Source organism: Anabrus simplex, chromosome 10, assembly GCF_040414725.1.
Source record: "Anabrus simplex isolate iqAnaSimp1 chromosome 10, ASM4041472v1, whole genome shotgun sequence".
Classification (NCBI taxonomy): domain Eukaryota; kingdom Metazoa; phylum Arthropoda; class Insecta; order Orthoptera; family Tettigoniidae; genus Anabrus; species Anabrus simplex.
The window spans coordinates 104,675,290-104,747,378 of NC_090274.1; positions in this window are offsets into that span (position 1 = coordinate 104,675,290).

Consider the following 72,089-nt stretch of genomic DNA (forward strand, 5'->3'; position numbering starts at 1 on the left):
GGCACGCCCCAGTGCGTACGGGAAAAGGCTTCAGAACTCCTAAACCGTGGATAGATGACGAAATTCTCCACTTAATGGCTAAAGGAGACGCTGCTCGTAGACGAGACAAGCATTACCCAACGGAAGTGAACCACCAGACTTATAAAACACTGCGTAATAAAACGACCTCTAAAATTCGAAGCGCTAGATTACGTTACGCCCGTAACTTGATTAGATCTGACGTACGCCCTGCGACGATGCGGAAATCTATGACGTATTTTTACATCAATTACCAGTAATCTGACGTAGAACTAAATGTTAACGTAGATGAATTATACGATCATTTCATCTCGCCAACAGGAATTAATCCGGTCGTAAAGGAGAAAACTATTAATACATATGATAATACGCCATCTCCACAAAGAGATCAATTTTACTTCAGTCACGTCACACCGCAAGAAGTGATTGACTCAATAAAACGCATCAAGACCAAGGCTAGGGGCGTATATAATATAGGTCACGAAATGCTCATGAAAATTCTCCACCACATCATTTATCCACTAGTGAATATCATTAATAATTCATTTATTCATACATATGTACATAAAATTGATATGTTTTACCTTGTTCTTAGCGGCAGACTGTAAATACAGAAGGTCTTTCCAAAATAAATGGAAATTATATATCCGGAAATATGGAAAATGGTCATAGTTCGCCCGCTTCCGAAAATACGACTGGCAAAGGACGTCAGTGACTATCGGCCGATTAGCACCTTATGCTTATTGTCAGAATCTTTAGAATTCATAGTTCACAAGCAGATTACCAACTATCTTACTCAACACAATCCTCTCGACATCAACCAGTCCGGCTCTAGACCGCGGCACAGCACTTGCAGTGCATTAACACATGTGACGGATGACATAAGGCAAACTATGGACAACAAACAACTGACAGTTCTAGCGTTATTGGTCTTTAGTAAAACTTTGGACACTGTTGACACAGACATACTTATAGCCAAATTAAATAGTTTACATTTCTCCGCAAGTGCACTCCAGTGTGTACTTAATAACAACAATGAATATTCAAATTGGCGTACGGTTGACGTAGGTATACAACAAGGATCTGTAATGGCCCCCCTATTTTGCTCTATGGCATACTTTCCGGTTTAAAACACTGTAAATGCCACTTATACGCAGATGACTTACAGATATGTTTATATACAGCAAACCCGAAAATCTACATTCAAAAACACTTCATCTGAATAAAGACTTGATGACCATAGATATATGGGTCAAAATCACGGATTAAAATTAAACCCATCAAAATCCCAGGCAATAATTATTGGTTGCCCTAAATTACTTTGCAAACTCAATCGAACACCGTTACCACAGTTGTCCATAAGTGGTACTCCCATACAGTATAGCCAAAATGTAAGAAATTTTGGTATAATATTTGACGAACATCTATCCTGGTCTGCCCAAACTATATCTGTGTGTAGAAAAATATACGGAAAGCCACACTGTCTCAGTAAATTCAAATTCACTTTCCCCTTTAAACTAAAGAAAATTCTTGTGGAATCACTCGCACTACCTCATTTTGATTATTGCGATATAGTTTACAACAACCTAGGAGTAGAATGGGGAAGGAAATTACAGTGTGCTCAGAATGCTTGTGTAAGATTTATCTGTGGACTACGTTACGCTGACCATGTCACACCGTCTTACATACGGCTCGGTTGGCTTCGTCTGCAAGAACACTTCATTCTCTTTGCTTTTTGCTTAATATCCTTAAAACTTCTCAACCAGCCTATCTCCGAGATCGCATCAAGCTCTTCTCCTCAGACCATAACAAAAATACCCGATCCTGCAGCACCATGTGTTTATCCTTCCTGTACACAGAACAGCAAACTACACGAAGTCATTCACCGTTACTGCAGCCCGACAATGGTATCTCTTACCTGTGGACGTCAGCAGCTCAGCTTTTAAACATGCCTGTGTCGAAATACTAGGTAAACATGCATGAATCATCAAATTATGACCTGCAAACACCTCCTCCTACCGCCTCTTCATTATTATTTCCCTCCTCCTTTCACAGATATTCTTCTTCTTCTCACTAATCCTTCTCGTCACCTCTCATTGAAGGCGATATTTCGGTGTACTGTAGGAATGTATACATTTTCGAATCTTCCTTTTAAGTAGTAGTTATACTATTCATTATCCATATATTTTAATGTACTGTACGTACGATGTGTATTATATTTATGATATGAATTTTCTTTTTTTATTAAGCGCGGTTTTATTAATGTTCTATTGTTAACATTATCATATTATTATCATCAGTAGTTATTATTAAGTGTTCTAGGTTAAGACTGGTTAAGTGTAAGAAAGGGAGCACATCCCTAACTTTCCCAAAATAAATAAAATATTATTATTATTATTATTATTATTATTATTATTATTATTATTATTATTATTATTATTATTATCGTCATAAGACCTGTCCGTTTCGGTGCGACGTAAAAATGGAAAAATATACATACATTGGCCCACGTGCAAATACGTCCCTGGTTCTGAGTGCACGTAGAACTGAAGGTTCCATGGTCATGTCAAGATATTAATATTCAGACGGCATTTCGAAAGTCTTCAAGTGACACGTCGACATGTAAAGGGACTCATCAATGGAAAAGAAGTCAGCAAGTTATGATTTCATCCGCGCTTTCACTGAAACTACGGTATCGTAAGGATTAACACTATTATCTGCCGTCCTCGAGAACCCAGGTGGGTATCCCGGTACTGCCAAAAATTTAAGAGCTGGTATGTGGATAAAATGGAGTTGTGCTTGAATAAAGCTGCTGCAGGGTGAAGCAACTGAAGCCATACATGCCGAATATTTACTGCAAAGATTATTGACGTCATTAAATATTTTTATAAATACTATATGATTAATCTCTAAATATTGTTTTCATTTGAAGGCTAACTTTATACTCTGGTATAATCACATGTCACACGTGGGGATAAGTGGGTTTCTATCTGTCTCATTCACTGGTAACACAGACTCTTTCTTCCATCTGAACTTTCACCCCGACTTGAAAATTAATTCAGATACTTGCGGAAGTATCAGTGCAGGACCTCAATAAAATAGACGAGATAAAATAGTTCTGTGTAACCTTGAGCTTCCCCCAGTTTCTGAACGAGATTCACTGTTTTCTTAAATAGAGGAATATTTCTAATATGAGTTGAAAGTGTGAATGTAGTGGTGAGGTGGCAAAACATGCAAATCACAAAAAGAAGACTGAATTTCTGAGTGCCCTCTGTGTGATGGCCAACTTAAGTACAGTATTTCAACTTTCTTTTACTGTGCCTCCTCATCAGAGTTCTAGCTACATATTTGAAGTGTGTTCAGAGGCTGTGAAGGCCTTTCCTTGGATGAATACTGGGCGACAAATAGGGTACGTATTTTACATAAATTTTATGACATCTACTTACCTGGATGATGATCTACAGTTCTGACTATCCACACTATCTTCATCTTGTAATGTCTACTTCCATTAGAGCGGCTTAAGCCACGTCACGTAGACGATACTGTGCTGTACTAAGTCACTATGGATACCAGTTACTGTACTCGACTCCTAGTGCATCAGAAATCAGCATGCGGTTCGCACTCCCCAAGAGTAAAGCAGATAGTGAGTTGGGGGCTGGCACCTGCACAAACTCACATTTAACAGTTTTATTACCTTACAGTAATTTATTTGCATAGGTACAAACATTAGCACAGACACCCACTTGCTTCCATCTGAACTTTCACCACGACTTAAAAATTAATTCAGACACTTCTGGAAGTATCAATGCAGGACCTGAATAAGATAATTCTGTGTAACCCTGAACTTGTTACGGGCGCCATTATTTAGCAGGATTCCTCATCGTTGTAGCACTGATCATAAAGAGAGAGAAAAAGGACGTACATCCCCTCCGAGGAGTAGGCGGCAACTGTACTGCAGACGGCGGGAGACACACTAGTTTACTGTTGTCGTGAGTAGCTTCGAGTGTTCCCAGTAACATACTTCTTTGTTGAGCACTGCTCTGAGAAGTGTACCACCTCGTGTTGACCACACACTTTAACAAGACGAGAGGACTGATTGTTGATTTGAATGTTGACATTGACTATAGAGTGGTCAAGTGTGGTGAGGTGCTTCACAACATGAAGGTGACCAAACTGTGCAGCCTATTGTAGTGGTGTGTAACCATCAGTATCCTTAACATTGAGACTAGTGGGTTCTAGAGCGGTGGCGTGCTTTACTACTTCAAGTTCATCCCACTGCGCACCTGGTACAAGGACCTCTTGCTCAGTAATTCCCCACTCAAACCGCCCTCCCCCACCAGGTACCTCACAAAATTGAGCTGACCCCACTGAGCAGCTGATTTAAAAGCACTGCTCAGCACCCTGATTTTTCTCCTCTTCCACCAGAGCGTTCACGACGTGCAGCAGCCCCTCTCTGCAGAATGTTTCAATGCGGTGCTCTTCGACTCCATACATGGATTTCTCGCAAGAGGGAAACTCACCACTTTGATATATCCTTTTCAACTGCCCAATTTAGAGTCTGCTCAAGGGTCACTTGACCTGGATCGTACGGGAAAAGCAGTTGCTGCCGCCATCTCTTGGGCGTCATTAGTAATATCATTAAATATAAACGAGAAATATTAAATTAAATAAATAATAAATATAATTAACTGAAATGTCCGGAATTTGGGCACCAGATTTCACCTCTATTTGCTGAGAAATGTACTCCTTCTTCTCACACGCCAGCTCTCGCAGCTCTAAACTTACATTCCGTCTCCACCTCCTCTCATTTCTGTACTTGCGAGCTTTCTCCATCTCCTTTACTTTTTTGTCCAACGCCTCCTCCCGTTGTTCAATCACCATCTCTCTCTCTTTCAGTACTTCTTCCCACATCCTCAGGTTATTCTCCCTTTCATTAAGACTTCCCCAAAATTTTCACAGCACTCTGGTGGTTTCTCTCAGCTGCAACTCCCTCATGTTCACCTGTTCCGCCAGTGACTCAAGGGATGTCCCACACTGTTCGCACCGTGTCTGCAACAAACAATAACACCACAAATTAACAAACAGCTCTCCCAATAGTCGATTTACACGGAGTGCTTTTAGAGGTACTGGCCACTTTAAGAAATACATGAAGAGAAATGGATTCAGTTAAAAGTGCGAAAGACACAGCAAAATGTTATGTAGTATTCTACCACGTCGACTCAATATTACCGGAGCGAGGTCGTGATCGAAGAAGGAAAGCATTGTACGCGAAGTTGAATTAAACATTAAAGTTATATGTATTGTAGAGGCCCGACCAGTTCCCAAGTATCATATTAAACTAGCTGCGTAACTTCATGTGGATTACTTTGATATTTTACAAACTATTTTAAGTTTTAGTCATTCTTGTGCGTTTAGTTTTAAGTTTTACTTTAGATTAGTTTTGCGTTAATTAAACTTTGTTCTTGTTGCTGCCTGGATTTTGTGAGAATCAGCTGATCTTCTGAAATTAATATAAGTGATACGTAAATTACATGCCATGGATATGTAGGCTATACAATTACTACTGTTTCTGGGACGGTCACCAATCTGCCTATATCATTATTGTCTACGAACTTGCAATTGGTTAAATCCGTTGCTCGACTTTCAACAGTTCTGCACGGGGCTCCATAGCGGCCGAAATTCAAAACCGGACTTCTGTTCCAGGTGTGATACGAAAAAAGCATTTAAATAAATAAATATATAAAATAAAAAATATTACACGTCTTTCTGCCATTCGCTATGGCAGGCAAGTATGATCTGAATCCACCGTAAGGTGATAGTGAAAGGGAGGCGTGAGCCTGTATGAATAGACTTATATATAAAATTTGTTTACTTGGTAGTGTTTTTATTTCAACTTGTGTGTGAATTTGAAATGCAACTTCCTGTGTGACTCCGAGTGTTTGAAGTTGACTATAATATTTAGTGTTGGAAATATTTTGAGCAAAATTGTACTTCGGATTTGTTCATCGCCAGCCTGGTAAGTGATTATCTGGCTTAATATTAACCCCAACGAGCATTATCTAATAAACTACGGTGCATGTTCCTGCAGTGAGTAAAACGCCCACATGTCTACCGTCATCGATGTTTTAAATTAATATTTTTTGTGACGTCTTGTGAACCACAACTTCAACTTACCCCTTACCGGAAAGCAACGTTTTTTCACAACATAATGTTCAGAAATGATTTCTGTGTAAACTTCCTTGAAAGACTTGGATCACAATTAACACTAATAAAAATCATGTTCTGTCGAAAACTCATAGAAACCCGTTGAGATTCATGTACTGGCTCCGCAAACATTCCAAAGGTTGTCTAACTTCCAAAACTTACAAGGGGTAAAATTAAAATCATACTAAATCTTGGTGATATAATAATTGCACGCGAAGCATTATAAATATGCAATTGCTTCGAGCTTGCAGCATAGGTGTAGGCCTATTAGCTGCCAAGGGCACTCTCTCACACTTATTTGTTTGGAAATGAAATTTTAGGTACATATATTATATTTTCTTCCTTCTCTGGGACACTGAAGTTGCTAATTTTCTTAATATTATTTTGCCTCGTATTTTCATATATCTGGCATCTTGGCCTTGTATGCATTGTTACTGTTACCGTGGTTTGGTGGATCAGCAGAGGTGAAAGAAGGTGCTGGGGTGAATGGGTCTAACTACAAATGCCAAGAAAAAATTAAAACTTAAACTGAAGGTTATATTTTCTTTTTCTTTTTTAATTCAACTTTAGCAAATTTTATAACAATGAAAGGTTAGGTACAATGACAAGGCTTTAACCAAAACAAGAAAATCCAAAATTTAGAGACAATCTAACAATCTGGGCCTCAAGCCCCAAATTTTACAATCCTTGAGCTCCTAGCTCGACTTTACCAAATCACAAATTTGTTCAAAGGGCAGAAAACCCCTAATCCCTGGAGCACTTGCTCCCAACTCACAAGATCAAGCCTTAAAAAGGCACTCAGTAATCTTATTTTGAAAAGAGCTAACAGGCTCTCAGTTAATCAAGCCTATTCAAGACAACATCAGATTTTACAATCATTTGCCATCAAGGCATAACTTATACAAATGAAACGGGGGTATCTCGTACCCAACCTACTGGGCCTTAGCAGAAAAAGAGCAGGTTAAGTAAATGGCCCGCAAAACCAAGTTGAATGGAGGCGTGTATTAGCACTCCTAAATACTCATTTTAAAACCACACAGGCACTAGGCCGATGAAACAGGGGCTATTCCCAAACTATGGAGGTGACCCGTATAAGATTTATTTAACACATTAATGAAGAGAATCAGTTACCAAAACGTAGTCACCTCAAACCAAAATGAAGGGGAGCTCGAGAGGGTAAAGCAATCTCTATCCCCGAATTACAGTTACAGATTTTATGAAGTTTTTACATCAAACGGCAAACAAATTACAGGTTGGAAAGATAGGTTACATTGTAAAGGATTCGGACCTTTCCCGCGGGTTAAACTGCTGAGCTAGCAAAAAATAAAGATGTTAAGCGGCCATTACCTTACTGAAGACCAGCTGCCTGATGAAAGAGGCATCTCCCGCCTCCTGCTACACGTCCATACACTGGGTTAGATGTTAATCAAGTGGCCAGGAGACGTGAAAATCAGCAGTTTTTATATTCTCGGGTAAAGTTCGAGACCTATCATGAATAATCAAGCCACACCCTCTTACGTTATTGGTCTATCTTGAAAGTGCACTCAAAGTCGAAGAAGAAATACATGATTGGTGGGAAATTAATTACAGAAATTTGGGATTGGCTAAATTCAAAACTGGCGGAAAGAAAAGGTAAATATTGCCAACCCACAAACGAAAGAACGAAATTTAGTAAACAAATGAGTACAAAATTTCTTCAAAAAAGTTCCTTCACTTCGCACCAGGGTGCATGATCATAGCTTTTAGCAGAGACATCTATGAGAGAATGTTCACAATTCTTGCTAAACGGGAAACAAAACAAGTAGAAATGTACACAGTTCAGGAAACTTCACCAGTACAAAAATTTTAGTGGCGCCAGCTTCGGAGAAAATTTACAAGTTAGTCCCGTTTTAAGTTCAGTTTTTCTCCGGTGGAGTAGTTCTTTAAGGCGGAAGATTTAAATGTGCGTCGTGGAAGTGTACCACCTGGTACAGTTACGTCAATCTTGAGACCGTTAAATTGTCTTATCTTGATCTTATCTGTGATATTTCGTCGCATCTGTCATCATTGTGTATTGTTTTGGTAGCTTCGATTCATGACCTGGGCTTGTTATTGTTATGTGTATGTGTATTTTTTTGGTAAGATGAAAGGGGTAAGGTATTGTTATTAGTCTTGTGTTAAAACATGGGTATTTCAGTGATCTTGAGGTTTTTACACTTTCTTAATATTTTGATTGAGGGTTCCCTCCATCTTTCAAGGCCTTAATTATGTTTGAAACGGTGCACCGAGTTAAACTAAAATGTTATTGTTATGAAGAAAGATAAGTATGGTAATCTGATAACTCTATTATGAAAATGGTAAAATTTAATGTATTGGTTTATTTCTGAAAGGTGTAACTCTACTAGTGTTCACGATTTCCTCCTTTTCTAGACGATTTTATTCATCTGAATTTGAGTTCACTAATTTTAATATTTTAAAATCTTCATAAATTATTTTCTCCTTTGAGTTTCCTTTCTATTCAATTTATTGGGTTGTTTAAACTATTTATGGTGTTTCGTGGTATTCCTCATTTATTGTTCTATACTTTTTCCTGGGCCCACCCTCTGTTGAGGTTTTGCGGCCTTGGTTTTGTTCAGATTCTATCTCTTCCAGTCCCGTGACTTGTGTTTTGGTCGAGGCCTACCCTAAGTAGTTGGCGTGATTTTACGCCGGGACGGCCTCTAGTCTCTCTTGTGGTAGTGCTGGCAATCGAAACTGGGTGAATGCAGTATTGTGTTTTCGTCTTCCTGGTGTTCGATTGTCGGTATATCAAACGGTACAGGTGGTGGTACCATTGGAGATCGACCAGGGTGGAGAGGATGCGGAGGATTAACGATGTCGGTTTGAGTTCCCCCTTGTATCTTCTTTGACCTCACTATATTTACTCTTTGTATGAAGTGAAGTGAATAAAGAGAAACGTGTATTTTCATCCACGACATATGTCAAAAGGATTGAGGGAAATGAGCATTTCTGTTTTCGCGTATCATCTGGAGCATAAAGTAGCGATCATTGAACTTAGCCCAGTGACGGTTTCGGTGGCATGAATATTAAGCTTTTCAGGGTTCTGCCCCCGTTTCATCCCCTGATGGATGGAATTTTTTTAAACCCTCCTTTAATGAGCACCTGAACTGTAATAGAAACTTATCCTCAAAATTTAATTCCTTTATGTGCTGTAGTTTTGCCTGAGCATCCGTTGAAAATCAGTCAGGGCGTCGACTTGTTTATAATTACACAGATCAAAAAAAAGGGTCAAGAAGTAGAAATCACTCAAGAATTATTTCCAGCCATGACTACATAAGGGGATTACGACATTTCTCCATAACAAATTACAGAAGCACTAATCAGACAGAGAATTTCAGTTGCCCCGAATATGAGTGACCAGGAGGTCACGTGTTCGAACCCTGCCAAATGTGGATAGATCGGATTTGCATCCTTACCCCAAACGGATGTTTAACGTCTTCACCATGTGATGTATATTGCTGAATGTCTTTTTGATGTGTATCAATTTGTATCTTTATTTCTATTTCTTGATTTCATGTGTTTGTTGGTGTACTGTGTTCAACGGCCTCGAATCCAGCATGTCATTAAGAGATGCTGTGTTGTTTATTGTTTCGTGTTGGTGTCTTTTGGAGGGAACTGCGTATTTGGGAAGCGTGTTCCAATTTAACCCCAGTATCGTTGGGGATATTTCAATGATGTAATATGCGAACAAAAGGATCTCATAAGTAAAGAATTGCCTTGGTGATCGTTTGAGTGGGTGCATCCTCACTTACGAGAACTCACAAATGTGAACAGTTGATTATGTTTTGACTAGGGTTTGATCCTGAGCAACTTGTATAGGTTCGCGTTTTGGTTTATGTTCCTGCCATTTTTACACATCTCAAATGAGGTGTAATAGACCCACTTTTACCAGATTCGTTGTTTAATTCTCATTCCTTGTAGTTTTAGATGTTCCCATTCCTTTACCTCCATGTTTATTTTATCAGATAACGCCCTTTTGAACATCACACACCCTGAAGGTTACCAGCGCAACCTAAGGGATAATACATCAGTAATGAAACCGTTACGGGTATGGCATTAATACTCCAAGACGTGGTTCGTAAGATGCGAAGCCGCAACAGAGAGATGCCGGTATTAGAGGAAGGTTCAGTCAGGGGCGTATTCTCCTTGAATGCAAGGCATTCATTGCATGCGTTATGATAACACAAAGAACTGTCTGATGTACGATTTTAGGTTGTTTCAAGTCGAATATTAACGACTTCATCTCTCAGAAGTTCAAAAGGTCCGCGCAACTGTACTGGTTCCGTTGCTTGACTACGTGTGGTGCTGGTGTAGTCTCGCCGTCTACACCACTCTAGGAAGAAAGAGACAGCGAATGGACGAGTTCAGGAAGAAAGGCATTCAATCTTAAAATTGCATTCGGTGGCAGACGTAGTTCTGAAACCCTCCGAACGATGTCGCTGCAATTGAAACTTGGTCAGAATTTGTCACCCTATATCCGTGCTACCCTCTGCCATCTGTTAGCAACTTGGAGAAAGTCGGCATCTTTACAGCGAACGGGACCCACAGATTACCCCCCCCCCCCCAGCGAGAACCCAACGTGACGAAACTGACCAATGCAACTGGGGTGACTTACCTCCAGTGCTTGAGTTGTGGCTAACTACTGAGTTAATTCATTGTATTTTCGGTGTTTTATTATATCTTGCGCAGATGTGGTATTAACGACGGATGGGTCTAAAACGGATATAATTGTAAATCAGTTTGAAAAGCCATTTACTGGCCGTTCGTTTGATGAAAAGATTCAAATAGTTAAAGCCGGGAGACCTCAACCTTCCCTCGTAAATTTCTTCCTCTTCTTCTTCTTAATCTGCTTACCCTCCTGGGTTGGCTTTTCCCTCGGACTCAATGAGAGATCCCTCCTCTACCTCCTCAAGGGCAGTGTACTGGAGCTTCCGACTCTGGGTCGGGGGATACAACTGGGGAGGATGACCAGTACCTCGTCTCACCTGCTATGTTGAACAGGGGCCTTGCGTGGGATGGGAAGATTGGAAGGGATAGACAAGGAAGAGGGAAGGAAGCGGCCATGGCCTGAAGTTAGGTACCATCCCGGCATTTGCCTGGAGGAGAAGTGGGAAACCACGGAAAACCACTTCGAGGATGGCTGAGTGGTCTCCGTTCCAGCCCTCGTACCACTTTTCAAATTTCGTGGCAGAGCCGGGAATCGAACCCGGCCCTCGGGGGTGGCAGCTAATTACACTAACCACTACACCACAGAGGCGGACCCTCGTAAATTTAAAAACAGAAAACAAGAATTGTGTACGCACGTTCAATCCAGAAACTTACAGTAAAACTGTTTGGCTCTAGTTCACTTACATGTAATTAGGGCGAGTAGAATAGGGAACATGCATGACCCGGGGTTTTAATTAAAAATATGCTAATCTGATTCAAAATTGCATGCAGAATTCAAAAATGTGATCAGAATGTACAAATAATAACTCCAAAAATGATAAAAATCTGCGAAAGTGTCACGTCACGCAAGTACGCGATCTCATTGGTCTGACGTCATCGTACAGGTTGACTGAATTAGCAGACGAAATAACACATAGTGTGCTGTGAGAAGCAGGATACATTTCGCGTATTTCTACTTTACGTTAGTGTCTAGTATGGTTAAATTCGAGGTCTATACATTGGATAATAATCTGAGTGGTATATTTTAGACTTAAAATGAATCCTGCGCAGACAGTAAGGCAGAAAACTTATAAATGGTGTAGAGTTCCTATGTGCAATAGCACATCGCATACTATACCAAACAAATTGTTTATAAACGTTCCAAAGACGCTAAAACTAGGTAGAACTGGATTTTGGCGAGCTGGAGAAATGCTGGTGATATATCGGAAAAGTCTACAGTTTATTTTTTTGAAGATTTTAACGTAAGATGAATTTGTTTGAATTTTCAAATCACTTTTCCATGTCAGCTGTTCTAGTGGTAAAACTTTAAATTTTAATGTATGATGCTTTATTTAAAAGCTTCAATTACATCTTGGAATATGAAAGTAATAAACAGTGCATTAAATAATGCTGATTATTAAAGTATTCTCCAAATCTAACCTATGTTTTGGGTGATCCAAGTCAAGATAATAAATCAAAGGGGTTATGAACCATTTTGACAGCTCTAATTCTACCAATATATCTTGGCATGGGACAGTTATGTATGTCTTTACTGAAGAGCTTAATTGGTAAAGAAATTTAGGCTATATCTAAATACTCTATAATGTAACAAAGAATAGGCGTGTACATCATGAAAGGAAACAACGTGAATTTAACAAATGTATAACTCTACACAAAACCAATGCTTGTCTGTTGGGGTCTTATAAGTTAACAATGCTTAATTATAATAATTATCATAATATTAATGAAATAAATAACATAATTGCACACAGGTGAAAATTGTGATGTAGGTTTTTAAAATATTATCCAACTTAGCCTAAGTTTTAGGTTATACAAGCCAAGTCAATAAACCGAAGGGTAAAAATACCGCGCGAGTTGGCCGTGCGGTTAGGAACGCGCAGCTGTGAGCTCGCATCCGGGAGATAGTGGGTTTTGAACCCCACTGCCGGCAGCCCTGAAGATGGTTTTCCGTGGTTTCCCTGCCAAGTTGGGGTCAGAAGACCAGCACCTCAACAGTCTGAACCACTCAGCCCGACTTTTGAAAACTAGATAAAGTCATATTTATCTTTATCATGTTTAACTTTTTCCCTCCACAAAGATATTTAATTCTCTTTCATGGGCCCCGGAAGTGGGTAGGCCAGTTGCCCCAACTATAATTATATATTTTTTTGGGAATGATAGATTATAGCCCTATAGTACTATGATCTTTCTTTCTTTCCTTCTTTCTTTCTTTCTTAATAAGTTTATCCTTCAGGGTTGGTTTTCTCTCGGACTCAGCGAGGGATTTCACCTCTACCACTTCAAGGGCAGTGTCCTGGAACGTGAGACTTTGAGTATGGTGATGAAACTGGTGAGGAGGACCATTACCTCGCCCAGGCGGCCTCACCTGTTATGCTCAACAGGGGCCTTGTTGGAGGATGGGAGGATCGGAAGGGATATACAAGGAAGAGGGAAGGAAACGGCCGTGGCCTTAGGTGCCTGGAGGAGAAGTAGGAAAATACGAAAAACCAGTTCAAGGATGGCTGAGGTGGGATTCGAAACCCTTCTACTCAGTTGACCTCCCGAGGCTGAGTAGACCCCGTTCCAGCCCTCGTACTATTTGTTTTCAACTTTCATGGCAGAGCCGGGAATCGAAACCGGGCCTCCGGGAGTGGCACACATTAACCACTACACCACAGAAGCGGACTAGTACTATAATGCTACCTATATGTTTATGTTAGTGCTGAAATCCGATTTCTTACTTTACTAATGCTGAAAACCCGAAAATGTAATGTTATTCTTTAATAGGGGAATCAGTCTAGAAGGAAATGTTGAAAGTGATGTGATATCTATCCAGGTTCGTTGTTATCCTAATACTATGGGTTACAGTACATTGCACGTATATAAAAGACGCCACTTACAAACTTGCTTGTTATCCGCGAATTTCTGCGGCCACAAAAGTCACTATTTTTCAAGAATGATGACATCTACACATGATAGATTGTCTGATTGTGCTGTTTTGAACCTTTCTTCTGTCATTTTGAAGTTATTCGCGATCATGAATAATAAACAATCGGCTTTTAGCAACGGCTGATGCACAACGGCTGGTAGAGCTCCATGCGGTACTGGATCGTGACGTCACAGCGCACCGCTTACGTCAGAGGCCGTTTCACTCGCCTTGCGGAAAGGCACTATTAAATATTTTTAATGGTAGAAAACAAGGCAACATACCACAATGTAATACGTTTACGTACTATTTCATTGGTGTACTTTTCAAAAAAAATATTTTTGAAAATGATGCATGTTCCCAATTGAAATTTACTTAATACGTTGTGTTAACTGCATGGTTACTAGTTGCATGCCTCAGTGGAGATTCCAGGATACGCCACTGGGTTCAGTGAAGATAAGTGAGTGACACCAGAAGGAAATTTCCCTAAAGCAGTTTGAACTAGATATTAACATCGCCAGAGCAAAGAGAGGGCTTAGAATTCTTCTCAGCCACACTTCCCAGGAAGGGCCAACTTTAGAATAATACCAGACATGAATATTATTTCGAGAATTTGACATCTAAGACAGCTGTAAATGCACGTAATGGCAACACATGAAGTCTATACGGAGGTATTAGTATTTCAGCAGCAGTGAAAGTACGCATCGTTAATTCTGCAGAACACTATTGGAAAATTTGACATGTATTTGAGATAACTAAAGTGTTATCCTCAGGTAGGCTGTTTGACAGGTCTGCAGCAACACCAGTTCCACATCCGGCCGTCCTACCTGCAATGCAATTAGGTGGGTACTGATTCCTGGAATTTCCCTTCCAGCATGGCTGTCTTTCCCTCATTTCTAAAATAATTGCCTTTTATACGTCTGGCGTGTTCGCCTTTGGTCACAGGGTCCTGATTCCCATCAGAGTCGGAATTTTTAATCATAAGTGGTTAATTCCGCTGGCACGGGAGCTGTGTTTATGTGTCTCTTCAACATCATTTTATGCTCAACATGACGCGCAGGTCGCCTAAAGGTGTCAATTTAAAAGACCTGCAGCTGGGACACTCCCGACACTAAAAGCCATACATCTTTCATGCACAATTAGTTCTTGCCAGTCTTTCGATGCTTGAGTTGGAACAGCTCCTTAATTTATAAGAACTGTAGGCGAGGTTCAAGTGTGTTGTTTTGCAAATACCGTAGCACAGTCGTAACCGCAACTAAAATGTATCAAATTCATCAACATCTTCAAATAACAAAACACAGCAAATTTAAAGCGATAAACTTGAAACAAAAACACTAGGCTCTTGGAACTACTGCTTTAGTTAAACCTTGACCAACACGAAGTGAATTGAATGAAGATCTGTGTAAAGCATTTGTCTCGGTAAACATCTCATAAGAATAAGAACTTAATTCAGATTCTGCAGGACTATACGAAACAAACAGTCCCAGATGAATCAACAATTAGCGAGAATTACGTTCCTGAGCTTTATAAAGTATTGTTAGGTAAACTAGAGGAAAATGCCGATGGAAAATATATTTGGGTGGATGAAACAACGGACGTGATCAAAGATATATACAGTAGCTATTTTCATGTTTCGAATTTAGGGAAGAAAGGAGAGAGAGAGAGAGAGAGAGAGAGAGAGAGAGAGAGAGAGAGAGAGAGAGAGAGAGAGGGAGAGAGAGAGAGAGAGAGAGAGAGAGGAAAACCATATACACTAAATATGGCTGTGTTAGTTAAGAAGAATCACTCAACTGTTGCTGCATTTTTCAATGACACACTTTCTTGTTTTGTGGCCATGATGCATTCTTTACAAAGCCTAGCCGAAAACTGCAGAGTGTAGTGCTAAAAGAATTCTGTCTTTTGAAACGTAAAAGCATGTATGGTTTCATCCAAAGCAAAGGCAAAGTTGACAGCGCATCGATATTAGAAGTCTCTGACATCGTCAAGTTGTGGCATGTGATGTGGAGAGAGTGTTTTCGGGATACAAAGTTATTTTAAGCAATAATAGGCGCAAGTTTGTGTTTCAACACGTATTTCATCATGCAGTTATTAGGTATAATAACGCGTTTGAATCTCATTGACAAACTGGGCACTGTATTTTAGTAAGGCACGTAATTATTTTCAAATTTGGCGATAGTTAAAGTGTTTAATATATACGTTTAATTCATATTAGATGGTCTATATGTCCCTTTTTAATGCATATTTTGGCATTTTAAAGTGAAAAATTATGTTAAGCCCAGTAGCGGCGATTTATGGAGAAAATATTACATTTTTATTTCATTTTGGCTCGCTGAAACTAGGAATTAAAGGAATTATTAAAAGCAGCCATTTATACAAGCCCTGTTGTCATATCAGCTAATTCTTTCCTTTACTTTCTTTAACTAGTAACACAATTATTAGCGGAAATACGCACAAAATATTGTTCGTCCCGGCTAACCGATCTGTATAGCGCCACAGCAAGTAGTGGATACTTTGCATGTGCTGTGAGGAAGGTTAGCAGGGGTATTTTTTTTTTCAAATTCATGGACACTGTGGTATAATTTACCCGCTTGCTGCGCACATTCGTCAGTCTGGCAGTCTCTTTAGTGTTTGTTAGTTTCTTTGTCTGCAATCAAATACCAAATGATTTAAATTCTATAATCACACCGTACTTTCTGCTTGTAATACGTGTGTAGTATTTTTCCTTTGATGAAAGTCGTATCGTATGGTATTGAATCAAAATCTCAAAACAAAATAAAACTGTTATTACCGCACTTACATTGGTAAAATCTCAACCTTTACCACTCGTTCAAAATTTGCTCAAAGGTCATAAAAAACTTTACCCTTTTGTAGCTTTCCTTTTTAGTTTTTATGCCCCCCCCCCTTCCTTCCGCTATATAACACAAACCCGGGTAATGTTTGTTGTCTAAATCTTTTGCCCCCGCACTTTTAATTCCCAATCGCCGCTACTGGTTAAGCTTGGCTATTACCATTGGAATGCAGCCTAGCAGGATGGATCAACGGTTGAGCCGTTATGGAGCTCTAAATCACTGCCTGGACCTCCCGAAGGCTCGAATGATGTAAAACACACCAACATGATTATTAAATAGCTAGTGAATGCGATGTTATTTTCTCTTTGAAAAAATAAATAATGTAATGTCGATTTAACGTTGGCCAGATCCAGGCTCACATAGCTTGCGTTATAGTTTAATTTAGTAGAGATAGTTTCCTTGTGAGCTTTATAATAGTGTGTTTTATTAAGCCTTAAAAAGTTCGTTTTGGGAATAAATTATGTGTTTCAAGGAGGGGATAATTTAACTAGAAAAATCCTAAAGTTTGAGAGTGCTTCAGATGGGAGGGAACGAGCCAGCCTTGTCAACATTGTCTCACTAGTGAGCTTAAAGGGTGATTTATTTAGCTATGTAATGCATGGGAATAGTGTCTTCCATAATCCACGCATTCGGATGTGTAGAACTGATGGAAAACGAGGACACTGTAGCATTCTTTAATTGGCTGTACAAGTGCTGTGTGACGTGCCATGGACTCGACCCGAGACCTCCTACTAGCTAGAATTTTGGATGAGTGGACGATATATTTTGCGACTACTGTAAATATAGTATCCTCAGTAAGAAATACAATAATAATAATAATAATAATAATAATAATAATAATAATAATAATAATAATAATAATAATAATAATAATAATAATAATAATAATGTGTTTTAAAGGTTCAAGGTAAGTTTTTCTTTGTTCCTCTGTTCGCGTTGTTTAGATATGAACCCAGGGCTCGAGACGGATAGCTTAGTGGATTAAGTGGTTATAAGAAAAAATGACTTGAGAAAGTAGAATCGTGCTATAAAGAATGTGGTCTAATGAGAGAATGTTCCGAAGTATTAATGAGAGGCTAGAATATGCCGTCTTTTTACTGATTTTGGAATAATGAGGTTACCAGAGTTCGTAAACCGCCCGTGAAAGAGGCTAGCCTGTGATGTATCTGTTGACAGACTACCGCTGGATTGAACGTGGGGGAAGTAACCCAGCCTCGCTTGAAAGTTATAGGAATGTAAAAGAGGCTAAACACTCCTCACTCACGAATCGAAAGATCTTTGAGTGAAAAATACATAAATCCTTCTTTTACTCCCAATTATTTATGCATGGATCAGTAATTGGAATTATCAAATAAATGATCTCTGGAACGATAAGAAGTCTTCCTGTAAAATAGATTAAGTAGGGATTTTCAGAGAACCGTTTATGACAAGCAGAAGGTTAATATATAAGTAATAATAATAACAACGTAAGCGTTTCCACCTTTTCAATACTAAAATATATTCACATAATTATAAATTACACGGTACTAGTTTCGACCCATCTAGGGGTCATCATCAGCCGTATTGGAGCAAAGATCACTTTTGGCGAAATCCTAAGAAAATGTTATTTTAAAGAATAACAAGTGAAATGAGATGTTATTATGGTAATAGTTAATAATACAAAGAATATACATACTAAGAGGTTTTTAACAAAGAATAAAGTATAAATGGGGTGTTGTAAAAATTATAATCATGGAAATCAGTAAGTTCTTGTATTGAAATGACATATATAAAATTATATATGGCTTAGGAAGAGGGCTTAAGGTGGGGTTGAAGGGTGCGGGAGAAAGTGTAATTGTCTTGGAAAAGTACCTTTGATTAAATTTAGGATTGAGTTTAGGTTGGCTGCATTATTGTTTCTGAGGTAAGTGATAAATAGATCGAAGAGTATGTTGGGTTTCTCTGAGATTTCATTGAGATTGTGACTGGCATTAAAGTATTGGTCTAGGTGTATGTAGTAATTTTCCATTATGTTGAGTAAAGGGCCCTTGTTTGCTAATACGAGGATGTCCATGTCTTGTTCAATATTGGTGAAATTATGGTTATAATCTTGCATGTGTTGGCCGATGGCTGAAAACCTGTTGTATTTTATTGCGTTAGTGTGCTCATGGTATCTGATAATGAAGTTTCTCCCGGTTTGCCCTTGTATTATTAACTATTACCATAATAACATCTCATTTCACTTGTTATTCTTTAAAATAACATTTTCTTAGATGGGTCGAAACTAGTACCGTGTAATTTATAATTTTGTGAATATATTGTAGTATTGAAAAGGTGGAAACGTTTACGTTGTTATTATTATTACTTATATATTGTTCTCAGTTCAATACGGACCAAAAACATGAAATTCATAACCATTAATAAGCAGAAGGTTGTCAGTTCGAGACCAAGGCAATCCACGACATCACCACACACCGATTTTCCTGCGAACGAGGCATGTTTTTTCCTTAAGTTAAGGATTTGTTTATTTGTTTATGATGTGTTTGTTTGTTCATTTCGTCATTGTTGAATGTGAATACCGTCCTGCATATTCCTTTGTTTTCTTATTCAAATTGGGTTCAAATCCCAAACCAATCTGATGTCTTGTTTGATCGATGTGTGTTTACCTTTATTCGTATTTACTGTGCTAAAATGTAGGTAACCACGCAACGTTGGCTTCACTGTTTTTTCTTGTAGTTCTCCGAGTGTCGGAGAGAGATTTTAAATATCACTCGTTGCACTCATTTTAACTACATTCGTTAGGGCATATTCATGAGTAAATAAATTAAAAATCATCCGGAAGAATGTTCGTAATAAACTTGAGCGAAGATTCGCCTTCGAATTTAGGTCCATTTGACCAAATGTACAGTGTAGTATTATGTTAATTGTTTTTCATGTGTGATTTGTTCTCTCTTACCAACGTAAATTACATTTATTTGGGCATTTATGCCAATTTCCATTTGTCGTAGAATAAGCATTCATTGTTTCCTCCACTCTTGTAAGCCTGTAAGCTATATGCACAGTAGTTTATTATACACACGAACGTACCACGCCCCGGAAATCGGAAGTCGAGACCACGGAGCGGAGGGGTGTATGGTCGATCCTCGGATGATCTTTGGATCATTTTCTCACCGATCATAGGTTTCTTAGACATTCCATATGAAGTGACATTTGACTCGTGACCGAAAATATCCCAATACAAACTTATCCCAAATAGTTAAAGAAGGCTCCTGCCATACACAGAGGAAAAGTGTGTTATTTAATGTGGCACTGGAGACTGGAGCGTTCAAAGCAGAAAATTCCGATGTTAGACTTTAATTTCACGTTTTGATTTCTCTCTGCATATAATATTACGTTAATTTCAGTAACATTTAGCGACAAAGGGGTGGATAGGGACTAAGCTACAATTGGGAAGGGAGTAGCTTTTGTGTTGACTGTGCTTCAGCACTGGTCCTTCATATCACAGTGACAACATAAGGCAAAGTTTACCTTCAAACACGCACTTAATAATATTTTACTCCCACGAGTAAAAAATTCTACTTTCTACTGGAAATAAAGTTCAGAAAGTTGTACTGAATTGTGCGTTCATGAAAACTAGGCCTACTTTCTACAGAGACCTTGCGATTATGTTACTAAGTTTTAAACTTGCTACCGTATTTAACTTTTACATTAAATATAATAGTTCCTGCAGCAGGTCACTGTAGTCACGTCTTTCAACAGCTGAGTGACCTAGTAAGCGGTATCTTGAGAATATTCTGAGTCGTAGTCCTTCTTGTGAAAAGCTAGTGCAGTGAGCTCGCAGTATTCTGTGAGAGAGAATTCCTGCGCCAAGCTATCTGTTTGTTTCAAGACCAACATTGCTGCACAGGAAAGATGGGTTGACATGGAACATAATACTCATGAGTTAGAAGCAACAGACATGGAAGTACTGAGAATTATTACTGGTGGGAACAATGGTAGTTGGGAACTCTGAATGAGTGGAGATAAAGGCCAAGTTAGAAATGAACTCCTTCGGTAAAGCTGCATGAATTTATGATTTTTTTATGAATTTATATGAATTTTATTGAACTGAACATAACAGGCTTTCGCCCAGTTACAATGCTCCAATATTCAATTCAAAATAAACACTCACAGACTATTTATAGCTAGGCACTAACTACTTAACTACTTCTAAATCTACTTTGTAGTATCTTGCACATGGGCGGATCGCCAGCTCCACATGCAACACACCACCTAACTAAACTAACTACTTTACTACATGAATATATACTAAATTTATCCTAAATCTGTCTGGCCGCGACATCATCCCTGGTGAGGAACTGGGAAAGCTGCATGTGTAAACCGGCTTTGGTAATGGGGTCATGTGAGGCGAATGGAGTATGGCGGTTTACTAAGGAGAATAATGGACCCTACCATAGAGGGTAAGAGAAGGAGAGGGAGACCGAGAAGATGATGTTTAGACTCAATTTCTAATGTGTTGGGGATTAAACGTGAGAAACTAAATGAGGTCACAGGAGCTTGCAGAAGTCCATGTAACAAGCCACACTTCATCACAGCCTTTGTGTTTGTATAAAGCCTCCCTATTCAGACCAAAAGAAATACATTTACCGTAGTCATTCTCACGAGATGCAGGAAGTGTTGGCCGATACGCAGCTTCATCACGCGTCTTCTCTCGCTGTGCCTGTTGCATTCCAAAGTACGGACACCTGAGTTTAAAACGCTATACAGAATGGACGTGTGGAACAGCCTCAATCCATTGGTAAGTACCACTTCAGCAGATTCAGTGTGGGATAAAACAAAGCGATTGAGTGGTTGTTCATAATATTAGTAGAGATGACAGACAGAGGGAGACCAGGCAATGACTAGCTGCGAAGGACTTCCGAAGACTTCTGTCTACCGAAGACCTAAAGCTCTGTGTTGCGAGACTCTTGGTCTTGTATGGGACAAGACAAGACAACAAGTCTCCACACCTGTCGTGAGGAGCATTGGGGCGAGTCACCAACAGCCGCCATTGAGTGCAACAGAGAGCACACGCCCAACACTCTTCTTCTTCTTCAATCAGGGTCCAGGCTTCTACAACTTTTGGGTTTTGATCTTGGCCCATTGTTGTCACATCTTTCCCCAACCAGAGGGCACCATTCTTCCTCAGTGGTTTTTCTTCAGCATCTATCTCACAGCCATGTGGTGCGGACTTTCTTGTTTCGCTAGAAGGTTGGGAAACAATCTCGCCACATCACCATAGAAAGACAGTCTCCTCTCCCTGGACCAGTATGAGTGCCACTCCATTGGGTACTACAGCTCCGGTATCCCGCATCAACCAGTACCGAACCTAGGATTTTTCTAAGAACTCTTTCTTCTGTGACTTCCAGCATTTCAGTCAAGACATTTATATTTAGTGGGAGAGACTCGAGCTCTCCTATTGACATCTATTGGATCATGTGAAATGTATCAAAACTATAACCAGATAACATTATTTTATTAGTATTATTATTATTTCTACATTTTAGCACTTCATGCAAACCTCTGTAAATTAACTAATGGCCTCCACAACCTCCGAATGTTAAGCTTAAGAACACATGCTGGTCGGATCCTCAAATAGCCCCACCAAAGATTAGAGGGAGCATGCAAAAACAAATAACGCCGCCATAATGAGGCTATTGCATTTATTTGTACCTTACAATCGTTACGTTTTAATACAGGAACAAAATAGGCAAATCGGCAAATTGCATCCCTAATTATAACCCCACTTTATATTTCCCTTCCCGTTCTCCAGTCTTCCCACTGTGGCCTCGATTTTGTTGTTTGGTTCTTGTTGCATCTTCTGACCTCAATCCTCCTCTCAAGTCACTCAGAGCTTTGATTAAGTGCAGGCCCATAACACAGCGTATCGCTCCCTGGCACTTCGCTGGAGATAAAGCCATCAGACATAAACATCTTCAGCAGAAAATAATTATCATACACCTGGCACGCATAACAGAATCAATCAATCGCGATCAATGATCTGCATTTAACGTTGACGCCTAGCTGGGAGATTCCTTATGAATTGTTTCTTCTTTTTCTTGAATGTATTCTAAGAACTTATTAATCCTTTGCTCCTTGTCCTATAACGTCCTCTTGAGTTCCAACTTCATCTTGTGATGTTTCCTATTTTTAAACGCCTCGTCCACAGAGTCGAGCATCTCTTCTCCTTACTCCCAAGTTTTCCCAGCCCAAAATTTGCAACATTTTCGCAACACTACTCCTTGGCTATTATCTACTTTCATGCCCCTGCTAAAACAATCAGCTTGTAAAAAATGCAACGAATATATATATATATATAAGAGTTTTGTCTGTACATTGCTCAGAATTTGAAACGAATGGTATTTCTGTACCGGTCATGTCCATAGTAACAAGGAAATGCACTTTTTACTTTTCCGTAATTTCTGTCTGTCTGTCTATAGGTCTGCCTGTATGAATGTATACGCATCACGAGAAAACGGCTGAAGAGAATTTAATGAAAATCGGTATGTAAAGTCGGGGGATGAACCACTACAATCTAGGCTATAAATAATTTTACTCACGCTGAGTAAAATGGCAATTTAGTGGAAGGCCTAAAATTGAATTCTCAAATGTTTATATTATAAGGTATCCTATCGATAAATACTACATAACTAAAGTTATATAGAATTAAATTTCCGATCGTTTATGTCATTTATTGTTACCGTACCAGCTTTGATAACGCAGATATTCATGAATTTGTATTTTTGTTGCCAAGTCCATATCAACGCCGAGCCACGAGAAAATGGGTTAAGAGAATTTAATGAAAGTCGGTATATAGAGTCGGGGAATAAGAAACTTGAGTCTAAGTTATAAACAATTTTATTCACCCTGGATGAAATGGCAGTTTAGGGGAAGGTGCCAAAAATTTAATTTTTAAATACTTATGCTATTGGTCCAATTGAAAACTACTACATAACAAAAGTTATAGAGAATTCAACTTCCGACCATTTATGTATTATTCAATTTTACCGTACCGACTATAATGAGAGTGGTATTTCAGAGTCGGAAGAAAACTAAAAGCATGACGAATATAATAACAAGTGTGATGACTCAACCGTTATAGCGTGATAGTTTGTGGACCCGCCACTGGGAGCACTGCGAACGACGGTGTCCAACACGTGCTTCAGTAGACCGGCAAACCATGTGTAGGAAAGTGCTGGAGATGTTATTGTGCGAGATATTTCAAGTCAATAAGTTGAATTTTCTTAGCTTTCAGTTCCTAAACTCAGTTCATTGTGTGTTGTGCACTTAAAGCACGTGTGTTATGTGGCTTGATTAAATTAATAGTTCAACATGCCGTACTGTTTAGTGCCTGGCTATAAGTCAGGCTATGGTAGAGTAGTTAATGGTATTAAGATTCTTTTCACCACCGAAGGATATAAATAAATTTGAAAAATGGGCTAGAGCTGTTCCACGAAAGGATACTGTGTTAATGCGTAATAGTAGAATTTGTCAAGTTCATTTCTCTGATGATTTCATAGTAAAATCAGATAATTTTATAATGAATGGTGAAAAAGTGGTTATGTCTCCTGTGAGATGGAAATTACGTCCAGGAGCGGTGTCTCACATTTTCCCTAATTTTCCGAAATACCTTTCAAGTGTGATTAAATCCTGAGAAACTTCCAACGGGAAAAAGAATCTAGACACCACTAGGAAAAGAAGAAACAAGATTGAAGATGGCAGTGCATCAGCTAATGGAGAATTAAAAGTAAATCTAATGTTGAACAAAATTTGAGTTATCCTATTGTGCTTTCTGATGCCCAAAAGACCTTTTCATCACCATTCGTTTTAGATTCTAGTCGATACATTTTGAAGTTTTAATTTTAATTTGCATTTTGTTGCACCTCGTACCATTAGGGGCCGATGACCTAGCGGTTATGCCCCTTTAAACAACAATCATCATCTTTCTAATACCTATTTCAGTGTTCGAAGTGAGTAAATTTCTTTTCGTAAGAAAGGTCTTCATTGCTCGTGCTAGACTGCATGTTATTTTGTCCTTCTGCCATCGTTAGTTATTATTTTACTACCCAAGTAACAATATTCAGATACTTCCTTCTAAGTTTATTAAGTGTTCGCCCTGTGCCCATTCTCTACGTGACAATAATCAAAGTACATTTTCAGTTCTCTCCGAAGTAACCGACTACGGTTCTAGCAATAATGAAGTGCTTTTAACACGCCCTTCCAAAAGTATATGCGACATTCTTTTCCAAGCCGAGAAAATAATTCGTGAAAAACTGAACTCAAAATCGATGTGGGGCGAAATATTTTTTGATTGTATCGATTCTATAGACAAAATTTCAGTTGATCCTTCAGGAGTTCGCTGTTGTCTTCAACATGTTATGGATATAATCCCCACTTGTTTATCATTATCTGAAGTGCCGATTTTTCTTCAGTATGAAAGAAATCCGGTGATATTTACAAACTCGAACATCCACCAAATATTCACGCAATCTTTCGAAAGTCCATTAACCGAAAAACTGAGTTGGTGTTTGTTTTAATATGCTGGGAGTTGTGTGTTATTATTGTATATGTACACTCGAGTAACTTGTGCTTTTCGCAACATGTGATGAAGGTCGTAGATCTTTATTTCCGTGTATGATATTTTTGCATTGTTCTCTGCCGTGGTATTTTAATTGTAATCTCTCAATTTTTTAATAAAATACAGTGTATATACTTATCAGTTACGTGGTAATACGTTTCCTGTGTCATCATTCCTAAGACCAGCTGATCGGTTATGTGGAGCTACCACATTCTAGCTCTGCCTGGCGGGGCGCGCTTGAACTCGTTGAGTCATCACACTTGGTTCTTATATTCGTCATGCTAAAAGTGAAGGCCTACAATATCGAAGGCGCATAACATTGATCAACAATAACATTACATTGCCCATTGGTGGTTGTAATGTTCTTTGTCTCTTATGCTGCCGCTCACCTCCGATAGACGGGATTACTGCTGCGTACCGAGTATAACAGCCTGACTCAATATATGCGAGAAATAGCTGGGGAGTTAGAAAAATTTCTTCTTTACCATGGCATTACTCTGGTTCATACATTTTCTGAAACTGCTGGTACGTAACACACTGGTTCATCACAGTATTCCAGCTCTTCGATCCCTACTCTGGCGCGCTGTTTTGAATGAGCAGTGTGCACTCTTAAGTCAGAGGGCTCACTTAGTAGTAGTAGTAATATGGTCTGGTATAGAATTACAATGAAGGCATAATCCAAATTATAGCACCACAATTCACTTAATAACTAAAAATTCAACCCTGAAAAGAGCTGTTTCTTAAAAAAGTCCTTCTTCCTCTTCACTTTTATTAAACTCCACATTCATTTTATTCAAAATTAGCAGTGAAGAGGGGTTTCTCCTCTGGCTTGGAGGAAGAATATTGCCTCCAAGTCAGATAGATTTTTCCGCCGCCAGTGTAGTAAATTGAGATTTTCCGACACATCGGGTACTCCTAGGAAACAGATTAGTAAAAGGGCATAGTTCTTGCCCTGGGACTCTCCAATATTTGACCCCCCTTCCGAAAAAAGACTTAGATTGGTCACGGATCACGGCTCTCTGCGGCCTGGTCATTCCAGCTCTGGAACTTTGGACTGTTAGATCGGGAGCGTAGTACTGTTTGTTAAAAGTGAGAAAATGTGAGGTTTTTCATTTGATCGCGTACGTATTTCATGTGAAATCATTGCTTTTACTCACGCCATTCCTACTGACGTCATTGTAATGACCTTTGTTCATTTCAATTGGGAAAACCACTAAGACAGTCTTTCTGAGGATGTAAAAAGGCAGGCGGAGAGTGAGTGTCTGCCATTATAATGCAATTCCCCAACGTGATTGTGACTGGTGCTAGGCGAGCAGGCCTACCATTACAACGAAAGTTCCCTAACGCTGTCTTCATATGAGAAAAGACGTTTGGTGATTTCTCCGTCACGTTTCCAGGGTAACGTTAAGAGCTATGCAATTTAATACAGTCTTGCTCACAATGTGTACACTACCTAACCTACAATTCTGTATACAACGTAGAATTCCGTAGCGAAGCACGGGTATATCAGCTAGTCGTCTTATAAGTTTAATGAGCCATTTGTTGAAATACTTCCTGAGAATTACACGCCCGAATAAGAAAGAAATGTGAACACCAGATAGAAGATACCCAGTTTAGATTTATAAATTGTTATGGAACTCGTGAGGCTCTACTTGGGTCAACAACTCTTCTCCAAGAATGCTGGGATCAGCAGAAAGTTGTATTTGCCCGCTTCATAGATTATGAAAAAGCATTTCATAGAGTAAAACACGATGAGCTCATCAGAATACTCCAACATACTGGAATTGACGGTAAAGATATCAGAATCCTCGAAAACCAGTACTGGAATCAAACGGCTGTGGTGAATATTAATGATGATACATCAGATTGTATGGAAATTAGGCGAGGGGTTCGACAAGGCTGTGTTTTGTCCCCGTTAGTATTGAATATCTACTCGGGAGCTTCATTTAAGGCAGTAACAGATACAGAAGTGGGAATTAAGGTCAACGGAGAACTAATATACACACCCAGATATGCAGATGACAAAGTATTTCTTGCCAGTAGCATTGAAAGCCTACAACTGTACTTAGACATGTTGGAGAAGAAATGGGCGTCACAATCAACACTAAGAAAACTAAACTAATGGTTTTCAGTCCAGGAAGAGCTAAATCTATCCTGAAACTGAAAGCTCAACAAGTTGACAAATTTAAATACCTTCGTTGTTGGATATCAGATGATTTAGACCCAGATCTCGAAATTAAGACCCGTCTAGGAATGGCAAGATTAGCATTCAAGAAAATGAATGTTTAACTGTGTGATGACGCCTTAAACTTAAAACTCAGACAGCGCATAGTTAAATGTTGAGTTTGGTCAAGTTTGCTTTATGGAGTTAAACCTTGCACCTTAGAAACGACCACCATAAAATGGCTGGCAGCTCTAGAAATCTGGTTTCATAGACGAATGCTAAGAGTCTTCTGGATAGAGCACGTCTCTAACGAACAAATATTAAAGAGAACGAACTCTAAAGGAGAACTACTGATTAACGTGAAATGCAGGAAAATTGCATCCTTGGGGCGTGTGTTACGTGGTGGAATATAAATGAAGTATTACACCTCATATTAAAGGGAAAAATCGAAGGACAGCGAAGAGTAGGCAGAAGAAGAACGTCATGTCTCAAGAACATTCAAGACTGGGCTGGAATACGAACCGTCGCACAACTCCACAGCATTGCTGAAGATGAAAGAACACTGTCCCCATACCGATCGCCAACGTCCGAGAGACTGGGCAAGGCATACAGAATAAGAAGAATAAGAAGAAGACTTCTTTGTCGCCAACCACCCAGAACAAATCGTGCTGCTTTCTCTCGGATGTTTTCCAGTTCTCGCATCAAGTAGTCCTGGTGTGCGACCCGCACAGTGGAGCCATACTCTAACTGCCGTCTTATATACCCTCTCCTTTACATCCTTACTACGACCCCTAAATACTCTTATAACCATGCGAAGAGATCTGTAACCTTTCCTAACAACCTCTTTAATATGATTACCCCAGTGAAGATCAGTCACAACTAGATACTTACAGTGTTCTCCATGAGGTACCATCAGCTCATCAACACACTAATTACAACCGACAGGACTTTCTCTTATCTTTCCTTCCCATTTACCACCATCTCACAACATTAGACTTAGATTTATTTATCATCAACAGGTTATTTTCCCAATTAAAGATTATTCAATAAGTTATAATATACAACAAATACACCTTAAATAAATAAATAAATAAATAAATAAATAAATAAATAAATAAATAAATAAAACTAAATCTCCTTAAATAATTAAAATTATTAAACTACATCTATTAACATTTACATATTTACATATCTTACAGATAGGGCCTTACATTCATGAGGTCAATAGGGCATGTATGATTTTAGACGGGAGTGTGATTCACCCACCTCATTCATTGATGTTAGTGCCCTCACAAGCAGGGCCGTCGCGTGGGTGGGGCGACCGAGGCGGTCGCCTTGGGCGCCGCGATCGCGGGGGGCGCCACCGTGGGTAAGAAAGAAATATTTCATGCGTTTGTAGTCTAATTCTATAGACGACTGTATTGGTCTCTGTGTTATACAATAATACAATGGATGCATGACTGTGTGGGCTCAAATTCTCTCTATTCATAATGCACTGTAATAACTGTGTATACAGAGCAGCGCTGTCTCCTGTGGTAGCAGGTGGTGAGGGTAGGAGTAGGACCGTGACTCATCGGCGCCGGCGAGTCGACATTAACACCTCTCCCCACCTGCAGTGCGCGTTGGAGGCAGCTTACACTTGTCTTGGTCACTTGGTTTTATAGTGGCACTGATATAGACACGCCGTCGCTGTTTACGCCAATTGCTAATAGTTTATTTCGTCCGTGCATTACGAGCTTTATGAATACTGAACGATGTTGTTGTGAAGTGCATAGTGATAGTGATTAGTGGGAAACTCAAGAAATATGTCGAAAAAGTTATCAGGGGCGCAAAGGAGAAAGTTGTACAAGGAAAGTGAGTTAGTGAATGAGGCTTTATTAAGTAAAGTTCCAAAACTAAGTATTTTTTTAAACTAATAGAAGAAATAATGCTGTCGCGACTGAGATCAGCACGTCTGCACCTAGTTGTAGTTCCTCCTCACAAAGTAGCAGTTAAGAGGCCAAAGACACTGAATTTGTACCTGTACCTTCCCCTACGGATGATACCGTTACAAGCGATCGTGACCACAGTGATCGTGATAGTGATAATGGCAATAAAAGAGTGATAAAACTGTCGACAGATATTGAAACTGCAATTAAATTTATTTCCAAATCGGACCAGGTGCCGGTGATTACTTTAGATCCCGCAACGCAGCCAGCGCACATTCAGCGTGATGAGTTTGTCTTGAAAGGGCCGATTGAATATTATAATGAAGACCATGATTACCAAAAAAATTACGAAAATAGGCACTTTTCAAACCATTTTCGGTATAGGGTTTTGGAAATGGATAAAAAATATCAAGGCGATTGTTGATTTATTCAAAGAAATCAGATTCTGTCTATTGTTTCTGTTGTAGATTGTTTAATCCCTCATCAAAGTCATATTTTGGCCAAGCAATGGGTTTTAACAACTGGAAAATTTGGCAGACCGTTTAAAATCCCACGAGTTGTCACCAGACCATTTCAAAAATATGGCTGCATTGTTTGAAGCAGAAAAAAGAATTGAAGGAGACACATCAATCAAGCAGCACATCATGAAGCAAATTGAAACTGAGGGTCAGCGTTCAGAAGTATTGCGACGGTTAGTGGAATTCACTTTATAACTAGCAGAGCACAATATGGCTTTTCGTGGGTCATCTTCCAAAGTTTTCACAAAAAATTATGGAAACTATCTTGGACTAGTGCAACTTTTAAGAAAATTTGAAAATGTAGTAATGGAACACTTAAGACGTGTAACTAACAAAGAAACACAATTTCATTTATTAAGTGTGTCAATACAAAATGAGATAATAACTAGCCTATACTAGGTGACTCCGTAAAGCAAAGTATCTTGAAGAAAATAAAGGAAGCCAGATGTTTTTCCGTTATCCTTGTTTGTACTCCACACATAAGTCACCAGGAGCAAGTTTCATTATCGATTCGCTACGTCACTTAAGATGATGATGGGAGGATCAAAGTAGAAGAAAGCTTTATAGCCTATCGAGTAGCCAAAGAAACACTGGAGAAGCTCTCGGTGACTTGCTGTTCAAAAAAATTGAAGATTGTGGTTTGAACATGAAAAACTGTCGTGGTCAAGGATAGGATAACGGCGCCAACATGGCAGGTGTACGTAAAGGAGTTCAAGCCGATGTACTGGCCAACTTCCCTTTGTCTGTGTTCATTCCTTGTGGGTGCCACAGCCTAAACCTAGTAATTGCTGATGGAACAAAATCATCATTTACAACGCCTCTTTACCAACTTCTCTAGTTCGACGAAGCGCTGGTGTGTAATACGCGACCATCCTAAAGCACTTACATTAAAGCAAGTGTGTGAAACGCGTTGTGTTTCTCGCATAAGTGCAGTTTAGGCTGTTAGATACCAATACGCGGAAGTTAGAGATGCATTGGTTGAGTAAGGCGACAAAATTGATGACCCCCCAAACAGCCTCTGAAGCTCAATCTTTGACTAATCAGACGGATGACTTTTCGTTCACCGAAACTTTGATCTTGTGGAATGGCATTCTTTTTGAAGTTAATTTGATCAGTAAAAGGATTCAAGAGAAAGACTGTGACTGTTTTGAAAGGTTCAATAAGTTTTTGGAGGTTTAAACAGATTTTGAGAGAATGGATATGTGGACGCAGTAATCTCCGCTAAAGAAGCAGCTGCTGAAATTGGTATCGAACCTGTTTTTCCCGAGGAAAGGATTCGTAAACCTAAAAGCGATTTTTTTGTATGAGTCTTCTGAAGAAGTGCAATCTTCACCTGAAGAAACGTTTATGAGAGAAGTTTTTTATCCATTGGTGGATAAAGTTTCGAACTCACTTAAGAGGAAGTCAACTACTTTGAAAGAACACCAAAAAGTGTGGGGATTTTTGGGTAATGTTGCTCAACTTCCAGGAAAATCAAATCAAAAATAAAGTTGTCCGGAGCTTGAAAAACATTTAACTGACAAAACAACCAAAGTGTCTGATATCAACGGCATTGAACTGTAAGTAGTATAATAGGAGAGTTCGGCCGCCTCCTCACGCGGGAAATTTGAACTCTGGCGGGAAATTTGAATTTTGGCGGGATATTTGAATTCGTAAACAAAGCCACGTGCTTTTTGACAGCTGTCATCGACAACAACGCATCGCTAACCTCACTGCTGCCATCTTGACGGGCCTAAACCTCAGTAGTGCCAACTTAACCTAACTAGCGCGAGGTAAACAAAAATTTAGGCGGGAGATTTGAATTTGTAAACAAAGCCACGTGCTTTTTGACAGCTGTCATCGACAACAACGCATCGCTAACCTCACTGCTGCCATCTTGACGGGCCGAAACCTCAGTAGTGCCAACTTAACCTAACTAGCGCGAAGTAAACAAAGCCACGTGTTTTTTTGACAGCCACGTGCTTTTTGACAGACAACAACGCATCGCTAACTTCAGTACTGCCATCTTGACGGGCCTAAACCTCAGTAGTACCAACTTAACCTAACTAGCGTGAGGTAAACAAAGCCACGTGTTTTTTTACAGCCACGCGCTTTTTGACAGACAACAACGCATCACTAACCTCAGTACTGCCATCTTGACGGGCCTAAATCTCAGTAGTAGCAACTTAACCTCACTAGCGTGTGGTAAACAAAGCCACGTGCTTTTTGACAGCCACGTGCTTTTTGACAGCCACGTGCTTTTTTGACAGCTGTCATCCGCCATCTTTAAACTACAGAGCACTGTGCTGCCCTCTTTATCGTAGTAGATGTAAATTCATCACCTGTCATCCGCAGTGCTGCCATCTTGGCGGGCCTAAACCTTAGTGCTACCAACTTAACCTCACTGGCGTGAGATGAACAAATCCACGTGCAGCTGTCATCCGCCATCTTTAATCCATAGATCACAGTGCTGCCCTCTTTAGCTACTTACCTTTCAAATGAGGTACGTCACAGCAGTCATCTGCCATCTTGCATCCGAAAGCTCAGTGCTGCACTCTTTAGTTTGATATGTGGTGGCGGCAAATTCCACGTGTTCTTGTTTGGAAACAAAGCTACGTGCAGCTGTCATCCGCCATCTTTAATCCAGAGAGCACCGTGCTGCCCTCTTTAGCTACTTACCTTTGAAATGTGGTACGTCACAGCTGTCATCCACCATCATGCATCCGAAACCTCAGTGCCGCACTCTTTAGTTTGAAATGTAGTGGCGGCAAATTCCACGTGCCCTTGTTTGGAAACAAAGCTACGTGCAGCTGTCATCCGCCATCTTCAATCCAGAGAGCACCGTGCTGCCCTCTTTAGCTACTTACCTTTGAAATGTGGTACGTCACAGCTGTCATCCGCCATCTTGCATCGCAAACCTCAGTGCTGCACTCTTTAGTTTGAAATGTAGTGACGGCAAATTCCACGTGCTCTTGTTTGGAAACAAACCTATGCGCTTTTTTGTCAGCTATCATCCACCATCTTTAATCTAGAGAGCACCGTGCTGCCCTCTATGTGGTGGTGGTAAATTCTACACGCTCTTGTTTGGAAACAAACCCATGTGCTTTTCTGACAGCTGTCAACCGCCAGAGAGCACCGTGCTGCCCTCTTTATGCCGGTGGCAAATTCTACGTGCTTTTTGATAGCTGTCATCCGCAAGAGAGCACCGTGATGCCATCTTTAGCTAGATACCTTTGAAATGTGGTGGCGGCAAATTCCACGTGCTCTTGTTTAGTAAACAAAGCCACGTGCTTTTTTGACAGCTATCATCCGCCATCTTTAATCAATAGAGCACTATGCTGCTATCATACGGGTAATTTCGTCAGCTGTCATCCACCATCTTTAATCTACAGAGCGTCGTGCTGCTCTCTGTAGTAGCGGGCAATTTTAAAAGTTCTGTTACTTGTCATCCATCATCTATAATCAACAAAGCTTCGTACTGCTATCTTTAGCTACATACATTTAACATGTGGTGGCGGATAATTTGAAAATAAAAACCTTCCGTTAGCTATCATCCGCCATCTTTATTCAACAGAGCAACGTGCTGCTATCTCTAGCTACATACATTTAACATGTGGTGACGGCAATTTGAAATTCTATCTAGATGCCATCTTTAATCAACAGAGCACCGTGCTGCTATCCATTTGAATTGTGATGACGGATAATTTGAAATTCCGTTAGCTATCATCATTAAACATTAGTGCATTCGCTAACCTAACCTCTCATCTACTATCTTGAAGGAGATTATACGACACCTCCTCTACCTCCTGCTCTTCCTCCTCCTCCTCCTACCCTACCACCTGCACCTCCTCCTCCTCCTCTGTCAAGGCATAACTTTATCGAACACGCATCGCGAAGGCAAGAGTGTGCAGCGATATACATGTTTAGACTTGCGGATTACGAAAGAAACATAACAAGACTTGAATCGAACCCTGCACTCGATGTCGTTAACTTCAACATGTGATTAAAACATTGTCTGGTGTGTTCAGAACACTACATAAGTAGAATCGAACGCTGTACAACATGTTAGGGGATACCTTTGTTCTAAGAAGATCAGATTGAAACATAACAAGACTAGAATTGAACACTGCACTCGATGTCGTTAACCTAAACATGTGATCAGAACATTGATTGATGTATTCAGATCACTAAACAAGTAGAACCGAACACTGTACAACATGTTAGGGATACCTTTGTTCTAAGAAAATTAGATTGAAGCATAGCAAGACTAGAATCGAACACTGTAAGAACATTGTTTGATGTGTTCAGAGCAAAAGTACAACTTCAATGATTTACCTAGTGTAAAACTCACACTGTGCACATATCGCATAGCTATCTCGCCTATCACTTGCCTAGTATGAAAATCAAAAACACACTGTGCACATATCGCATAGCTAACTCGGCAACACTTCAAATGATTTGCTTAGTACGAAAATAAAAAATCTATACCGCGTAGCTAACTCGTTCATCGCACTGCTAAGACGCTTAGTAATTGCAAATACACTGATATATGTCATACGAAAATCAAGAAAGCACACTGCGTAGCCACCTCGCTCGGGTCACTCGCTTAGTAATTGCAACACGACTAGAACACTGATACACGTTACTCTTTTTTTTCTCGAAACACACACACACACACACACACACACACGGATAAGAATGTTCCGAGATACTACATACTTATATGTTTTTTTAAAAAATAGGGGGATGAAAGATCATAAATTATATGTACACATGTTGTCTCCTCCAAGTTGTAAGACGAAATAGACGCAGTACTGCGAGTTTCCGCTCTAGCTGGCGAACGGAAGTAGCATGATATCTCAGCAAAAAAAAAAAAAATACGCGTGAGCTTGCATACACGCAAGTCAGACACAATGATGGATACCGCGATTCAAATCCTGGCAACTTATGCCGTCAGGAAGGGCATCCGGCGATTTAAAATCTAAGAAGAGCATCTAGCTGTAAATCCCCGATTCTCGTGTTAGAAGTTGTAAAACAGATACTTAATCAGAGTTCTTTGACGTCAGGAAGGGCAACCGGTTGAAAACAATAGTGTATGATGTAAGAGACTAGATACTGCCAGTTTTGCGTCAGGAAGGGCAACTAGTCTTAAAACAAATTCTTGCGATTTAAAATCTTAGTTTTGCGTCAGGAAGTTCATCCAGCTGTAAAACATTAGTTCGTGATACAGCGATTTAAAATCTAAGAAGAGCATCTAGCTGCAAATCCCCGATTCTCGTGTTAGAATTTGTAAAACAGATTCTTAATCCTAGTTCTTTGACGTCAGGAAGGGCAACCGGTTGAAAACAATAGCGTATGATGTAAGAGACTAGATACTGCCAGTTTTGCGTCAGGAAGGGCAACTAGTCTTAAAACAAATTCTTGCGATTTAAAATCTTAGTTTTGCGTCAGAAAGGGCATCCCGCTGTAAAACAATAGTTCGTGATACTGTGATTTAAAATTTAAGAAGAGCATCTAGCTGTAAATCCCCGATTCTCGTGTTAGAAGTTGTAAAACAGATTCTTAATCAGAGTTCTTTGACGTCAGGAAGGGCAACCGGTTGAAAACAATAGTGTATGATGTAAGAGGCTAGATACTGCCAGTTTTGCGTCAGGAAAGGTAACTAGTCTTAAAACAAATTCTTGCGATTTAAAATCTTAGTTTTGCGTCAGGAAGGGCATCCGGCTGTAAAACAATAGTTCGTGATACAGCGATTTAAAATCTAAGAAGAGCATCTAGCTGTAAAACCCGTGTTGAGGGTGATTCATCTGTCGGATGGAGGTGATAAGCTGTGTGCAGGCTGAGGGCGTGCAAAAAGCGAGCATTAAGTAAGGGCTGTTGCTGGGGGTGTTAAACCTTGTACAGGCTTCTTCAACAGGAGTAGCCTACATGCCGGCGCCGTGCAGGCTCTTTCGATAGGAGGGGGGCTATATGCTAGCACTGTGTGTTTTAACCTCTCCGTACAATCATCATAATTTATGTTAGGAGCTTACACGGTGAGTTACAAGTCGCTCATCAGCATGCAGTGTCTTCGTTCAAGGTTACTATAGCCGGAAGCCGAGTGTACAATTTCAGCTAACTCATGCATTCCATACCTCGCTTCAGACTGCGCCGATACAACTTCAAAGATAGTGTTCTATGTAGTAGAACAGAAAATGTAACCCATAACCCGTTCCTAAAGCTTAAAACTGTAAATGTTTGAAGCTCCTGTTTTTACAGCTAGATGTGGTTCCTAACGTAGCAGGGCCGGGAGTAAAATATGTTTTAAAGCCGAGTGCCTCCTCCTGACGCAGGAGTTTAAAACGCAAGAATTTGTTTTACGACCGGTTGCCCTTCCTGACGCGAGATTTTAAATCACAAGAATCCGTTTTACAACTGGATACCCTCCTAGGATTTTAAATAGCAGTATCTAGCCTCTTACATCATACACTATTGTTTTCGACCGGTTGCTCTTCCTGACGTCAAAGAACTTGGATTAAGGATCTGTTTTACAACTTCTAACACGAGAATCGGGGATTTACAGCTAGTTGCTCTTCTTAGATTTTACATCGCTGTATCACAAACTATTGTTTTACAGCCGGATGCCCTTCCTGACGCAAAACTAAGATTTTAAATCGCAAGAATTTGTTTTAAGACTAGTTGTCCTTCCTGACGCAAAACTGGCAGTATCTAGCCTCTTACATCATACACTATTGTTTTCGACCATTTGCCCTCCCTGACGTCAAAGAACTAGGATTAAGAATCTGTCTTACAACTTCTAACACGAGAATCGGGGATTTACAGCTAGATGCTATTCTTAGATTTTAAATCACTGTATCACGAACTTGTTTTACAGCCGGATGCCCTTCCTGACGCAAAACTAAGATTTTAAATCGCAAGAATTTGTTTTAAGACTAGTTACCCTTCCTGACGCAAAACTGGCAACATCTAGCCTCTTACATCATACACTATTGTTTTCGACCGGTTGCCCTTCCTGACGTCAAAGAACTCGGATTAAGAATCTGTTTTACAACTTCTAATACGAGAATCGGGGATTTACAGCTAGATGCTCTTCTTAGATTTTAAATCGCTGTATCACGAACTATTGTTTCACAGCCGGATGCCCTTCCTGACGCAAAACTAAGATTTTAAATCGCAAGAATTTGTTTTAAGACTAGTTACCCTTCCTGACGCAAAACTGGCAGTATCTAGCCTCTTACATCATACACTATTGTTTTCAACCGGTTGCCCTTCCTGACGTCAAAGAACTCGGATTAAGAATCTGTTTTACAACTTCTAACACGAGAATCGGGGATTTACAGCTAGATGCTCTTCTTAGATTTTAAATCACTGTATCACGAACTACTGTTTTACAGCCGGATGCCCTTCCTGACGCAAAACAAAGATTTTAAATCGCAAGAATTTGTTTTAAGACTAGTTGCCCTTCCTGAAGCAAAACTGGCAGTATCTAGTCTCTTACATCATACGCTATTGTTTTCAACCGGTTGCCCATCCTGACGTCAAAGAACTAGGATTAAGAATCTGTTTTACAACTTCTAACACGAGAATCGGGGATTTACAGCCAGATGCTCTTCTTAAATTTTAAATCACTGTATCACGAACTATTGTTTTACAGCCGGATGCCCTTCCTGACGCAAAACTAAGATTTAAAATCGCAAGAATTTGTTTTAAGACTAGTTGCCCTTCCTGACGCAAAACTGGCAGTATCTAGTCTCTTATATCATACACTATTGTTTTCAACCGGTTGCCCTTCCTGACGTCAAAGAACTAGGATTAAGAATCTCTTTTACAACTTCTAACACGAGAATCGGGGATTTACAGCTAGATGCTCTTCTTAGATTTTAAATCGCTGTATCACGAACTATTGTTTTACAGCCGGATGCCCTTCCTGACTCAAAACTAAGATTTTAAATCGCAAGAATTTGTTTTAAGACTAGTTGCCCTTCCTGACGCAAAACTAGCACTATCTAGCCTCTCACATCATACACTATTGTTTTCGACCAGTTGCCCTTCCTGACGTCAAAGAACTCCGATTAAGAATCTGTTTTACAACTTCTAACACGAGAATAGGGGATTTACAGCTAGATGCACTTCTTAGATTTTAAATCACTGTATCATGAACAGTTGTTTAACAGCCGGATGCCCTTCCTGACGCAAAACTAAGATTTTAAATCGCAAGAATTTGTTTTAAGACTAGTTGCCCTTCCTGACACAAAACTAGCAGTATCTAGCCTCTTACATCATACACTATTGTTTTCGACCGGTTGCCCTTCCTGACGTCAAAGAACTCGGATTAAGAATCTGTTGTACAAATTCTAACACGAGAATCGGGGATTTACAGCTAGATGCTCTTCTTAGATTTTAAATAGCTGTATCATGAACTATTGTTTTACAGCCGGATGCCCTTCCTGACGGCATAAGTTGCCAGGATTTGAATCGCGGTATCCATCATTGTGTCTGACTTGCATGTATGGAAGCTCACGCGTATTTTTTGCTGAGATATCATGCTACTTCCTTTCGCCAGCTAGAGCGGAAACTCGCAGTACTGCGTCTATTTCGTCTTACAACTTGGAGGAGACAACATGTGTACATATAATTTATGATCTTTCATCCCCCTATTTTTTCAAAGAAAACATGTAAATATGTAGTATCTCGGAACATTCTTATCCGTGTGTGTGTGTGTGTGTGTGTTTCGAGAAAAAAAGAATAACGTGTATCAGTGTTCTAGTCGTGTTGCAATTACTAAGCGGGTGACCCGAGCGAGTTGGCTACGGAGTGTGCTTTCTTGATTTTCGTATGACATATATCAGTGTATTTGCAATTACTAAGCGTCTTAGCAGTGCGATGAACGAGTTAGCTACGCGGTATAGATTTTTTTATTTTTGTACTAAGCAAATCATTTGAAGTGTTGCCGAGTTAGCTATGCGATATGTGCACAGTGTGTTTTTGATTTTCATACTAGGCAAGTGATAGGCGAGATAGCTATGCGATATGTGCACAGTGTGTGTTTTACACTAGGTAAATCATTGAAGTTGTACTTTTGCTCTGAACACCTCAAACAATGTTCTTACAGTGTTCGATTCTAGTCTTGCTATGCTTCAATCTAATTTTCTTAGAACAAAGGTATCCCCTAACATGTTGTACAGCGTTCGATTCTACTTATGTAGTGTTCTGAACACACCAGACAATGTTTTAATCACATGTTGAAGTTAACGACATCGAGTGCAGGGTTCGATTCAAGTCTTGTTATGTTTCTTTCGTAATCCGCAAGTCTAAACATGCATATCGCTGCACACTCTTGCCTTCGCGATGCGTGTTCGATAAAGTTATGCCTTGACAGAGGAGGAGGAGGAGGTGCAGGTGGTAGGGGAGGAGGAGGAGGAGGAGGAAGAGCAGGAGGTAGAGGAGGTGTCGTATAATCTCCTTCAAGATAGTAGATGAGAGGTTAGCGAATGCACTAATGTTTAATGATGATAGCTAACGGAATTTTAAAATTATCCGTCACCACAATTCAAAGGGATAGCAGCACGGTGCTCTGTTTATTAAAGATGGCATCTAGATAGAATTTCAAATTGCCGTCACCACATGTTAAATGGATGTAGCTAGAGATAGCAGCACGATGCTCTGTTGAATAAAGATGGCGGATGATAGCTAACGGAAGGTTTTTTATTTTCAAATTATCCGCCACCACATGTTAAATGTATGTAGCTAAAGATAGCAGTACGAAGCTTTGTTGATTAAGGATGACGGATGACAAGTAACAGAACTTTTAAAATTGCCCGCTACTACAGAGAGCAGCACGACGCTCTGTAGATTAAAGATGTTGGATGACAGCTGACGAAATTACCCGCATGATAGCAGCATAGTGCTCTATTGATTAAAGATGGCGGATGATAGCTGTCAAAAAAGCACGTGGCTTTGTTTACTAAACAAGAGCACGTGGAATTTGCCGCCACCACATTTCGAAGGTATCTATCTAAAGATGGCAGCACTGTGCTCTCTTGCGGATGACCGCTGTCAAAAAGCACGTAGAATTTGCCACCGGCATAAAGAGGGCAGCACGGTGCTCTCTGGCGGTTGACAGCTGTCAGAAAAGCACATGGGTTTGTTTCCAAACAAGAGCGTGTAGAATTTACCACCACCACCACCACATAGAGGGCAGCACGGTGCTCTCTAGATTAAAGATGGTGGACGATAGCTGACAAAAAAGCGCATAGGTTTGTTTCCAAACAAGAGCACGTGGAATTTGCCGTCACTATATTTCAAACTAAAGGGTGCAGCACTGAGGTTTGCGATGCAAGATGGCGGATGACAGCTGTGACGTACCACATTTCAAAGGTAAGTAGCTAAAGAGGGCAGCACGGTGCTCTCTGGATTAAAGATGGCGGATGACAGCTGCACGTGGCTTTGTTTCCAAACAAGAGCACGTGGAATTTGCCGCCACCACATTTCAAACTAAAGAGTGCAGCACTGAGGTTTCGGATGCAAGATGGCGGATGACTGCTGTGACGTACCACATTTCAAGGTAAGAAGCTAAAGAGGGCAGCACTGTGCTATATGGATTAAAGATGGCGGATGACAGCTGCACGTGGACTTGTTCATCTCACGCCAGTGAGGTTAAGTTGGTAGCACAAAGGTTTAGGCCCGCCAGGATGGCAGCACTGCGGATGACAGGTGATGAATTTACATCTACTACGATAAAGAGGGCAGCACAGTGCTCTGTAGTTTAAAGATGGCGGATGACAGCTGTCAAAAAGCACGTGGCTGTCAAAAAGCACGTGGCTTTGTTTACCACACGCTAGTGAGGTTAAGTTGGTACTACTGAGGTTTAGGCCCGTCAAGATGGCAGTACTGAGGTTAGCGATGCGTTGTTGTCTGTCAAAAAGCACGTGGCTGTCAAAAAACACGTGGCTTTGTTTACCTCACGCTAGTTAGGTTAAGTTGGTACTACTGAGGTTTAGGCCCGTCAAGATGGCAGTACTGAGGTTAGCGATGCGTTGTTGTCTGTCAAAAAGCACGTGGCTGTCAAAAAACACGTGGCTTTGTTTACCTCGCGCTAGTTAGGTTAAGTTGGCACTACTGATGTTTAGGCCCGTCAAGATGGCAGCAGTGAGGTTAGCGATGCGTTGTTGTCGATGACAGCTGTCAAAAAGCACGTGGCTTTGTTTACAAATTCAAATCTCCCGCCAAAATTCAAATCTCCCGCCAGAATTCAAATCCCCCGCCAGAATTCAAATTTCCCGCGGGAGGAGGCGGCCGAACTCTCCCATTATACTACTACTGTATCTTGAATTTTTACATGCAAGTTCGATTTTGGATCGAGGAAAGAACAGAGTCACACCAAAAGAAGTATTGCGTATGATCAAAAACACAAATAGTAAATTTTCTTTTTTTATAAACTTGTGGGTCGCATTAAGAGTGTTACTAACAATACCCGTGATAGTTGCTAGTGCCAAACGAAGCTTTAGTAAGCTTAAGCTTATAAAACTTATTTGCGCTCTACAGTAGCAATACAATAGAAAATGACACTGCATATACCTTTGACTTGCTCATGCAAAAGCCACGCGAATGCCTTTCAAGGTTTGAAGTTTGTATATAGACGATAAAAGAGAGCACCAAAGACAAGAACAAATAATGAAAAATCAAAGATTGTATTCTGTATATAAATAAATCCAATCTTAGTATATATATATATCAAATATGTAGTGGAGGGTGCGTGGTCCGTGATGCTGTTATTTATAATAGCTACCAGTTTTTCCAGTCCGCAACACGGCGGGTCCATAGGTGGTGGATAATGGAGTGGCTCTAAAGAGCTAAGGTATCATCCCCACAAACCAAAACTGGAACGAACACAATTACGATTTTACGGAGGGGGGGGGGGGTGCGCCGATTTAAGCCTTGCATTGAGCGCCTACATACCACGCGACGGCCCTGCTCACATGCCATGAGTTAGCCCGAGCCGCAGTTCTCACTTTAGGCAGATGAAAAGTATCCCTTTGCCTAGTATTGCGACGGGGAACATGTAATGGAATCAGCTCCATTAATATTGAGCAATCCACTCTATTCGTCAGAGACTTATAAAGAAAGAGGGCATTGGCACATCTGTGGCGTGAGTGCAATGACCTCATGCTCGTAACCTCACAAAAAGTCTCGCAATCGGACGAAGAGGGAGAAATACCCAAACCCTTGTAGCTGATCCACTTCATGAACCGGTCTATTTCCCATACAGTCGCTCAGAATCCTGCGACTCTATTACTGCTCTATAGCGTGTAGCGTCATCTGTGATTGCAGTTCTTTACTTGTACCATTTATATTTAAAAGAAAAATAAACGGCCTGCGAGATCGCTCTCTTAATCATTACAGGATCAGATAACACTTCCCCTACTCTAATTCTCTGAGTTCTATTGTATACAAATTTAGCAACCAATTGAAACATTTCTTTGCCTAGTCCAACAGCCCTTATTTTCATCAGTAATCTCCCATAATCAACCCTTTCAAAAGCCTTCGATAGGTCTGTAGTGATACAGTCCATTTGACCTTCGTTACCTAAAATATGTGCTATCCCTTGCTGGAAGCCTACAAGTTGAACTTCACTGCAATAACCTTTCCTAAGCCCGAACTGTCTTCAATCAAGCCAGTTAGTAACTTCGCCCACGTGTCTGACATATTCAGAAAGAGCTTACAAGCAGTACATGTCAAGCTGACTGGCCTGCAATTATCCGCTTTCCCATGTACAGTGGAGCTAATCTCACAATTCTCACTTCATTTGGTATCGCTCATTGACACAAACAGTAATCAAGTAAGTATGTGAGATACGCACTATAACATATCCCCATAAATCTTACCAGACCGAGCTACCTTTCCAGCTTTCTACTTTTCTACTTTCCACTCGTGCAACTTGTAAATGTCATTATTATCAGGTGTAAAATTAGGTAATATTAGTCGCCTCCTCTACAAGGACATTATCTTCACATTCAACTAGCTCTACATATTGCTGTCTGAATACTTCTGCCTTGTGTAAATCTTCGCATATTCGCTCCCGCTGTTCATTAATGATCCCTGGAATGTCCTTCCTGGTACCTGCTTCTGCCTAAGACTACCTTTACATATTTTTCCATTGCTTCCTGAAATTCCTTTGGCTCTCAATTATGTTTGCCATCATGTTAACTTCGCTTATTTTCTCGCTAAATTCAATTTCCTAGTGAGCTCCTTCAATTTCTCCTTAATCCTGCAACTATTCCTAACTCTATTTCTTTCGAATATGCACATCCATCTTAATCCCTTTATTTCCCTGTTATGATATATTGGGCCCTTCCCACTTTCAAAGGTACATATTCGTTTTCACACTCCTCAGCTATTGCTTAAAACCCATCCCATAGGAAGTTTAGATTTTTATTTACCATTTTCCATTGGTTATAATTGTTTTTTTTTTAATTTCCGCATGCCACTGTTAACAACAATGGTATTTCCTAATAATACTAGCTTTATTAAATGCTACATCTCTTCCTTTGTACAACCCTAGCCAGTAGTATTGCTCCAGACAGATTTCAGAGAAGGAATGATGGTGCTTAACAAATTGCAACAGAAGGTAGGAACTTGTCTCTGTGTACTACCGTCTTCCACCCTTGCTCTTCACATACTGGCCGCCATCTTGGTCAATCACCCGACTCTCCCACTCCCCTGACGTTAGTTTTACTTCTAGTAACTTCCAAAATGAATCCACATTCATATAAATATGTGTCACTGGCCTAACCCGGCAGGTTGATCGGGAGCCCTGCTGGATGTGCGAGCACGTTATATTGGACAGAGCTGGTTCTCTGCTCCACTGACTGCAACTATTTCCCAATGAAGGAGATAGCAGAGCCTGAGGTGCAACCTCATCGGATGAGTCTGTTGAGAGACCAGACTAATGAATGGTTCATCGAAATGGGGGGAGCAGCCTTTCGGAAGGGGCAAGGGTGGCAGTCTAGATGATTGACTGTTATGACCTTGTACTAATACTCAACATGGATTAGCTGTGTTGATATTGCTACACGGCTGAAAGCAACGGGAAACTACAGCCATAACTAACTCCCGATAACATGCAGCTCTTTCTGTATGAATGATGCTTTGTTGATGGCTTCCTCCCTGGTAAAATATTTCGGAGGTAAAATAGTCCCCCATTCGGATCTCCGGGTGGGGACTGCACGGGAGGGGGAGATCATCAGGAAGATGGATACTGACATTCTGCGAGTCGGAGCGTGGAATGTTAGAAGTTTGAATCGTTGTGGTTGGTTAGAGAATCTGAGAGGGAGAAGGATGGACTAAAGTTAGATGTAGTTGATATAAGTGAAGTACGTTGGCAGAAAGAACAGGATTTTTGGTCAGGCAGCTACCGAATTATCAACACAAAATCAAACAGGGGAAATGCAGGAGTTGGTTTAATAATGAATAAGAAAATAGGGTAGCGGGTAAGCTACTACGACCAGCATAGCGAAATAATTATTGTCGTCAAGATAGACAACAAACCAATGCACAACACGACAGTGCAGGCCTATATACCTACCAGTTCAGCTGATGATGAGGAAATCGAAAGTATATATGAAGAGGCAGAAGATTTAATACAATATGTAAAAGGTGACGAGAATCTAATTGTGATGGGAGACTGAAATATAGTGGTACGCAAAGGAAGATAAAGTAATATAGTAGGAGAATTCGGATTGGGACAAAGGAACGAAAGACGAAGTCGGCTGGGTGAATTCTGCACTGATCATAATTTAGTCCTTGCCAATACTTGGTTTAAACACCACAGACGACCGCTGTATACGTGGACGAGACCTGGGGACACTGGAAGGTATCAAATAGACTTAATTATGATTAGGCAGAGATTCAGAAACAAGGTGTTGGGTTGCAACACTTTCCCAGGAGCAGAAGTGGACTCTGACCACAACTTGTTGGTCATGAAATGCCATCTGAAGTTGAAGAAATTGAAGAAAGGGATGCAAGGGGATGGGATCTAGACATGTTGAAAGAAAAGAATGTGAGGGATTGTTTCAAAAAACATTTAGAAAAAGGATTAAATGTAAAGGCTGAAGGAAACACAATAGAGGAAGAATGGATAGTCATGAAAAAAGAAGTCAGTAGGGCTGCTGAAGAAATGTTAGGAAGGAAGAAAAAATCAACCAAGAATCAATGGATAACTCAGGAGATCCTAGACCTGATTGATGAACGACGAAAATACGAGAATGCTAGAAATGAAGAAGGCAGAAAGGAATACAAGCGATTAAAGAATGAAGTGGACAGAAAGTGCAAGGTAGCCAAGGAAGAATGGCTGAAAGAGAAGTGCAAGGATGTCGAAGGTTGTATGGTCCTAGGAAAGGTAGGTGCTGCATACAGGAAAATCAATGAAACCTTTATAGAAAGGAAATCTAGGTGTATAAATATTAAGAGCTCAGATGGAAAGCCGCTTCTAGGAAAAGAAGACAAAGCAGAAAGATGGCAGGAACATATCCAACAGTTGTATCAAGGTAAAGATATAGATGATTTGGTTCGGGAACAAGAAGAGGCTGTTGATGCTGATGAAATGGGAGACACAATTTTGAGGTCAGAGTTTGATAGAGCTGTGAGTCCTAAATAGGAACAAGGCTCCTGGAATTGATGACATTCCCTCTGAACTTAGGAGAAACCAGCATGGCAAGGTTATTCCATTTGGTGTGTAAGATGTATGAGACAGGAGAACCGCCATCCGATTTTCGGTAGAATGTCGTTATACCTATTCCCAAGAAAGCCGATGCTGACAAGTGTGAAAACTACCACACCATTAGTTAAGTATCTCATGGCTGCAAAATTTTAACACGCTTTATTCACAGAAGAATGGAAAAAAACAAGTTGAAGCTCAGTTGGGAGAAGATCAATTTGGCTTCAGAAGAAATGTAGGAACACGTGAAGCAATGCTGACTTTACGGCTGATCCTAGAGGATCGAATTAAGAAAGAGAAGCCCACGTACATAGCGTTCGTAGATCTAGAAAAGGCATTCAATAATGTTGATTGGACCAAGCTATTTAACATTTTGAAAGTGATTGGGATCAGATACTGTGAACGAAGAATTATCTAAAATCTGTATAAAGATCAGTCTCAAGTCATAAGACTGAGGCAAAGCTGCAGGTTGTCCCCCTCCTTTTCAATGTTTACATAGAACAGGCAGTAAAGGAAATCAAAGAGGGATTTGGAGATGAAATCACAATGCAAGGAGAGGAAATCAAGACCTTGAGATTTGCCGATAATATTGTTATTTTATCAGAGACTGCAGAAGACCTCGAGAAGCTGCTGAATGGTATGGACGAAGTCTTGGGTAAGGAGTACACGATGAAAATAATTAAGTCCAAAACGAAAGTAATGGAGTGCAATCGAACGAAGGCAGGTGATGCAGGAAATATTAGATTAGAAAATGAAGTGTTAAGGGAAGTAGATGAATATTGTTACTTGTGTTGTAAAATAACTAACGATGGCAGGAGGAGGAAATAAAATGCAGACTAGCACAATCAAGGAAGAGCTTTCTTAAGAAAATAAATTCGCTCACTTCAAACATTGATACAGGAATTAGAAAGATGCTACTGAAGACATTCATCTGGAGCGTGGCATTGTATGGTAGTGAAACATGGGCCAAAACCAGCTCAGAAAGAAAGAGACTAGAAGCTTATGAAATGTGATGTTACAAAAGAATGCTGAAGGTCAGAGGGATAGATCGAATCACGAATGAAGAGATACTGAATCGAATTGGTGAGAGGAGATCGATTTGGTTAAATTTCACGAGAAGAGATAGAATAGTAGGACACACCTCAAGACACCGAGGACTTGTTCAGTTGGTTTTGGAAGGAAGTGTAGGGAGTAAGAACGGCAGGGGTCGACCAAGGTATGAATATGACAGGCAGATTAGTGCAGACATATGATGCAATAGTTACGTAGAAATTAAAAGGTTAGCAAAGAACAACAAGAAAAACTTGTGAGATGACTTACCAAAGTGCCAAACTTCGTCCATCTGTTATATTTCAGGTCTTCACAAGCATAAGATTCCAATATAAAACTAAAATGTTCTATGGGCAAACACACATTTTTGTGAAATATTTGAACTGCAAATGAACTTGAAACTTAAAACCTCACTGCTGGAACGTTAGTAAATGACTCATCATCACCTTCACAAACAACGCATTATCTTCCATCACTATTACAGTGAATGAGTTAACGAATTTCTTCTGAACTTCACAGATGAAGGAGGTAAAATCCGTAATTTTGTCAATTTCACACCATTTACTGAAATAATGTGGTAGCCATTTTGTCGCGTATAGGTATATGTATTCAGGTCTTATAATATTGTGGTTTATCTTTTTTTCATACGTTGAGAGAAATTGGCAATCCTTTACATCATACGATAAGTCAAAGATGCCAATGGTTGTTGATTAAGATGGCCGACAACGTGAAGAGGCTGGGTGGTGCGCATACAGACGTAGAAGTACCGCACGATTGAATTACCTCAAAAGTGTTTCTTATTTCTGAGATAAGGAGCAACATAATCAATATAACAAATACGTCCGGTTCCTTGGCTGAATAGTCAGCGTTGAGACCTTCAGTTCGGAGGGTACAGGGTTCCAATCCCGACAGGGTCATGATTTTAATTGCTTCTGGCTCGGGGATTTGGCGTTTTGGTTTGTCCCAGCGCCCTCCTCTTTATAAATACACTACAATACCAACACGCAATAGCGATTACATCCCATCACGTAGCCTTGGCGTCGAGATGAGCATCAGATCGTAAAACAGAGTAAAATCAACATGTGAGGCACATCTCGCACCCACTACTGTGGGAAAAGCGGTAGAATATTACAGATCCATGCCACGGCTACAATCGAATTCTTTTAAATTGTTGACAGGAAGCACCAGCTGTCTCAGAAAATTATAAGGAGAATGCACGATTATGTAACATGCATCGCGCGCAGTTGGTGCGATCTCAGAGCTGAACCTCTTCCTCTCTCCTGTCCAGGATGACGACGAAGTGTTGTGACTGCACATGTTTTAAAATTATTCAAGTTAATTCACTACTAAGTACTGTTAATTGTACATTTGCTAGTTAAATATTTCATGAACTTCATATTTTATCGTTTTCAGAACGTTGATCATTTTATTCAGTGAATTGGACTTAGCTATGAAGCGTGGTTATGTTCCACCACGCCATCGAGAAACACTGTTTCTCTTGCATTCCGAGACGGAAGTGCGCTGTGTGTCGACACACTGCTGTGCCGCATCGAATGTTTCGAAACAGTCAGCAGTGACATTTAGCCCACATCTACTCTTAGAACTGTATTTAAGTCTACACGTGGCGAAATAATTCAGGCTTATCGCATTCTATGTTGTACAGATACAATCATAATATCAATCTAGCAATGATTTTTTTCTTTTTTCCTTCTACAATATCCTCATCGCATATCGGCTGTCATCAAGGCGATCTAAATCCTGTTCTCAGCAAGTCGGAAAAGTGTGTGTGGGTGAGGGGTACCTATTCCATACCATCCTCGTAGATTACCTATGCAAGATTTTCTCCTTCTTGCCCTACTCCTCTTTCCTAAATGCCATCTGTAAGATAAACTGAAGGAGGTCACTTAATTATTAGAGCCAGTCCCATAATACAGCAAAAATTACAAGAAAGATGATACATATTACAGTGGTGCTGCCTAGTGCCAGATACTACCACAAGTTTGTTTGTCCAACCCTTGTCCCGTTTCCCTACGGGGTCGGGTATGAGGTGAGATGAATTTGTCGTGGCGGTTTTTTTATGACCGGATGCCCTTCCTGACGTCAACCTCATCAGAGGAGTTAATGGGAGATGAAATGAATGACGTGATATATGATAGTAGGGAGAGGGTGAAACCCGGTGCCGGCACATAGCCTACTCCTGTCGAATAGCACCAAGGGGTCTGCTCAAGGCTTAACGTCCCCATCCGACGGACGAATCACCATCAACAGCGTCATATGCCCTCACTCCATATGAGCACTGCGGAGAGGTTTGGAATTTAATCCAGGCTTTTGGCACGCAATCTAGTGATTAGAAATTGTATACCACCACCTCCCCTACCCTGCCGGCCAACATTCAGATGGTGAAAATTTTTTCGACCAACGGGACTCGAACCGGCTAACCTCGGTGTTAGACCGTTTTAGACTTCAGCGCCTTAACGATCATGGCCACCAGGCGGGCTAGATACTAGCACAAGTATCAGGTGTATGTTATACTTTACGTTGTTTTGGACCTCCCAACTCGCAGTCTGTTTAAAGACTTCCATGTCGTCCAGAAATCTTCGTAGTCACAGAGCAGCTTCTACTCAAGTTCCCAGCGATCTGGGTAATTACGGTTCCTGGCTCAAACGTGGTTTCCTTTGGATCTGAAACAAGAGCAGGTGATGTCTATGGAGACGGCGAACTGTACCTCTCCACATTTACGGCTACTTCACGTCGAGTGTCAGGTAGAGCTATGTCCACAAGGAAGTGCAACATAGTTGAAGGGGTTGGTTTTGGACACCCCGCGATCAGTCAGTAAGCTTCGATGGGCGCAACGTAGAATTTCTTGGCATGTACAGATTTACACCATACAGCTGTGGCAGTTGTCACTGTTTGTGGATGACCAGCCCAACCTGAACATGTAAAAGCATTGTGAGAGAGGACGTTTGCCTCGGTGTTGGCGCAGTGATACGTGCAAAGAGTAGCCTCAGATACTTAGGCGTATCACTGTGTTCCAGTAATTTTCCCAATCACTTTACCTGAAACGTTCAAGATTTCCTTTATTCCTCACGTGAAAAGCATAAGTCTGGTTGTTCGATGGATTTTGTTTGAAATTATTTTCCTTGAATCGTACAAACCACTACACTACCTCATAATTTCGAATTTCTGATATTGTACGTGAATAGTGCAGCCCCACATCTCGAAGGATGGTGTTCAGGCCTCAGCAACATAAAGTAAGACGGGACATACACAACACTGAAGTAAACAGGAACGTAGAAAATGAAGTCCCTGCGACAGAGGATTTAAATCATTCTCTTGAAAGCAGTACTTGGGACCTAGTTTCAACAGGATTGCTCATGCTATGATCAAGTACATAGGTGAGAGACCTAAAGCACTGAAGTTGCTCCAGTAATGTGCCAGGTACTGTCAAGTTTATAGGCTGAATGACATGCTTTCTTAAGGTCACTAAGTTAGTATTTTTCATGTTTTAACGCAGAACTCTGTTTGACTAATCCGCTTGCTAATATCTATGGAACTTATGCACTTACTGCAATCAGAAAAGTATCATATGCATATTTCAGATTGTTTATTACGCTTCCATTAACAATGATGATATTCTGTTTTCCTTGCAGTGCTTAAGAAAAACACCTTTTCATAGTAGATATTGAAGAGGAGTGGAGTTGCAATAGAGCCTTGCCTCATTCCTTGCTTTATTTCAATAGTACAGGTGTTTTTGTTATCAACCTTAACAGACGAGAGCTGATTTTAATGCAGATTGACAACGGTTCGTATGTCTTTTCCATCCAGACCAATATAATATGGTTTAGTCAATTTATTAGGTAACCAAAAAGTCTCTCAGTCTCTTCTGCAAGGAAACTTGCTGTATTTCATGAACATACAAATCTTCATCATGACCAAGGGTTACTAGTTTAATATGGAATCCGAACCTGAAGAACGTCTTCTTCATTTCATAACTCCCACAAATTTCCAATGTGCGATGTAAAATAAATGTATGTATGTATGTATGTATGTATGTATGTATGTATGTATGTACATTCCGTGGCTGGAACTCCAGCGACAGCCAGCTGAGCGACAATGATACTAGGTTATCATGCCCGCTGATCTTTATCCTCAGATTAGGTCAGCAATAACGTTATGATAGAAACATCTCTCTTGGTCGAAATGAGCCTGTACTTTATGTCGAACTTTGATATCATCATTTAAGGCACCTTTTGGGTGGTCCAATTACAGAGAACACTAGCAAAGGAGAAGTGGTGCTACAGGCAAGAGACCAAGAGAATATAAAATTTTGGGTAAATATGTTGAAGGAATACATTTTAAGATGATCTTGGTGATGCGGGTCGTCACTTCACTAGTGTCCGCTCCTAATGCTCGAGAGCTTCCTGAACTCTGAGATTGTCGGTTTAGTCTTTCACGGCGGGTGTCTTCGCTGTATGCCGTGGTCGTATTGGGTTAGTAGCTGCCAATGTTTCGCTGGAAACAGAGCGCAGCATTCTCAGGAGTCCGCTCTGTATGAAGTTAAGTAGTGTACTCAAGGTGTGGCATCCAGTAAAAGGAAGAGTAACCCGAATTGGCAAGAAATTTATATGAAAGGAAACATAAAACACTTCGTTGGCGGAGCTCCGAAGACGTAGCAGATGGAAACTGCCATAAAGGTGAGGATCAGGCAACGCTTTTGGCCGACTTGTGGAATGGACGTGTTGCTTAACTCGCCCGTCCGTTACGTATACTAGAGGAAGGAGTGTTTACAATTGTGTAGATATTTCAAACTGTACTCAACATACAACAGCCACACCCAGAAATTTCCTGAGCTGTATAGTGATTACCTTCCTCATGGCGGAACTACAACGCGTGCCACAATTAGCCAAGTCTACTCATTTCTTCGTGAAGTGATGATGATGATGATGACTATGATTATTATCATTGTTGTTTGAAGGGGTCTAGCATCTAGGTCATCGGCCCCTAATGGTATGAAATGTAGTAACAATTTTAAAGTCCAAAAATTCATCCACCGACCACAATTCAAACCTTGATTATGAATGGATGGATGAATATGAATGTATAATTATCAGCAGATCCAACACACAGTATTAAAATTTACAAATAGTTCCAAATCAATCCTCCGAGTAGAATTCAAAAACACGACTATGAACAATGATTATGAACTTAAAACCACCAGTGGATCCGATACGCAATAACCCACCTTCCAGAAGCGAACTTAAAACAATGGTATGTACTGACCAGGGGACTCCTTCCAGAGCACATCCCTGAATCGATGATGCTTTCTGTCCGAAGGGGTCCAAAATCGAGGTCAACGGCCCCTCATAAAGGTACGTATCGCTAGTAAAGCAGAACCATGGTTTTTCTCACGTAGTGACACTAATCACAAGTAACACAGACTCACGGTGTTCCTCACGTTGCAGTACTCACAGGAAATGTACTACGCATAAGTAACGCAGACCTATGGTGTTTCTCTCATAGGGGCGATATTCATAGGCAACCCAGAACCATGGTGTTCCTAACATAGTTGGTATTAAACACCGGGAACCCGTACTATCCCGTTGTGTTCCTCACATAGTTGTACTAATCACAAGTAAACACCAGACTCGTGGTGTTCCGCGGAACGCAAACTCATGGTGATTGTCCCATATGTGTACAAATCTCAGGGACTCGAACTGTCCAGTGGTGTTCCTCACATAGTGGGAACTAATGAGAGTAAAATCCCAGACCCGTGGTGTTCCTCGGAACGCAAACCCATGGTATTCCTCATATAGTTGTACAAATCTCAGGGACCAGGGCTATCCCGTGGTGTTCTCACATAGTGGATATTAATGACAGGTAAACTCCAGACCCATAACGTCCACTACCAGATGCTGAAACACCCGAGTGAGGTTAGCCTCTTATTATCTCCCTGGGATATTCTAACCGGACCTAGGCATAGGGATTGTCTTTGTTATAGTGGATACTATTCACGGGTACTGTAAACCCATAGTGATCCTCCAACAGATCCATGGTATTTCTAAATTTGTGGTACTAATCACAAGGATGATGGAACTAAACACAGGTAATTAGGTTCAAAATTCAGAATCACTTAGATTCGTAGCCCACCCACAGGGGTTTTTGTGTTTGGTCCGAGAGAGATATTTTATTTCGCTCAAGTCGGCCGAAAAACCGGATAGGGCCCCCCTATCCGCCACCTGGGAAGCGCCATGTGGGAGTTATCACGACAGCGTAGTAGGTCCGTGGTTAATTTGATGTAGTCTAACCCTCCTGGCTTACCGCTCTTACATCTGTCAAAGGCTGGCATGCATAAAAGTCGCATAAAATGACTAGACTCTAATTCTTCAGACCATAAAGTTTTGAAGCCTGATGGCGAGGTTTACCATTTTGCACGAGCTGGCGGACAACCTGTTTAGCTGTTACATTCGCATGACCCTCTCTACCTGTTGGGTCACAAATCAGAATCTTAAGAAACTCCAGGCTTTCTGACTACTCTTCCTAAGTTCAGTCTCCTCCGTCGCCCTTATTATTAGATATCGCTTTTAAGGAATCTTCCCCAGCTTGGACGGAACCGGAGCTCAATGGATCGTTGTCCAAGTGATCACGATAGTTTCTCAATATTTCCCTAGTTTCTGTATAAAGCGTGCAGTCTCAGGGAACTAAGTTACGGGAGAAATGCTTCATGATAATTACAATATCATCATATGATTCAGAAAAAGGCTCTATATTCAGAATGTTCTCGTCCAGTGAAATGGTGTATTTCTCCCAGACAGCTTTCTTAAAATTATATCTTCTTTGATATGGAACTCAGATTCTAACGATTTAAAGATAAGACGTACAGAACTAAGACAAGGCCACAGAACTAGTTGCAAACAGAGGATTGTGGTGGCGTTTGGTAAATTCACAGAGGGTCGCAGACTGAACGCTGAAAAGTACAGCAGCCTGTAATGAAGATGTGTGTATGAAAGGGAACTGTCTGCGGTCAGATTGCAGCATATATCTGGCATACAACAGGGCGATGAGGGATTGCTTGCCCCAATGATTTTGCTTATAACTGAGATGTGTGCTTGCTTACGCAGGTACTTTAAGTCAATAACTGGATTATATCCATGCCTCCACCTAGCACTGTTGAATGATGCTGGAAGTTTGTTATCATGCAGTAGAATTAGATCACCCGTTCTACACCAGCTTCTCCGCTTTTGTCGGTACCTGAGTATCCCCATGTTGTATTATGACTGTTGAAATTACCAACCACAAACTTCACATATTCGTGCCGGAAGGCTCCACACTTATAAATACAGTACCGGGGACTTATTAATTGACCTCTACTGTGATAGTTTCAATGTCATCACGGGAGAGGATCCGGATATTCAATAGCAGTGAGGTTGTTCAACCACTAAACGTATGCTCTTGAATTTTGTACGGCGAAGATTCTAGTTTCAGTGAGTTTCCTGCATGTATATTATTAGTGTGTGGAGAAAATTGCGAGGGTGTTTTGTGTTCTATTTCAGATTCTTAGAATTAAGTCAATAATAGAAATAAAATAAACAAAATGCAAAATATTATTATGAAAACTTGCGTAAAATAACCAGTAAATCCATACATACACAGGAAGACGATTAGCAGAAAATGGGGGCTGATAATAGTTAACTGAGGTCTGTGTATTCCAGAAGCATCTACAACGTAGTCCGGTGTATTTTGCTATGTGTAGAGCTGATTTGAACTAGTATTATTTTATTGGAAGTTTATCACAGTTTCAAGTATTAATTTTTGTGCTGAGAAGACACGAATCGAAATTTACGTTGTTTGCGTGCGTTAGAAGTGTCACTGTGCTATAACAGAAATTTTGTCCAATTCTTCATCAGAATGGGTCGTTAAATCTAGTGCATTTTTAATCGAATTTGTTCTGACGTAATGAGGAAAATGTGTGCAGTAGAGCAGTGAAATTTAGAGAAATCTTAAATACGTTAATTAGCGAGATTTCATGTCCAAAGACGTAGAATCATTTGTGTATGCAAATTGGAAAATTTCGGTCAACTTGTAATTTGTAAATGTCAATATTTATAATAATTCCTTATTGTAGTACCCGGCGTTGCCCGCTTTTTAAATTTTTAATGTTTACCTTAATGATTTTATTACCAGTTAGATAAGTGTGAAGTGAATTTTTATAGAATTCCTTTCTGAAATGTTTATTGATGTATTATGATCTATGCTGTAGTTGTAGAGTTACTGAAATGTGTTTGATTTAAAGTTTTAGATTAATTTTCGAGTAAAATTTTATCGTTATGAAAGCTCGAATTGATTGGAAAGTATTTGATCCTGTCAAAAATATGCAGTAATAAGTCGCACCCGTCGCACTGTAGATACGATGTACACGATTTCAACTGTCATTGGGACTGCCACCAATCACCCTTGGGACCCCAAAAGCAGTGGATTGAGCACTAATCTCGGTTATTTTAGACTTTACTTTTATGTCCATCTCAGACCCCCGTCTCAATGGAGACTTTTAACGGTATCCAGAGCGTAACAACAATTCCTTTCAGCGACACATAAACAATGGATTCGACATGAATATAGGTTCTTCTACCACTTTTCTTACATGTGTGGGTTTGAGGTAACGACCTGAGTCGTACTTGTGGATTTGAGCATGTTTTACGACCCGGTGCCCTTCCTAACACCAATCCTATATGGAGGAATATAATCACTACTGCGTGTTCCTGTGTTGAACTCAGCGACCTCGTAAAAATGGACTCGACATTAATATCAGTCGTTTTCGTTTATTTTTATATCCCCCCCCCATTCCCTAGGAGTATTTTCCCTCAACAGTATATTATTCAGAAAGTAAGTCATATGTGTACTCACTTTCATTGAGAGCTATTCTGGAACATACATACATAATCACGGTCATTTTTACATTAATTTTCACCCCTTCTCAACCTCCATTCTGATTGCGGCTGAAGTATGACTTAGTCAGCATCCAGGGTGTCACAGTTCAACTCAGTGACCTAGTAAAGAATAGATTCAACTTTCATATCATTCGTTTTCGTTTATTTGTATATTTCACCTCCTCCCGTAGGAGTGCTAGGGGTGTTTTCCTCCAGCAGTATTTATTTCAGATAGTAAGTCATATGCGTACCAACAATGTATGAGGGCTATGCTGGAAGAATCATATATACATGCGGAATTTCCCTAGGTTTGGATATTTTCCTTCTCTCCCCTTCTCATCCTCATACTAATGCTGGCCGAACGTGGACTTCAAAGACATCCGGAGTGTCATTATTCACCTGAGGGATCCCGAAAACAATGGACTGCACATTAATATTTGTCGTTTATTACCTTAATATTTCACCCCTCTTACCGTACTTTTTATCATTCAACCCCGACGCCAGCGGTGCTAGCTAAATCGTACCCTTCTAGTAATTTTTTCCATGTAATTCATGTATGTACCTGTTTGGTTGAGAGGTACGCCAGGATATACACACATACGTCCGTAAACTCGGTCCCCTTCGACATTTTATTTTCTTCACTTGTTCTCGCCCCCCTCTGCCGAACTTGGTACTAAGCACACCCAGAGTGTCACAATTCATCTCAGCGACCTCGAAAACTATGAATTCGACTCAAATATCGGTCGTTTTAGATTATTTTTACATTTCGCACCTACCCCCAAAGTATTTTTTTCCAGATAGTACGTCATACTTGTATCAATATTGATAGAGAGCTATGCTGGAACGTACACACGTACGTTCATTATCTCAGTCATTTTGGAAACAATCCTTTTCACGGTTAGTAATGTACGATGCCATAGGGGGTTGAACTTGGACTTTAAAACATACGGAGGGCACTATCATCTCAGCGCGCCCGAAGACTATGAATTCGACACTATTTTTGATTAATCTTTTTCTCACCTCTCACTCCCAACCAATAAGGGTGAAAGCGGCGTCTTACCCCCATGTGGTTAGTCTTCCAATAGTGAGTCATATGTGTAGCAAGATTGGTTTAAATCGGTCCAGTAGTCCTCGAAACTATGGATTCGACACTAATATCGATCGTTTTTAGCTCTATTTTTATTTCACCTCTTCCCGTGTAGGTTCCCGGGATGTCTTGCCCCAACAACATTTTTCATAGATAGTAAAAAATATTCGTACCAAATTTAGTTGACAGCTATGCTGGAAAATACAAATATACCTCCGTAATCTCCAACATTTTGGTCATTTTATTTTTTTCACCCTCTCTCTCTCCATATGCCAAAGGGGCCTGAACATTTATATCTTACTCGCCCTCGCCTCCACCGGAAAGTGGGCTGAACATGGACTTTAGAAGGATCTGGAGTATTATCATCTCAGAGACCTAGAAAACTATGGATTCGATACTATGGATTATCTTTGTATCTCATTCCCCCGCGCCCCCATCCGCAAAGGGGGCTGAACTTTGACTTCAAGAAATTCGGAGTGGTACTATTCATCTCAGCAACCCCAAAACTATGGATTGGATACTATTTTCGATCACTTTCATATCTCACTCCCCCCACGCCCCCTCCCACCGCAAAGAGGACTGAACTTTGACTTTAAAAAATTCGGAATATTACTGTTCATCTCAGCAAACCCGAAAACTATGAATTCGACACTACTTTTGATTATTTTTATAACTCATTCCCCCCGCCCCTACCAAAAAGGGGCTGAACTTGGGATTTAAAAAATTATTAGTCTTACAATTCACCTCAGCGACCCCGATAACTGTGGATTTGACACTATTTTCGATTACTTTTATATCAGATCCCCTAACCCCCACCCTATAGGGGGATAGAGATGGCTTAAACCCAAAGGTGCTCGTAACCCGATAGCAAATAATAAGTGTACAAAATTTGATTGAAATTACTCCCGTGGTTTACGAGGAGATGTGTCATTTACACATATACATATATACATCCACTTTTATAAATAGGCAGATTATTATTTATAAACTTATTTGGTGTATGGCTACATCAATAAAACAATTAATTTTTACAATAATTATCTCATACTAATAACAATCATAATAATAATTGATTCCTTCACACTAGTAAGTGTAAGACCGGCAAGAGTTCAATTTTAACCTATCTCAGCACTATAATGAAAGTATTTAGCAATAGATGTTGCCTCAAGACATTTTCTTGCATGCTGGTTAATGACAAAATTAATATCAAATGTTTGGTCTTTGCAGATGGTCTCGTTATTCTATCAAACAATAGGCACGAATGAATTCAGTCCCTGGAAAAACTTCATGCAACTGCATCTAAAACGAATCCAAATCTCATATAAGAAAACCTGATACATGGAAGAATCTACTTGATGTTCACACAAACAATATCTGGTAACTAAGTTTGGCAACATTCTTCAGGTAAATAATTTCAAATACTTGGAGAAATCATCCAACATCTGCATTAAATCATGAAGCAAACAGAGAGATATTTTTACATTACAAGTAGGCCATACAATCGCATGGAAAAGGTACAGCAAAAAATCAATCTCGGAATGCAAATTATAACATACCACCGTAATTAAGCCTGAAGCATTACACACGTCAGAAACCTTGATCATTGGAGAAAGATCACTATCTAAAGTTATTGAAAAACAAGAAAGAGAAGTCCCCAGGGAAATCTTTTTCCAAGTAAGCAGAGAAGGATTGTGGATGAATATAAGGCCTCCAGAATTATACCAACATCCTGAAAAAATATCAGACAATTGGAAAAAGGCAATTGAAATTTGATGACCAAATTCAAAGAAAGGATGATGACTCACCAAAGATATTTAATTATGTCTCCTCACTAAAAGTCAAGAATAACTGGATAATCAATATTGAAAAAGACCTTCAAGAAGTCAGCATACCAGAAGGAATTATATTGGACAGGATTAGCTTTAGAACATTGGTGAACAAACATCATTTTGCTAAAAGCGCAAGATGAGAACACCACTGCATGGATGGAAGAACAGATGAAACACACAGCGAGGGAAGAATAGAATCTGGAAAGAGAAGAAAGCATACTCATCTACATAATAAGAACCATCATGCTCCCTACATGGGCACAACATTTTGAAATGGGCCGATGACCTTCGATGTTAGGCTTCTTAAAACAACAAGCATCATCAACATTTTGAAATAATTATAATAATCGTAATAAGTAATGGAATGAGTAACAGTTACTATCCGTGTGGTATGCTTTGTTTTGTGAAAGGTCAGTCTGCGATAAATTTGCTAGGAGGTAATAGCACGGGGCTCGGTCTAATGAGGTTTGGGGATGATGTTGAAGTCAGTGACACATGCGTCTGGAGTATTGTATTTCCAAATGAAGTGACAAAATTCGTGACTGTCCACAACTGTCGGTGGTAGACATGTTCTATTTGTCCCTGTAGTTATGAAACCATGCAACTCAGTGAGACATATTCCTAGTAGATATTCCAGAGGTAATAGTGTAGACAATGCCGAGGTTTCATTGTAGAACTGCCAGAGGGAAAGTCGTCAGGACAGAATGTTTTGACATATGGTGAGGTCCATGGTTTGAACATTGAGTAGGATCCTACATCCAGGCAGATCCTTTGTTCATCTGATAACTCCATTAATACCAGTGAAATGCACATCATATTCCACAGATCCCATTGGACTCGAGTTCATTCGTGATGGCAATAATGTTGAACAATAATCTGTCTTATAGTACAAGGATTTGGATGTAGATTTGTGCTGTACTAAAAGGCTGTCTGTGGCGAGATTTGTTTGCTCACCTGTAAGCCTGTGGAAAGCGGCAGGTATAAACCTGTTTAAGGAGATTACAGGTGTTCACATTTATATGAGGCGGGCCCTGTTCGAATGTAGAAGGACGTGTTACAACATTATTGATGTTAAAATTTATGGGGAGATATTTGAACTTCAATTCTATTACTTAGGCAATGATAGAGTAGATTCTCAGTAACAGTTGTGAAACTCTGACTTTGTATTCCAGTTTCGATGTTTCTATGACACAGTCATAGTTCATATTCCCACTGAGCATTAAAATAATTACTTTGGTGTCAGAAGTATGTCCTTAGATATTTAACATTCCCGTTTCTTCATATGTTCGTAGTACAGCTAGGTGTTAAGGATTGTCGATGGCGCGTCCTCCAGTGCAAACGTAGGATGGTGGTTGAAGTGCATGGAAGGGACTCTTGGGATTGCTCGACCATGCTTGGATCGTGAAATGATGTAGCCAACCAACTGCTCCTAGAGGAGAGGTGACTATTCTAGTTTGACACAAAGAGTTGGCACCACATGATATTCCATAAGCTGTAGTAGCACTCTGCCATTAGTCCATGGGGTACCCATGATCATGGCCATGCTTTTCATAGAGGAGTTATAATATTTTCCATGTTTATGTTTTAGTAGCACAATATAAGTGGATGTTGTTGAAATCTGTGTCCAATAATACTTAAGGGTTACCCGTGAGTCAAGTTAATTTTGGGGTTTGATTGAACGTTCTAACAAAATAACAGGATTTCTTTTCACAGGTTTTCAAGAGTTTGCATCAATCACCGACTTCAACCTGTTGTTCTGGTTCATGAAATGAATTCATTCATTTAATACAAATACTACTATTTTACGTTGTGTAATATTATGCTATTAATTCACTGGCACTTTAAGTCCTCTTGTTTTGGTGGGTCACTTTGCTCATCAGGCACGTTCAATTAACTTCAGTGAACGGTCACTTTGATCATCAGCCACGTTCAATTAAATTCAATGAGGGCTCACTTTGCTCATCAGGCATGTTTCCTTAATCTTAAATATTAATTTTATCAGATGACCATGATAGCTCATTGATGCGAATTGGAGGTTACTCAGATTCAAATGAGGGCCCAGGTAATTTGTCCTATGCTGATGGTCAGTTAGCGGACAGCCTAAATTAAAAAACGGTGTGATCACTTCCTGATATTTAGATGTTGGAGAAATCGGAAGCATAATGCACAGTTGTTTATGGAGCTGAGCATATTGCATCTCATGTTTTTGTTTTCTAGTTAACCACAAAGTGGGTTTCTGTAAATAGCCCTTCAGACCTTTTTTGTGGTGGATATGAAATTCATACTGAAATCGTCCAGCCGCAGCGTTATATTAATATCATTGACCGCAGGCCACTGTTCATGGCTATATTTGTAAAACACACCCGCCATCATATTTCATTGTTTTTGATTGAATAAACATAGTTTGTGTAAGCTTTTAATTTATGTAAAGAGGGCTTACATGATACATGATAATCATGTCTGGAGACTTGAGAGTTAACAATTCGTGCTGAAGACCTGGAACAGGCAAACATCATTTTGACATGACAAAAAGGGTTCAGTACTCGGTATGTCTCTTCAGCACTTGCGAAGTTGAGATATAAGAGATTTTAGTGACTTATTTGTGGTTTCAATAGAGAAAAGTGAGTGGAAAATTCTTTGCCACTTAAGCGCGAGTATACTACAGTTGTCGAGGTACGAGTCCTTACTTACAGACGCCTCCTGGAGAACTACGTGATCTTCATCAATAGCTACGAGCCCTGAAGTTGAAATTTCAGTTTGCATTCAGAACAGGTTGATAGACACAATATTATCGTAGTTAAGCCGAGGGAGCAGGTACAGCTTTGAGGTACTGGTCTACTCATCATTAAAAGAACACACAAGCGACATGTAGTAAAGGGAGCACAGGTGTGCTCAGTTTTCCGCACAATACAGTACCTTCAATTGCATACCCTATTATGACTTCGTATGGCAGTTATTTATTCCCTTGAATTGTTTACTCAAACGTTCGCATATTATTTCCTGCGCTTCTAGTCTTTTACCACTTGTCATTGTCATATGATTCATCTGCGTCTCTTATTCTCGCATTTGGACGGCCCCTCATTCAATGTTGCTGAGCACATTCCTACTGAGGTCCGAAACAGAAAAGGGGTCGTCCATGGCTGAGGACCAACGGGTGTCGTATATCCGTGATTAATGGGCAGATAACTCATTACTTTATGTTATCTGAAAAATCTACCTCAGAGAAACTGGCACAAAGGGATGGACGGCTGTCCGGTGTACATCATGAGGTGTACCGAGAAGATGCCTTTCCGGCTGAAGAAATAATTACCACCTCCTGTGCGCGATCGCACCTGCCTGGTTACATCTCCAGAATTGGAGAATGTCTTGTCTAACTCCGAACGCCCACGCAGTATTTAGCGAGACGTAAAAGAAAATAGCATTATTATTAAATCACGTCCAGCTTCATCACGGCGTGACGTGACGCTCGGGCGTCTTCTACCCCGTGTGCAGCGACAGCGTGGTGCTGCGTGCGAACGATTTGCCTATAGACACGGAGAAGGGCGGCATCTATCCAATGTGGTTCATATGTTCATGGTTAAGTTACGTGATTCTCTGAGCACTCCATCGCATTACTGAGCACTCGTGTGCCTTCACACGAGAGTACGATCGGATCAGAACTGTTAGATTGTATTTCAGGCTGAAGATTTGCCAGAGACGTTTCAGCAGGACGGGTTCTTGTCTGTAATGCGTCCCCATGTCAAGACTGCGATTCTCCCGAAGAAGTGTTTAATATAGGTAATGCAAAAGATGTGGCTACTCGCCTCTTTGTGTCCGTTGCGGAGCTACCAGGTTGCATTTCTGGAAGACGCTTCACGCCCGTATGATTCCGCATGTGACCTGCATGGTTGCATTTCCTACAGAATGACTTCTCACAGACATTGCCGCAGTAAGATTACTCTCCCGTGTGAGTCCTCATGTGACGAGCCACATGGTCCTTCTTGCTGAAACATTTGCCACAGACATTGCACTTGTATGGCTTTTCGCCGGTGTGAGTGCGAATATGAACAGAGAGATCGCCATTCTGATTGAAGGATTTGCCGCAGACACTGCAGGAATATGGCTTCTCGCCTGTGTGAGTACGCATGTGCGTCAAGACTGCACTTTTACTGATGAAGAGCTTCCTACAGATATTGCATTTGTGCGGCTTCACACCCGTGTGAGTTCTCATGTGATACGACATGTTCTTTTTGCTCGTGAACGACTTGCCACAAACTTTGCAACAGGTTGGTCTCTCGCCTGTATGGGTGCGCAGATGATCTGTTAGACCGACTTTGTGTTTGAAAGATTTGGCACAAACATTACAGAAAAATGGCTTCTCACTTGTGTGAGTCCGCATATGTTTCGAGAGCGCACTGCGTTCGGTGAACTGCTTACTACAGATATTACACAAGCTTGACTTGTCACCTGTGTGAATCTTCAAGTGACGTGTTAAATGGATTTTCTTGCTGAATGACTTGCCACAGACATCGCACGTTTGTTGTTTCTCGTCTGTATAAGAGCGCATTTGTTCCGATAAACCGACAGTGTGAGACTGGATGTAGTTCGTTAAAGACAACGAATTCCGGAACTTTTTATGACATACCGAGCACTCGTTTGTCATCCCACTTGTATTTAAACGTAAGTGCTCCGTCTGCATGATTCTATTTGTTGGATGTCGCAAGTGGTCCGAATTCCCGGCTGGGACTTCATCGCACTCATTGCACTTAAAACGAAGTGCTTCTCCATCCACATTTTGCGATCTGCATAGCTCATCTCGGGTCTCGATCTACAGAAACAAATTAAAACCACGTGACCAATAGTTCAGCAGCCACCTCCATTAAAACTCTCAAACAAAGGAATTGCTACTGAGCATTCCACTCACTGATATTCGATGCAGAGAGCTCGTTACTCATGAACATCACATTCCTGAGGGTAAACATCATCTGAGGTCAAATTCAGAGTGTAGACCTAAAATTTAAAAGCTCTCACTAATCATGAGGATGTGTTGCGTCTGTTCTCTCGAATTATGATATCACGCGCAAGAAACTTCTGACGATGTGGGAACGTACGAGCTCATAGAAAACCTCATTTAAGGAATGCATGAGAAGAAGTGCTTCAGCCTAAAAGGTGAAATACAAGCTCTATAATCCTGCACAAATGTATTTGTTGAAATCCTAATAACTCTGTTCTGCCTAAAAGACGGCATAAGCTTTGGAGTTTTAATTATGTTCAACAAATCTGCGCTTTGCGGCAGGCAAGTAATAAGATTTGTAAAAAAATCCTTATTCTTGAGGGTGTTTCAGAAAATGTGAGTGTTGTATATATTAATAATGTTGAGAAATTTTTTTGCAGATGGTCAGCAAGATCTGCTCAACAATGGCTAATCTTTTATGAATGTTATTTAGTGTCATGCAAATATACATGTTGTATTTGAACATTTTTATCATATCAGTGTAGCATTCTATTATATCAGAGTGTGGTTATTTACATAGCCTTGATGTGCAGTCAAACAGAACCGACCTGCATATAGGATGGTAGGTTTATTCAAGGAAGTTCATACTTCCTACCATGTATTACATCAGCCTACGCCTTAATCGCTGTCTCTAACAGAGGCCGTATACAACATGGAATTGCTTATCCTGAAGAAATACTGGAAAAGATGAAACATAACAAGCAGATGAAGGCGCTTTAACTAACAATGAAACTTTCATTCCTCCTACATATACGGCTGTCACACATATCATAAAGCTGACAAAGAATATGGCTTTGGTAGTAGCGTTTTGTTACAATGTACTGATATCCTGAATTTGAACCCAAGTGCAAGCTATCATGGTCTCAAATATTCTTACAAGGTTTCCTTGAATACTACACCTAGAAAGGTCATGAAATTCAAGGCTTGAGCCAAAATTCGAGATGACAGGACACTGAATTGCACCGTAGTGGATACTGCTGCAATGTACAGGAAGGAATGATATTCCTTTTATTTCAAATGATCATGAACAAAGTGATTACTTTTAGTAGAATAATAACACTGTTGGATAGCATCCAATTCTGTGCCTGTCTCCCCATCGCAGAGTGTTTCTACATATTGTAGAAAAGAAGAGCGAGAAATAGAAATTTCTTGATTATAGGTGAGATCTGCTTACAACAGGCACATGGGAAAAGTCGATTACACAGGCCAAAATACATTGTAACATGAAGTGGCGCTTCCCAATTCATGCCGCACGTACTGAATTCACATTGCCTATTCGAATGCATGGCTTCCCACAAGACAATAAGTCGGAGGCTCGACCACGTGTAGTTACTGCACCCTTAGAGGAAAGTAAGTGGACAAATTAAACTGGGACATCGATTCCAGATACGACAGACTAGACCTCTTGATCATCACACAAGATATTGATGTGATATCACTAAACAATATGGGCATAAAATACAACACTATGTTGTTCCATTGTTAGATGCCCTAGCCAGGGGTTGCCCGTTCCAGGAGCTCTGTGTTATCCCAGTGATGAAGTAGTTAATAATTGTTGAAATTTGCCAAATTTTGTGTGTGTGTGATACATTTAGATCCACAAATAATTGTGTTTAGTGTTTGTTTGTATTAATCTGCTATTAGAAGTATTTATTTACCGTTTTCACACTGACTAGTTCCGTAGGCGTTCGCTCAATTACAACCTGTAATTTCGGACTGCGTGAAAGAAGAAATATCTCTTTCTTTTTAATAGTATTATTAAAATATCAATATGTTTGTTGTCAAAATACTTTCATTGAAGGGATATTAAAAAGAGTCGTAACTTCGACAGCGGTTATAAAATATTAGTGCAGGGTACTTCAAATAGCATTTCAATGGTCCCTCCTATCACGAAGGTAACAACTCTTTTAAATAACACGATACTGTTGTAAAGTCTGTTTAAAGAAAGGATTTCAACAGAATAGACAGTATTTCACTGGCGAAATAGTTGACAGTAGCAATTGTTATTGATTATTGTCGCTCTTCGTGTTCAAATATTGGCATTGTTGCCTACAGTCGTTAACAAACGGTGTAGTGTATATAGAAAATATAAATAAAAATCAGCTGATTCTAGTATTCCGATCATTTGTAGTTCTGAGTAGGCATTTAAAGTATCCGTAATTTATATTTGACACCCTCGTTATTTCAGTATTTATGAGCAATTAGCTAATAATCAAGTTCCTACATTCCAATAATTGCAATTCAAGTCTCCGGCGTAGTTTAGTCAGAAATACATTTCAGACATTATTGTAATCATACTCATATTTTTCAGTACTTAAGGTCACTTTTATTCTCCTTGTCGCCGAGTAGAGAAAATAATAGTATCCACCATCTGTAATTATCACATAACCACATTTCCGTTGAGAATTGTACTGTAGATACGGTATATTAGATTGTATCTTGTCTGTTATATTCGTGTGCGTTTTTGTGCAAACGGCAAGTTTAATTTCTCTTAGAGCATAGGAGGATAAAGTAGTACTAATAATAATCTGTCTGCGTGTTTAACTTTGTTGGTAATCTTTGAGTACTTACCGGTAGATTTGCAAATATCTAATCTAGCCTAATTGGAATTTTCACTTCTATTTGTGCTTTGTAATAAGTTAGGATACATCTGAACGTAGTTTAAACATTATTGTAGTGTAGTATAGAAACATATTAGAAATTAGAGTGCCTCTTCTATAATTTTGAGTACTTTTGCGAATTTCGAACTTTGTGTTTGTGCTTGGTAATAACCTGTTGTATTTAGAATACGTCTGAACGTAGTTTAAATTTATTGTAGTGTATTGTAGTATCCGTACTTAGTCTCAAAGCAGTTTAAAATTATTGTAGTGTATTATAATATCTTACTAGATAATAGTGTGTTTATCCCATTACTGTGAAATATTTGTGTAGTACAGTACCGTTTCCGTGATATCTGTAGTAACTTTCTTACTATAATTCTGCTGTTCTAATTAGGGCAGACTTAATTGCAGTTAGGTATTGTGTAATTCTTGTGTGTTATTCGCTGTTTCCAGTAATTAACAGCAATGTTCATCCTGTTAGCGTACTGTAGGATTTAGAAAAATAGTACAGTTAAGTAGTATTGTAGTGCAGTAATAATAATAATAATAATAATAATAATAATAATAATAATAATAATAATAATAATAATGGTCATGGTATGGCATCAGATACCGTGCGCAGACATTTCGATTTGACGCCATCTGGCTGTCTGATCGTCAATTTCGACGTTCCGTTTTACTCTAGGTCCGCTAGATGGCAGGCAGAGTAAACCGGATCTCCCTTGGGCGTCTATGGCAGTAGTATAATACAGGGATTCTGCCGCCGCCTCCGCCTCAGGGCACCCAGGGGCATCTCCGCCTACCGCGGGAAATTTGAATTTTGGCAGGAAATTTGAATTTTGGCGCGAGATTTGAATTTGTCAACAAAGCCACGTGCATTTAGACAGCTGTCATCGACAACAACGCATCGCTAACCTCACTGCTGCCATCTTCACGGGCCTATATCTCAGTGGTACCAAATTAACGTAAGTAGCGCGAGGTAAACAAAGCCACGTGTTTTTTGACAGCCACGTGCTTTTTGACAGACAACGCATCGCTAACCTCAGTACTACCATCTTGACGGGCCTAAACCTCAGTAGTACCAACTTAACCTAACTAGCGCGAGGTAAACAAATCCACGTGTTTTTTGACAGCCACGTGCTTTTGGACAGACAACAACGCATCGCTAACCTCAGTGCTGCCATCTTGACGGGCCTAAACCTCAGCAGTGCCAACTTAACCTAACTAGCGCAAGATAAACAAAGCCACGTGTTTTTTGACAGCCACGTGCTTTTTTGACAGCTGTCATCCGCCATCTTTACTCTACAGAGCACCGTGCTGCCCTCTTTATAGCAGTAGCCGCAAATTCGTCACCTGTCATCGGCAGTGCTGCCATCTTGGCGGGCCTAAACCTTAGTGCTACCAACTTAACCTCACTAGCGTGAGATAAACGAAGCCACGTGAATTTTTTTGACAGCTGTCACCAGCCATCTTTAATCTATAGAGCGCAGTGCTGCCCTCTTTAGCTACATACCTTTGAAATGTGGTGGCGGACAATTTGAAAAATGCTTTTTTGACAGCAGCCATCTTTAAGCACCGTGCTGCCCTCTTTAGCTACTTACCTTTGAAATGTAGTGGTGGTAAATTCCACGTGATTTACAAACCTATATGCTTTTCTGACAGCTGTCATCCGCCATCCTTAATCCAGAGAGAACAGTGCTGCAATATTTAGTTGAAATGTGGTGGCGGCAAATTCCACGTGCACTTGTTTGGAAACAAATCAACATGCTTTTTTGACAGCTGTCATCCGCCATATTTAATCACCGTGCTGCCCACTTTAGCTACTTACCTTTGAAATGTTGTGGTGGTGGTAAATTCTACGCGCTCTTGTTTGGAAACAAACCCACGTGTTTTTCTGACAGCTGTCAACCGCCAGAGAGCACCGTGCTGCCCTCTTTGTGCCGGTGGCAAATTCCACGTGCTTTACAAACTCACGTGCTTTTTGACAGCTGTCATCCGCCATCTTGCATCACAAACCTCAGTGCTGTACTCTTCAGCTAGATACCTTTGAAATGTGGTGGCGGCAAATTCCACGTGCTCTTGTTTGGAAACAAACCCACGTGCTTTTTGACAGCTGTCGTCCGCCATCTTTAATCAATAGAGCACTGTGCTGCTATCATGCGGGTAATTTCGTCAGCTGTCATCCGCCATCTTTAATACACAGAGCACCGTGCTGCTCTCTGTAGTAGCGGGTAATTTGAAAAGTTCTGTTAGCTGTCATCCGCCATCTTTAATCAAGAGAGCACCGTGCTGCAATCTTTAGCTAGATACCTTTTGAACTGTGGTGGCGGCAAATTCCACGTCCTCTTGTTTAGTAAACAAACTCACGCGCTTTTTGTCAGTTGTCATCCGCCATCTTACATCGCAAACCTCAGTGCTACACTCTTTAGTTGAAAAATGGTGGCGGATAATTTAAAAAGAAAAATTCTACAGCAGCCATCTCTCGACGCTAATTGCACAAGATGGTGGCTATACATGACTCCTTAAAGATGCTTGTGTAAGATGATCGCTATACATAGGTTCATATGAGAGTCCTTGGGATGCTTGCGCAAGATTGTGGTTGCTCTTATGAGGCGGCTTAAGGATCCTTGCACAAGATGGCTAGAGACGCCCCCTAAGGATGCTTGCGCAAGATGGCGGACGCAAGATGGCGGCTATACATAGCTCCTTATGAGACAGCCTAGGGGGTGCTCGCACAAGATGGCGGCTACTCTTATGAAGAAAGCTAGCTTAGAGGCTACTGCGCAAGATAACGGTTGCTGTTATGCATGCGGTGGAGAGCAAATTGAAATTCTATGTGCTTAATCAACAGAGCAGCCTGCTACCCTCTTTAGCTGAAATGTGGTGGTGGCTAATTTGAAAAATTCTTTTGACAGGTGTCATCCTTAAACAATGACGACTATACATAGGCTGTTAAGACCTTATCATTCTCCTCTTCCTCCTTCTCTACCTCCTCTTATGTCAAGGCATAGCTTTATATCGAACAAGTTTAAACCTGCATCGCGAAGGCAAGCGTGTGCAGCGATAACATTATTGTACATGTTTAAACTTGCGAAACATAAGAAGAGTAGAATCAAACGCTGTACTCGATACAACATGTGATCAGAACATTGATTGATGTGTTCAGAACACAAAATAAGTGATCAAGACTAGAATCGAACACTGTACTCGATACAACATGTCAGGGGATAGCCTTGTTCTACGAAGATCAGATTGAAATATAACAAGACTTGAATCGAACACTGTACTCGATGTCGTTAACCTTAACATGTGATTAAAACATTGTTTCATGTGTTCAGAACACTACATAAGTAGAATCGAACGCTGTACTTAATACAACATATTAGGGGATACCTTTGTTCTAAGAAGATCAGATTGAAACATAACAAGACTAGAATTGAACACTGCACTCGATGTCGTTAACCTTAACATGTGATCAGAAAACTGATTGATGTGTTCAGATCACTGAACAAGTAGAACCGAACACTGTACTTGATACAACATGTTAGAGGAAACCTTTGTTCTAAGAAAATTAGATTGATACATAACAAGGCTAGAATCGAACACTGCACTCGATACAACATGTGATCAGAACATTGATTGATGTGCTCAGATCACTAAACAAGTAGAACCGAACACTGTACAACATGTTAGGGGATACCTTTGTTCTAAGAAAATTAGATTGAAACTTAACAAGACTAGAATCGAACACTACACTCGATGTCGTTAACCTTAACATGTGATCCGATACAACATTTAGGGGATACCTTTGTTCTAAGAAAATTAGATTGAAACATAGCAAGACTAGAATCGAACACTGTACTCGATACAGCATGTGATTAGAACATTGTTTGATGTGTTCAGAGCAAAAGTACAACTTCAATGATTTACCTAGCGTAAAAATCAAAAACACACACACTGTGCAAATATCGCATAGCTAACTCGGCAACACTTCAAATGATTTGCTTAGTGCGAAAATAAAAAAATCTATACCGCGTAGCTAACTCGTTTATCGCACTGCTAAGACGCTTAGTAATTGCAAATACACTGATATATGTCATACGAAAATCAAGAAAGCACACTGCGTAGCCAACTCGCTTAGTAATTGCAACATGACTAGAACACTGATACACGTTACTCTTTTTTCCTCGAAACACACACACACACACATACACGGATAAGAATGTTGCGAGATACTACATACTTACATGTTTTTTTAAAAGAATAGGTGGATGAAAGATCATAAATTATATGTACACATGTTGTCTCCTTCAAGTTGTAAGACGAAATAGACGCAGTACTGCGAGTTTCCGCTATAGCTGGCGAACGGAAGTAGCATGATATCTCAGCAAAAATACGCGTGAGCTTGCATACACGCAAGTCAGACACAATGATGGATACCGCGATTCAAATCTTGGCAACTTATGCCGTCAGGAAGGGCATCCGGCTAGATCATGTAATTACACGTTATGACGATCGCGCAGGTCCCTCGCCTAGCATTTGTCATTTTTTACGGCTTCCGACAGTACGAGTTCGAACCCGCTATCTCCCGAAGTAGCGAGAATGATTGCGGGTACAAGTGTGCTGAGGGTGATTCATTTGTCGGATGGAGGTGATAAGCCTGGTGCAGGCTTCTTCGGTAGGAGTAGGCTATGTGCCGATACCGGGACATCTAGTTATAAAACCCGCTACAACTGATTTATCGCGTATACTGCGATTTAAAATCCTAGTCCTTTAACGTCAGGAAGGGTGACCGGTCGTAAAACTATGGTGTATGATCTGAGAGGCGGGGTGTGCAAAAAGCCAGCATTAAGTAAGGGCTGTTAATGGGGGCGTTAAACCTTGCGCAGACTCCTTCGAAAATGATTGTGAGTATAAGACGTTGATGGTGATTCATCTGTCGGATGGAGGCGTTAAGCCTTGTGCAGGCTTCTTCGGTAGGAGTGGGCTATGTGCCGGCGCCGGGTTTTACCCTCTCCCTACTGTAGTATATTACATTCTTAAGTAGTTTCGAGGGCATGCAAAAAAGCCAGCATTAAGTAAGGGCTGTTGATGGGGGGTGTTAAACCTTGTACAGGCTCCAACAACAGGAGTAGCCTATATGCCGGCACCGTGCAGGCTCTTTCGATAGGGATAGGCTATATGCTGGTACTGGGTTTTAACCTCTCCGTACAATGATAATATTTTATGTTAGGAACTTACACGAGCTAAATGCTACACGGTTAAGAAAACGTTCCGCGAGTTACAAGTGGCTTATCAGCACGCAGTGTCCTCGTTCAAGGTTACTACAGCCGGAAGATGAGTGTACAATTTCTGTCAACGCATGCATTCCGCACTTCGCTCTGACTGACTGCGCCGATACAACTTCAAAGACTGTAGAACAAAAAATGTAACCCATAGCCTACAGTTTGGTTTAGTGTGGTTGCCTCTCACCCGGCAGTCTCGGGTTCGATTCTCTTGGGATTAAAAATATGTTTTACAGCCGAGTGCCCCCTCCTGACGCAAGAGTTTAAATCACAAGAATCTGTTTTACAGCCGATTGCCCTTCCTGACGCGAGATTTTAAATCACAAGAATCTGTTTTACAACTGGATGCCCTTCTAGGATTTAGAAAGCAGTATCTAGCCTCTTACATCATACACTATTGTTTTACGGTCGGTTGCCCTTCCTGACGCGAGATTTTAAATCATAAGAATCTGTTTTACAACTGGATGCCCTTCTAGGATTTTAAATAGCAGTATCTAGCCTCTTACATCATACACTATTGTTTTACAGTCGGTCGCCCTTCCTGACGTCAAAGAACTGGGATTAAGAATTTGTTTTGCAACTAGATGCTCTTTTTAACACGAGAATCGGGGTTTTACAGCTAGATGCTCTTCTTAGAATTTTAAAAAGCAATATCTAGCCTCTTACATCATACACTATTGTTTTACAGTACGGCCGGTTGCCCTTCATGACGCGAGATTTTAAATCACCAGAATCTGT